Source organism: Hyperoodon ampullatus (assembly GCF_949752795.1).
Source record: "Hyperoodon ampullatus genome assembly, chromosome: 3".
Taxonomy (NCBI): Eukaryota; Metazoa; Chordata; class Mammalia; order Artiodactyla; family Ziphiidae; genus Hyperoodon; species Hyperoodon ampullatus.
The window spans coordinates 103,533,157-103,594,861 of NC_136916.1; the positions used below are offsets into that span (position 1 = coordinate 103,533,157).

Sequence of the window (61,705 nt, forward strand, 5' to 3'; positions counted from 1 at the left end):
TCCATGTGCGAATTTTGACAACCCAAATTTTGAAATTTTTGAATATGATTTCTGATTGTACAACTATGACTCTTACTATATTCTGGCTCCTTTGAATTCCAACTTTCATGCAATCTGTGTTCTAATATTTTAGTTATTTTCAGTAAATAACTATTTTAAAAGATTCTAACCATTAACCAGTTTACCCACCTTATTCATTCATAGCTTAACCAGCATGGTAACTTTAGTGTATGTAATATAATCAGAGATACAGCTTTTAAAATGTCCTGCACTGGAACTTATTTTTTCTTTTTTCTTTTTTGGCAGCGCCACACAGCATGCAGATTGTAGATTGTAGTTCCCCCACCAGGGATCGAACCTGTGCCCCCTGAAGTGGAAGCCCAGAGTCCTAACCACTGGACCGCAAGTGAATTCCCTTTTTTAAAAAAATATTTGGGGCTTCCCTGGTGGCGCAGAGGTTGAGAGTCCGCCTGCCGATGCAGGGGACGCGGGTTCGTGCCCCGGTCTGGGAGGATCCCACGTGCCGCGGAGCGGCTGGGCCCGTGAGCTATGGCCGCTGAGCCTGCGCGTCCGGAGCCTGTGCTCCGCAACGGGAAAGGCCACAACAGTGAGAGGCCCACATACCACAAAAAAAAAAAAAAAAAAAAAAAAAAAAATATTTGTTTTTGGCTGCATTCGGTCTTCGTTGCTGTGCATGGGCTTTCTCTAGTTGTGGCAAGAGGGGGCTACTCTTTGTTGTGGTGTGCAGGTTTCTCATTGCGGTGGCTTCTCTTGTTGCAGAGCATGGGCTCTAGGCGCACAGGCTTCAGTCGTTGTGGCACGTGGGCTCTAGAGCATAGGTTCAGTAGTTGTGGCGCATGGGCTTAGCTGCTCCGCGGCATGTGGGATCTTCCCGGACCAGGGATCGAACCGGTGTCCCCTGCGTTGGCAGGCAGATTCTTAACCACTGTGCCACCAGGGAAGTCCCGAATTCCCTTTCTTTGAACTCATTTCTTTAAAAGAAAACTCATGTACCTCATTTCAAAATGAAAAATGGCACCTATAATAGGATAATAAAAGGGAACGTTAAGAGTTTGGAACCAATCTTTTGTTGTTGTTGTTTTTTTTTTTTTTGCTGATTTAATAACCCTAAGAAAGCAACAGGGGAGTTCTCTAACATAGGAGAGGATAGGAGCCCTACTAGAAGCAATACTGCAGCCTCAGAGTTCTTTAATTAAAACAATCCAGGGCTTCCCTGGTTCAAGCCCTGGTCCAGGAAGATCCCACATGCTGCAGAGCAACTAAGCCTGTGCGCCACAACTACTGAGCCTGCGCTCTAGAGCCCGCGAGCCACAACTACTGAAGCCCACACGCCTAGAGCCCGTGCTCCACAACAAGAGAAGCCACCGCAATGAGAAGCCCGCGCACTGCAACGAAGAGTAGCCCCCGCTCACGGCAACTAGAGAAAGCCTGCGTGCAGCAACGAAGACACAACGCAGCCAATAAATAAATAAATAGATAGGCAGATAAATAAATAAATAAAATTTTAAAAGACTGCTAAAAAAAAAAAAACCCCAAAATCCAAAAGAAAAGGTGTTGTAACTTACTGAAATAAAAAGGTTTCGAGACACTCCTGATATTTGAGATATCCTGACTGGATATTTCAGCACCTCTGAGAATCAATAGTGGGGAAGATGAGGGGATTTATAAGCTACCTCTGCTATACTACCAACATTGCAATATGGAGCTCTAAGGTTGATTTTCCATCCTCAGACTCTACAAGGCTCTCCTACTGCTGCACTTCTTTCCCCTGGCCATTCACTCCATTATTATTTGTGCTTCCTCCCTACATAATAAGCTCTACAGAGGACAGGCACTGGATACTATCCATCTCTGTATCTTACCTTGAATCACAGCATATAGCTGATATTCAATAATTGGAAAATGAAACCAGAGATGGTAATCAGAATTTAAAAATTGGTAACACCTATCCTAATTCATATATCCACACTCTGAAACTAACTGTAATAATAAAAATTAAAACTACATCAGAAACATATGGTTCTACTTCAAATATCAGGGAATCTTAAATGGCAGGGCAGGACTAAGAATTCTGAAAGGTCTAGTTACACAAAAACCCACGGTGCATGCTGCTCTAAAAATATCAACCACTTCTTTTTAAACAGGAAAAATCAATTTCAAGCCTCAGATAATGAAAGATAGAAGAAAATTGTCAGAAATAAAGGAAACATTAAGTGAAAAAAAAATGACAAGATAATTTTATCTCTGGATTAAGACTTATTTTAATATACATAATGTATAGTACTTCATATAATTTATTAATGTCATTTTCTATAGGACACTGTAATTAATTCAGTGACATCAATATTGACCTCATACAGACAAAGGATGAAAGCTGGGTTTTCTTGTGTACCAAATACAAAACATGTGCTGAAGAGTTATCACATACAACAGTTATAAGAGATCAACTTTAAGGATGACTCAAGTTTACAGTAGTTGCTTCACACGGTTCTCCCTCAAGACTTGGATGTCACCCAGTGTTGCCATGTTTGTGCAAATGCCATCTCTGGCTTGCCTGACTACCTCCTTTTGCCAGCCCCACTTTTGCCTGTTTTACTGCTGCCACTGCTAGATTTGCCAGATGATTTTGAAGAGAAGAGTCTTGTCATGAACTCAGAAACATCAGGCAATTCATGATTGGAATTCAGCATATTCATTGACTGCTCCATCTCCTGTGGGAAGACAAAGCACAATGATATGAAAGGCACGCGTCATTTAACAACTAACACTTCCCTTAAGGAAGGAGGAGAGAAATAGAACAGGTAAAAGGTACTGGTTCTGAGCAATGATGTAATGTCATACCCAATAGCATTTCAGAAACCATGTTTCATGCCTCCTTTATATCACTAAGCATTTCAATCCTTAGTAAATGTCCGATAAGTGTTGCCTGGGGTTTGATTTGGCTTATGTTTTTATAAAGGGCATTTTCTCGGATAATGGACATATGTGATCATATTCCTGCCACCTTATTTTGTTTTCTGATCAGAATGCTTTCTTATTGTTTTAACAAGTGTTTTCTTAAACTCATGCTTTTTCTAGACGCATATAACCAGAATATCAATCTTTAACCACGTATCAAGGTAGCAGAAAAGTCTGGAAGGTAACTGTAATATTTCCAAGACTTGATTCCTAAGGGCCTTAGTAGTAAATCTATGAATACTGTATGACTTGGGTGACCTCAGTTACAGCATCTAAAGCAAGCAACATCAATGTTAAAATGTTACAAACAGTCACTGGCAGGACCTAAGGACACGGCACTTTTATTTTGAGGTTCTTGTCCTCCCCCTTACTGAGCCAACAATCTATAAAGTACTGTTCCATTTTTGACAATATTAATGTAATGTCTGCTTCGTTTGAATTATATGTGACATTCCAAAAGTGAACTTAAAATTGTATTAGTTCGGACATGAAAAAAAATAGCACATACTCTATTATCTATTGTTTAAAATTGAATTTTTTGTTCAATTATTAGCTTGGGCTTTCTCCCCAAATGTAGAATATATACATGAGTTTTCAGGCAGAAAGCACCTTTACAAATACAGCCAGGAAAAGAAACATTATGTTAACATGCCCTAGTAATCAAGAATTAAATGTTTATTTTAAATATAACAGGTCTTGAGTCCCCGCAAAAATATATCATCAACTCTATTTTTGAACCTGTTCAATTCTGAAGCTCCTGAATGAACAACTTTTTACACTGCTTACTATATGCAAAGCATTTTGCAAGAAATGAATTTTTAATCCAATGTGACTTCTAATGTTTCCTTCTACTGATACCACAGAGAGTTAACTGCCTTAACAGATACAAGGATATAGGATGTACACTTTCTGACCAACACTGAGGCAAAGATGCCAAAATTTAGCAATAAAACATTTTGAAACATCATAAAGCTTTCTTTTTTCATGAAGCTTTTTCTGCCATTCCAGCTTGGGATAAGTGTCTTACCTTCTACAGAACTTAATCACCTAGTACTTCAGCAAACATTTTTTATTTATGTATATCTTATTTTTCCATTTAAACCCACACGTGTGCACATACACACTCACACAATCCTCTGATGGCAAGAAGAGTGCTTTATAAATCCATTCTACTTCCTACATTTAACTGAACTACGAGCTTGTTGACAACAGGGATGACGTGTAATCCATTTTTGTATCCCCTGTATCCAGAACCTAAAAATTGATTAATAAATGTTTATTCAGTGATGAATAAAGTGTAAATACATATATATTAAATACAATAGAAAAACCTGGAATTCAGGAGATATTTGTTGATGGGTTTTGGGTGGAAGAATAGATAATTTTTTTTTTTTTTAATTCTGAAGATTTTATACGGAAGCAAGTATTTAAAAGAGACAAAGTGGTGGCACTAAAAATTTGAAGCATCTTACTTGGCAACTCCTCTCCCCTTTGCCAAACAGTATGATCTTCTGGTAGAGAGTTTGAAAACCAGTATTCTATTTTTCTCCCTTGGTCTATCCGAATTTCTTCTGTGTGTCTGAACACATAAACTAAATGTGTACTCTGAAGAGTTTTGTAAAGTAAAGATAGATTATAAGAAGCTACCATTTTGCAAATATTTGGATTAGGTATACCAGAATTATTATGCTTTTCAACTATTAAACAAGCGAGGTGCAAAGAAGCAAGTCCTAAGCAGAATGTTTTAACTATATGAAGAGACCCAGGCTTTTATCAGGCAGAACCAACTGAATTTATCTGGTCCAGTGGAAACAATTAATTAAATGTCAGGAACATAATACTGTATCAACACAACCTGTAGATGAATTTCGCTTGGTAATTAGGATAAAGCTGAACAAACCCAAGCCATTCAGCCACAATGGACAGACCAGGCATTAGAACATGGCTCAGTCATCTTACCCGCCTCATGTCAGGATCACTTGTGTTGACCACTTTGGGCAGAAGCACAAATATCAATAATGGAAGAACCATCATCATAACCTGTGAAAGAAAAAAATTCAGAAAATGTTTTTCCTACTTAACTGTAGAACAAAATCTGCACTTGACAACTAATGATGGAATTAAATATTGTAAACAGAATAAAACTAGCAGCCACCACTTCACTTCTACTGAACGAGTCCTGGTGACAGCAAGGTGCTCCTCAGTATCTGACTGTTGTCATATAAGAGTCTTACCTATAAGTGTGTGGACTTTATATAGACAGCTTGCTTCACATCTGTGCTACCTATCATTTTGCAGAGTTTAGAGTTTTACCTAACACAAATAGTTTGCAAACTGAACTATTCATTCACTTTCTTCAGTCTGCAGTCTGGCATTGAGATTGGTGATCCTAATGGCCAGTTGGATCCACAAGTCTTTCCAGATGACTTGTGGTTCTTAGAGAAAACACCACATCCCCCCTCGAATGTACAATATACCACTAGGCAACTACTATAGCAGACAAGTTTTAAAAAATGACCTAGGAGCTTCTACCACTGCATATGTTCCCATGGGATTTCAGAAATGAGAACATGGAAGATATTTCTCAATTAGCTTTGGAGTCTCATCGCTAACTTCGCCTATCCACTCTACCCTCCTGCCTCTTTATGCCTAACTGCAGATTCCAGGTACTAATTTATTCCTCTCAAAGGATGTACAGCCTGAAACATCCCTATTTGTGTTCTAAATAGCTATCAGCAAGAAATATGATCAACATCTAGATAATTCTAAGGTAATAATTCAACTTTCAAAAACAGCAAAGAAAAAAAAGTCAAGCTGTTTCTAAATATGCTATTAGTATTTTATATTAGTGGATACCATAAAATCGTTTCATGAAAATACCAAGTACTTAAATTACTACAGAATAACTTCTCTGTTCATAACACATTAAAAAAAAAGACTTTGTAAAAACCTTACTTGTGCCATCAAGAGGGTAAATTTATTAAATGACAGCACATTCATCAATGGACTAACATTCAGGTAGTATGAAGGATGAGATAGCTAGCTCCATGTGTGACTTACAACATAGGCTTATTCTATTTGAATTTCAAACATAAGTACTTATCTAATTTCTGCTGCACATTTCAATGTCAAATCTACTGTGCCATTCTCACTACTATCTTTTTCATTATGTATTCCCAAAGCTACTATTTTCATGAAATTCATGAACTGTTCACAGTAATCCTTTGATCCAACAATCTAACTCTAGCTTTCCTTTCACAGGGGTTAGAATTTTTCAACTGCCTGGAAGCAAATTACAGATTAGTAAAGATACTTTATTGTAGCCTGATACATACCATTGGGTTCATCAGAAAGTCTGTCCAGCCCCAAGATTCCCTTTTAATAAAGTAAGAAGGTGGGCCTGAAGATTTCATTTGGAGAGGATAGGGCAGTCTGACCACTTCTGATGTTTTGATGTAATTCACATATCTCGCTCTGATAAAGCAACATGAAAAAAGCATCAGTAATCCTATTAAAAGCATTACTAGTTAAAAGAAATGCTTATAATATATTAGCAATGCCTTATAATTACCTTTAGCTTTTTCCAAAATGCTTTGGCATCTAAACTTTTGATCTTGAAAATCTGATCAAAGTAGCTTTATCTGTATGTCTAGAAGACTTAGCAAAATGTAGAGGGAGAACACTAGATTTGGAATCAAGAGACCCAGTTTCTAGCTATAGCTCTGTTATTACCTAGGCTTGTAGTCTTAAGTTCTTAACTTTTCTGGTTATATCAGAAGTTCTCCTGGAATTCTTCTAGCTCTAAAGCTCTTTGATTCTATTTAATAATAAATTTATTTTGTTATAAATATACAAAAATGCTGGAATTTTTTTGATTGTCTGAAACATGCATTGTTGAGTACACCTAATTTTAAAGGGTATTTTGCAAGAAAAACTTAATGATTTAAGAAAGTCCTACAATAGTGCCACAGGTAACATTACATTTTTACCAGACATGCCAGTAATTTTAATCACCCATGTTCAGACATATTCCAGTTTACTTTTTGAAAATTGCCTCCCCTATTTTTTCTATCATTTCCTTCTGGAACTTCTATTAGACACATGTTAGACCTTTTCATTCTTTACTCCACATCTTGTTAAATTCTCACTTGCACAGTGTCCTTTCCGTTATCTGTATTGCTTTCTGGGTAATTTTTCTTTTTTTTTTTTTGCTGTATGTGGGCCTCTCACTGTTGTGGCCTCTCCCGTTGTGGAGCACAGGCTCCGGACGCACAGGCTCAGCGGCCATGGCTCACGGGCCCAGCCGCTCCGCGGCATGTGGTATCTTCCCGGACTGGGGCACGAACCCGTGTCCCCTGCATCGGCAGGCGGACTCTCAACCACTGCGCCACCAGGGAAGCCCAATTTTTCTGATCTGTCTTCCAGCTCATCAAACCTCTGTTCAGTTGCTTAGTACATCCACTGAGTTTTGTATTCCAAAGCATAGCATATACTGAGTGTAAAAGTTCAATTTTATTCTTTTTTCAAATATCTATGGCTTATTTTGGTATTATGGTAAAAGCATTTCTTTTATTTGTTTAAAGCATTTTAAATATACTTGAAACAATTTTGTAGCCTATATCCAATAAGCCTACTATCTAGAGTTCTCAGAGGTCTGATTCATCTGCTGACTCCATGTACATTGTTTTCTTGGGTATTTTATAAGTTAAGTAGACTTTATTTTTGCATGGGACTGGACAGAGAGTTATGCATTTGTCTCTGCCAGGAGTGGGGGATTATGACCAGGGGCCATCTTATTAATTGTTCAGATTGGAAGTTTCTGGATCATGCAAGAATAAATTCATACCCAAATTTCAATGAGGGTGTGACTATCAATTTTCAGGATAGATTTTTCCCTCCAAAAGCCAGGGCCAGGTTGGGAATCTGATCTTTTGGATTTCAGGCCAAGGGTCAAAGGGGGAACCAAGTCTTAGATCTAATTCTGACTCCAAGCATGCCCAAGGCTCGCCTCCCACCTACACACTGCTAATAAAATCCAAGGCTTTTGGTGAGAGAATAACAAAACCCCCAGGTAGGAAAGTAGCCTACAGTTTATCCTCTGAGGATTTCCCTTACTTTTTTGGGAGCTATACATTTAAAAGGAAATGTTTATCATGCTTTACCCAGCATTTCTAAAATTTTTCATTCTGACAAAATGTCAGAAATATGTCTCACATATATTTGAAACTAACTTATGCATGCTTACAAAATATTGGTCAAGAATATTAGTATCTTATATGGATCCCTCTTTGTTCTCTACTCTGTCCTCCCCAATTATTAAAATGATAAGGGCCTTGATTTTTACCTATGCTTCAGGCATGCAATCATCAGGAATGGATCTGAGAACATGAATCCAACTGCTGCAACCAGTCCTTAAATACTAAAGCAGGAAGTACTCTTTACCCAAAGTGAAAAAGCAAATAAAACTTTGTATTTAGAAAAATATTTCTAATTGCTTAGACTACTTTACTCAAAATTCAAAGTAAAAAGAATAAATAAAAATAAATTATAATTTTTAATCTACAAGTATCCCCCTTTAACAACTTTCACTCCCTCCAGTATTCAGTTTTGTTTTGTTTTTTTGGGGGGCCAAGCCAAACGGCTTGTGGGATCTTAGTTCCCCAACCAGGGATTGAACCCGGGCCCACAGCAATGAAAGTGCAGAGTCCTAACCACTGTACCCCAGGGAACTCCCAGTATATTCAGTACTTTAAAAAACTTTTAAACCCATATAAAGTTCATATGGTAAATCTACAAACCACCCCCATCTCCAAGCTTGCAATTCTAAAATACATAAAAAGTCATGATAAGCCCTTTACAGTTTAGATTTTAACATACTAGAGTTTTATACATATATTTAAAAAAACTTTTATGCCTCTAAAAAGACATGAGAAAGTCAATAGCTAATGTGGTTCAGTTACTTTGAAACAATCCATTTATTACATCAAAAATATTTATAAACATATTTGCAAGGGATTACCTCTAATTCATGTTCCACCTTGCTCTCAATAGCCAATAGCAAGAAATATTAGCATTTGGACAAAGTAGAATATTCTAAGACAATTTAATTTCAAAAATAGAGGGGAAAGTAGTTTGTTTCTAAAGAACGTGTTTTTAGGAGCATCACAGTATTGGTTTTGTAATAATACCAAGAATTTAAATTACCACAGAATAACTATCTCTGTTCACTACACATCCTAAAAGAGGAAAAAGAACACTCTATCAACAGGAGCTGACTTCACTGGACTAATATGCAGCTGATATTAAAGGATGATGCAGCTCAATATATGACTCACTATTTTAATTATAGCATATTTACACATTACACTTTAAAAACTTTCAATGACCAAAAAAAAAAAACAAAAGAAGAGGGAAAGCATTTTAGGAGTAAACACTAACTCAAATATAAATATTACAGTACTAACCGAACATCTCTCTTATGTCAGCTCAATTTGGGGTCTCTACAAATCAACCTAAATACGCTAGGCACATAACGAAAAGGTCAGTAGTAAAATACAGCTCCTCTAACCCCCAAATTATTTTTGCCTTTGCATGACCTCTTTTTTATTACTGCAACATGAAGTAATTCTTTGATAGTTCAAACAAAGAAGAGACATTACCATTTAAAATTGTTTGGTATTTGTCAATTACACCTCAATAAAGCAAGCAAGCAAGCAAGAAAACTGCTTCCTATACTTCCTGGTCAGATTAGACTAAAGAGAGCACTATTGGCATGAGACTAATAACAAATAAATAAATTGGGGTTATAAGAGCATAATGCTGAATCTGAACACTGTGGACATCTACACAACTGATTCTAACTTCAAATGGGTTTGTGGTATTCCAGGATCAGAGCCTGAATTAGTCCAAAATTCTTTTCACCTCGACTTCAAAGCATGTGTTCATCTACTTAGAACTTGTGAAACTTTCCTAGTCTTCTAGCCTCTAATATTGTACTTTTCTTTTTTTTATTACGATCCTCACTTTGAAGTAAACTCCATGATGTAATCTACCGTTTTCCAAAGAAATACTAAATTTCCATTGCACACTAAATGTTCCAGACAGGAAGAACTATAGAAATTTCTAGATCAACATACTATCAAATAGATACTAAAAGGTATTATCAAAATATCCCAATGACGAGTATTTTCAACTTAGAAAAGTTAAATTATTTCTGACTTTAATAATCACATTTCAATTAAAACTTTCACAGTGCTTTTGCTCCTATAGTAAGTAACCTTACCTCTTCTCTGTATAATCATATTAGGAGTTTAAAAATAAATATTAAGCCAGAGCAGGAGAAAGTTCAACTGTACAATATTATCAATGCTCAGATTAGAACAATATAAGGATGTTTTAAATATTTTAAGGAATACCTGTAGTTTAAATAGGAAACTTTCCAACCTTAACTATAAATTCTAAAAGGAATATATATAGTGAGGTATTCAGTAGCCTAGCCTTTGGTAAAAATTAAATCAGTTGTTCTCACCTCATTTTGCCTTTTGAAGTGATATCTACTCGGACAGGATCAAACCTGTAAGCTGGAGAAATAACTTCCACTACATAAGATCCAGAAGGTATATCATGAACCACAAAACTCCCATCTGTCCTGGAACAATGAAATTATCATATTTAGTCACTTCTGATCAATAGCTTATTCTTTTCTTATGTTTTAAACCATCTGTTAACTCCCAAACCAACACCTCCCAAAATGACAGAGTAATTAGCAAAAAAACCCCCAAACTGGCAAGAGTTGTCCCACATTTCAGCTTCCATAATTAACACTGCATGAGTTCTGAAAACGCCTCAGACCATTCCACAGAGACATAGAAAGTACTTCTATTCCTTCTGTGAAATAGAGATGACAGGTGACAGGAGCACAGGTCCAATTCTAAAGCCATGTCTTCATTCAAGGGAATGAATAATATATGTCATTCGTACAAGATTAGGTGTCCAATTTTGCAGATCCCCTCCAGCAATTTCTTAATTAAAAATGGCCTTTTTTCCTAGTTTTAATTTGTATTTTGTTTTCTTTCCTTTTTTTCTTTTATACGGAAAAGGTAATTAAGTAGTTTGTTCCACTTGTTACAAATAGTTCCCATCTACCTTGGTTACTTCTTTTTGGGTATGTAGAAGTTTAAAATGTTTATGTAGTTAAAACCGCCCACATTTTCCTTACTGCTTTCTTCTAAACTTCTAGACTTAGAAAACCACCCCATCAAGAACTGATAATTTCATGTTCACAGACCAAAATTAATTTGTTTTGCTAATGAGAAACTGCCATTCTGAGGAAAAAGAAGTTTCTGTTTCAAGAGAACAAATGGTTCTAAAGGGACTGACTTTATCAGAGAATTGCCAGTCTCACAATAATGTTAAAATAATGCTCCTTAAATCATTAGGCTCTTTCACAGTTAAAGGAATAGTTGATTCTGTCACATCCACAATGTTTACTAAAAAGTAAGAGAAAAAAGTTCCTTACTACTTCAAAGTACACGCTAAACTGAAACAGAATCGAAGTGCAAACATCAAGTTAACTTACTCCTGAGCTGGATGTCTTCTATTTGCCCTTCAGGTCATTCTCCACCCTTCTCTCCCCACAGCAGGAAGGGAAGAAAATGGGCTTAGTATACTTTTCCCCCCCAGCTCTCTCCGTGAGAGGCCCCTAACTGGCTTTGTCAAGGGACACAGCTCCTTTCAAGGCAGTTCTTTCCTCTTTTCTAGGTTCCAGTAACCTTTACTTCCTCGCCTCCCTTCAGGCTTAGAGGTGACAATAGCCTTGAGGTTGTAAACTCTGGAGTACTGCATAATCTGGTTGTTTCCCTACACCATGACTACCCTGGTTAATCCTTTCGTTAAACTTTCCTTGAATTATTCTAATTATTCAGTTTCTTGATGGGACCCTAACTTAATGAATTTCAAAACATTTTCCTAGGTCCAGAAGAAAGAGAATTAAGTTAATTCCAGCACAACACAAATAACAGCAGAGCTAATGGCGGAAAGAAAAAGCAAATATATTTTTCCTCCTAAGGTAAATATTTTGCTTTAAAAGATAACATAGACATTGTATAATGAAATTTTAACACTTGGCTTTTAAAATGTACTCTACAATACAATGACCTTGTTGGACCCTGACGTGAAAGAACAATCACATAAAACTATTTCTAAGATAAGTGGGAAAACATAAAAATGGACTGGGTATTAGATGATATTATGGCATTATCATTTCTTTTGTCAAATCGATAATGGTACTGTGGGGTTTTTTTTAAAGTCCTTATCTTTCAGAGATACATAGTAGTGTTTTTACAAGTGAAATTATATTATGTTTAAGATCATCATATTTAAATATTCCAGAAAGAAATTAATGAGGTGCAGAGGATATATAAAATCAAACAGTAAATTGTCATGGGTTCCTAAGCTATTCTGTTTATTTTAGTGTATGTCTGTAATTTTCCATAAGAAAAAGTTCAAAAAATTATAGTACATAATCTTACGTATAGTACATAATGCATAGCACATAATTTCAAAAAACTGAAAACTACCTAAATGCCCCCAAACAGAGGACTAGATAAATAATGGTTTACATACACAGTGATGAGAGCAAGAAGTGGCATGGGAGTCCTCAGTTGAAACTCCCCTGATCTCCATTTAGCCAAGTCCCAAGCCACCTCCAATAAGCATAAACATAGTCAAAATTGCATGTTACTTATGCATAACAGGTACAAGACAAATTACCTATCCCTCTTCCAAAAAGGTTGCCACCATAAGCTCTTTATATTAATTCTCAATTAACCTTTCTACATACAAATGAAAAGAACATGAAATGGTATCAGAAGCTGCTCACAAAATATTAAATGAAAAAAAGCAGGTTACAAAGCACTGTATATTGTATATTACTATTAAAAACGTAGGTCATATGATTCCAAAGAGATACAATAAAATGTTAAGGCTTGTTATCTCTACTTTGTTTATATTTTCTTCAATAAACATATCACATATATATTATTTTCAAATAAAAATAATAAATGTTTATTTTAAAAAACTGTATACTGCAGAAGAAAAAAGAGAGGTCAAATGGTTAATTATGGCTAATTTTCTAAAGCTTAATGAGAGTTTTATTATTAAAAGTTCATTTATTAGGGTAAAACTTAAAGAATGCCCTAATGCCAGATTTGTAATAACACACAGCACTTTAAAAATGACTGTAAGCTTGTCACTATTTATTAATCTGAGGTTGAAATTCTCATTCAAAGGCACCTGGATACTCTGAATATTTCCAAAACAGATTTAGAATTAAATGTCCACACTTAAATTGTCTGGTTTTCAGATACCACTTGCTGGTATACAAACCTACCAGAGAAACGCTTCCTTTACCAAATGAATTTTCAGTTCAAAGTTTCACTTTCCAAGCAGCAATTGAAACATTTAAAACATTATACTTGTGCCTAGACATCTGAAAAGCAGGCTGCTGCAGAACTGGACTTCTAATCAATCTACCACGTCTTTTAATATAGGCTCAAATCCTATTTCTACTAACAGCTAGAAAGGACAGAAGGGAGTAAGCAAGCACTGTGGAGTCTCACATAAATGACAATAGTGATGTCGCAAATCCCTCGATGAATTCAAGTGTAAAAAAGAACAAAATCCCACCTCCAGGCAAAAAAAGGTGCTTTGATTAGGGACTTCAGGGTCCATTAATTTTAGAAGCAGTAACATTAGCCTCCCAGTCTGTGTCATCACTAGAAGCCCTGTGGGCTTTGAGAATTCCCACTTGCTTAGTACCTTTCTACACAACATGAAGCTACCAAAAGACTGAAATGAATGCAAAAAGGGGCCAGATTCCAGGGAAACCAGATGAGATGCAAAAGAAAGAATTCAGCAAAAGACAAATAAGGGGTCCATTTGTGCCCAGGGCCCAGGAGCGGTCGTCCCCATCCAGGGCCAAAATGGAGTTGAAGATAACCGACTCCACTGCTCCGGGCCTGGGACGAGCGCCAGCCATCCTCATTTCTGAGGTACGGGACCGGGAAGGGGAAAGCGTCGACTGCCTCGCAAGGTTCACCCTCGGACAGCGACGTCATCAGGTCTTGACACTCAGCTCCCCTATGGGGAATTCCCTTCCGGCTCCCAACCCAACCGCTTTCGCGATGCCCTCAGGATGCTCACTTAAGAAAGCCAACGTGCTCTTCTCCATCTACCAGCACTCGGGCCGCCGAGATCCAGTCCTGGGGCTTCACACCAGGAACAACCGCACGCCCCTCAATCTTGAAGCGATCTCCGATACTGACCCCACTCCCTCCTGACCCCTCGGAGGTAGCCCCAGACACCTCCGAGCTCTGGGCATCCCCTGAGAGCATCAGCAGAAGGAAGAAAAAGAAGCCCCACACAGCAGCCGCCATGACTGCAGCTCTCGGCGCTTAGGCTGGGAGCCCCGGAAGCCCTCCCCGTCTCTCGCCGTCGCCGTCTCCGCAGGCTGATGTCGTCATCCCTGCGCGCCGGGTTCGGGCACCAGCTGTGGGCTCAAACCCGAGCGCAGGAGTCTTAGCTAATCCACTTGCGAGGCGGAAGTGTTGCGGCGACCTCCGGGCGCTCTGGGTTGGAGTGCGGTGTGAAGAGCGCCGCTTAAGGGGGCCGCTCACAAAGTGAAAGTGAGGTGTGTTGCTGTGGCCGCCGGGGGTGCTGAGGACCTCACGCGAGTGAAAGATGATTAAAACCGAGAGGAACGGGGATCTTAAGTAGCGTTTGCAAATGAGGCTCCGACTTAGGTAGAAACAAGTCCAGAAGGGAGCGTTTAAAAAGCTTCTAGAGGGCTTCCCTGGTGTCGCAGTGGTTGAGAGTCCGCCTGCCGATGCAGGGGACATGGGTTCGTGCCCCGGTCCGGGAAGATCCCACATGCCGCGGAGCGGCTGGGTCCGTGAGGCAGCTGAGCCTGCGCATCCGGAGCCTGTGCTCCGCAACGGGAGAAGCCACAACAGTGAGAGGCCCGCGTACCGCAAAAAAAAAAAAAAAAAAAAAAAAAAGCTTCTAGATTCCCCAAGACGTATAAGATGAAAAGGCTCCCGCTTGTGTATTTGAAGGAGATACCACCTCTGCATAGAAAAATAGCTGGAAAAATACGTAAACTGTTTACTAAGGGCTGCGTCTGGTGAAAAGGGAAAGAGAGGACATTTATCTGCATTTATTTATCTACAATCCACCATTCGTCCAGTTTTGAATGCTTTACCGTGATAACAGATGAGTGGGGGGAACCTGCCAATTTGATCATGAGGGCTAAGCCAAGATTTCAGAGATCATCTGCTCCAATCCTTAAATTTCTTGATGATAGAAAGGAAAGTGGCTTGCCCAGGGTTTCTGTTGGCCTTAGACATTGCCACTCTTAGAGTTAGCCTCCCAGAGAGGAGTAACCAAAAATTGAAAAAAGATACAAGAGCCTAGGACTCTGAACCCCTGGCGTGGGATAGTGACGCAGCCCTCGGGGACCACCCCATACTCTCTTCTGAGCGTCGGCATCTGCTGCTTAGGGGTACTTTCCCCGAGTCTTCTGAAGATGGCCATTTCTTCACATTTAACCTTTGGAAGGAGCAGGCATGCTCTAAAAAGATCATGTGCTACAACCCTCCCCATCAACACCAACCGTCAAAACTATGCTAAATTATAAAGTTAAATTTTACTTTTCTAAAATGATACAAATATACAGAAATAGAAATAGCTTCATCCCAAATTTTTCTCATTTTCTTTCACATATTTTTGGTGACACTGCTTTGCTGGTGTCTAAGGCACATGTTCAGTTTGACTAACAGGTCATCAGTGTTGGTCTTAATACTCCAGGTAGAAGCTGGGAAGTTTACTTTTTCTGTGGGGCAAATGGTGGGAGAGGACCAGCAGCACACAGCAACTGAACCCTCTGTATCCCCATTTCTGCCTTTCTCTTTCTGCCCCTACCTTATAGTCATTCTAATACAAAAGTATCCACTGATTTGACCCCTCGATTTCCAGGCTTATACCTCCCCAGAGGCGTTAGATGGAGAAGCCTAAGTAATGTTTTCAGGTGGTGTGAAATTCTGTTATCTCTCGTGTTTTCCAGGTAAACCACAGGAATTGCATAGATATTCAACTCCAAATTATACAAGAGTTATTCCATAAAGTAGCCCTTGGACTCGTGCCTTATGAAAGAAACTATAATTATAATGAAATATTTTAGAAAGATTTTGTACTGGACTTGCTCTGTTTGCCCAGTCAAATTCACTTTCTACCCTTCACTCTGCTTTGTGCCCTGGAAGGCTGGACCTTGAAGGATTGCAAAAGCTTGGTTCCTTTGCCCTCTGAGTGCTTCCAGTTGGGTTCAGCCAATAGGAAGTATGAGTAGGACATCCCTTTTAGTTTCCCTTACCAATGCCCATACTTCCAAGAAAGTTTAATGAAGGGATAATTTACAATCACCATTTAAGTCTTCCGTCTATTTCCTCAAAGGTCCTGACCCATGTGGGTTTCAGGCAGACCTAGTTATCTTAATTATGGAAAATATTGTTAAAGTGAGAGGTGATCAGTTTATCATTCAGGATTTTTGCTTTCTCTCTCTTCCTTTTTTGCTCCCTGGTTCTTGGCTTCTTCATATCATGGCCACAAGGGGGTGAGCAAGGATAGGGACAAAGACAACACTCAAAAAACCACACAAGGAATTTTTATAAATGTTGGATTACACCAACAGAGATTGACTCTGGGTTTTACAGGTAATCTTTCTTTTCTTTTTCAAAGAGTTATGTGTCTGATTTTTTGAAATATTTTTATAATTATAAATATATAAATTATTAAAATATAAAGCTATTTTTAAAAATAAAAGAAGCTAAAATTGCTAAATTATATATATGTAATAGAATTTACTTTGAACTCTTAAAATTTGAATCAGCCAAAAAACAGTTGCCATTCTTATCTAGAGTTTTGATGATCACTTAAAGTGGCATCTTTGGTGATGATTTTGATCTTTTTTCCCCATCTCAGTATTCTGCTTGTCAGCATCTCTCAGTGTCATGGTGCTTTTCAAACTATTCTTCACACTTTGGCTGTCATAGCAGGTTATAAGGTGTGACTACAAAGTAATGTGGATCATACCCTTAGCTGCTTTGCTTATATTTAAGTCAGGGGGTTTATTTTTAAAAATAGAGTAATACTACCTGAATGCTTGGGAAACTTTAGCTGTGCTAATCCCCAAATACCCTGCTACTTACTTTAAGTGATTTTTGCCCTTTGAGTTTTCAAACCTCATTTACTTCAAGTAGATTAGCTAATCTTTTTCACTCAAGTAAACTGGAGCCAACCAAGTCTCTTGATATTTAAAAATGTCTATCATCCACTAGGACCCGAGGTTTCGCTTTCTCAAGTTCCCTATGGAAGCCTTCTGAAATGGACTTAGATGGAGTTCAAGAGGCATCTAACTTGCCTTAATGTCCTACAAAAATAGATAACAATGGAAAGATTTCACTTTTCTTGTTTTACCCTAAATTCTCATCCCTTCCACCAAATTCTGTGAAAAAAATAAGTAAAATAAAGTAGGGAAGTGTGAAGATACGCTAAACAACTTATAAACGTGAGGAGAAAACAGTCATCTTTGATATTAAGCAAAGGCAAAGAGGCAAAAATTTAAACATCCTGTGATGTTCTAGCAAAAGTGTTTTGTCAATGCTAAAATATACATACTGCTAGTTAGTGTATTTGAACAATAGTGAAAAAGAAGCCAAAGTGTTAGAATAAAGGTGTTATGTAACACTTACTACCCTCTGTGCTTTTGGGTTCTTCAGGCCTGGTAGACCCACTTCCCACTGGCTTGTGGCTGCAGTGTAGGAATGTTCAATGCACCACAGGAACCAAGGCTAAGGGATTGGCTCCAAGACCAGTCACGGTACCTGAGAAGTAACGGTAGTTGACCTCTAGGCTCCAACAAGTCATCCCAAAGTCCTCCTCGTGCCTCCTCTGTGTGGTCTGCCTCACATGCCAGCCCTTACAAAACAGTAGCCCTCTATTTACATCTGTGCATAATAAGCCTGAAAGTTGGATGGTCTTCATGCCTTGATTTGAGTCTAACTGCCTTTTAAAAAAATAATTGTGGTAAAATACAAATAATCTAAAAGTTACCATCTTAACCATTTTTTTAAAATAAATTTATTTATTTATTTTTGGCTGCATTGGGTCTTCGTTGCAGTGCACGGGCTTCTCATTGCAGTGGCTTCTCTTGTTGCGGCTCTAGGCGCATGGGCTTCAGTAGTTGTGGCACGTGGGCTTCTCATTGCAGTGGCCTCTCTTGCTGCAGCTCTAGGCGCGCAGGCTTCAGTAGCTGTGGCACGTGGGCTCAGTAGTTGTGGCTCGCGGGCTCTAAAGCACCGGCTCAGTAGTTGTGGTGCATGGGCTTAGTTGCTCCGCGGCATGTGGGATCTTCCCGGACCAGGGCTCGAACCCATGTCCCCTGCATTGGCAGGCGGATTCTTAACCACTTCACCACCTTAGAAGTCCATCTTAACCATTTTTAAGTGTACAGTTCAGTAGTGTTAAGTGTATTATTTACAGTATTGTGCAACCAGTCTCCAGAACTTTTTGAACATGCAAAACTGAAACTCTATACCCATCAAATAATTCCCCATTTCCTCCAGGCCCAAGCCTCGGGAACCACCATTCTACCTTCAGTTTCTATAATTTGACTACTCTAGATAGCTCACGTAAGTGAAATCATACAGTATGTGTCTTTTGTGACTGGCTTATTTTACATAGTATAATGTCCTCAAGGTTCATCCTTATTGTAGTATGTCATAATTTTCTTCCTTTTTAAGACTGAATAATATTCCATTGTATTTATATACTACATTTCTTTTTAATCCAACTGTTGATGGACTTTTGGATTGCTTCCACCTTTTGGCTATTGTGAATAGTGGTGCCATGAACCTGGGTGTACAAATATGTATTCAAGTCCCTGCTTTCACTTCTTCTGAGTACATACCCAGAAGTAGGATTGCTTGATTATATGGTAATTATACGTTTAATTTTTTGAGTAAGCACAATACTGTTTTCCCTCGCAGCTGCATCATTTTACATTCCCATTAGCAATGCACAAAAGTTCCAGTTTTTCTGCATCCTCCACAACACTTATTTTCTGTTTTGTTGTTGTTGTTTTAAATAGCCATCCAAGTGGATGAAAAGCAGTATCTCACTGTGGTTTTGACTTGACTAGTGCTATGGTCTGAATGTTAATGTCACCTCAAAATTCATATGCTGAAATCCTAACTCCCAAAGGTGATGGTATTAGGAGATGGGGCCTTTGGGAGGTGATCTGGCCATGAGGATAGAGCCATCATGAATGGGATTAGTGTACTTATAACAGACACCCCACAGAGATCTCTAACCCTTCCCCCCATGTGAAGACTCAGTGAGAAGATGGCCAATCTATGAACCAGGAAGCAGGACTGCCTCAGAGCAAGACCATGCTGGTGCCTTGATCTTGGACTAACCAATCTCCAGAACTGTGAGAAATAAATTTCTGTTGTTTATAAGCTACCCAGTCTGTGCAACTTTGTTATAGCGGGGCTAAGACAACTAGTGATGTTGAGTATCTTTTCAAGGGCTTATTAGCCATCTGCATATCTTCTCTGGAGAAAAGTTTTTTCAAATCCCTTGCCCATTTTTCAAGAGACTTGTTCTTTTGTTGTTGAGTTGTAGGAGTTCTTCATATAACTGGATATTAACTCCTTATCAGATATATGACTTACAAATATTTTCTCCCATTCCATGAGTTGCCTTTTCATTCTGTTGATAGTGTCCTTTGATGTATTACAAAAGATTTTAATTTAGATGTGGTCCAATTTGTTTATTTTTACTTTTGTTTGGTGTTATCTCTAAGAAACCGTTGCCTAATCCAATGTCATGAAGCTTTTCCCTTGTGTTTTCTTCTAAGAGTTTTATAGTTTTATTACTGTCTTTTTTGACCATCTTCCACATTTTTTGGATGATCTCTCTGCTTCTTGTAAAATCTAAACTACTCATTTTTGATGGGTAGAGCTGTTGATTAAGGATTTTTTTTTAAACTCAATTGTATTACTTTTGGAGAGGTCCTCCCTATTAGAATGCAGAATATTTCCTAGGTACAGAGTCTTCTAAAACTGACAGTGCTTCTCAATTTTCCCATTCATACATATCACCTGAGGATTTGTAAAATGCACATTCTGACTAGCAAGTCCTGGGTAGGGCCTAAGTTGCTGTCCTATGGACTACACTTTGAGTAGGAAGGTATGGGGGAGAGCTGTGATCATCAAAGTATGGCCCTCTGTTCATGGGTTGTCTATGACAATCTTCCAATTCAGATGCTGAAGTACAAGTTCTTTCTTTAATTCTTATCATGTGACAAGCAGTTCTGTAGAATTTCATATAGCATTAATTGCTATATTTTGTGAGTTATTAAGAGCCATTAAAATGTGGATCCGTGAGCGACATTAGCAGAGTATTAGACTTTACAACAGAGCCTTATCATGATTTTAGGGGACCCTAGGCACTCTTGCCTTTGTAGACCCCTTCCTCCATAAAAAAATTTTAAATTCTATTTTATGACTGCATTGGTATAGAGACAGATATAATCCAGGAAGCTTCATTATTGTGGAATCATTATTGTTTTATTTATTTTCTTCTATTTTAAAAGATATTAAGACCTTTGTGGGCTCTTAAGAGTATCCTGGGCCCTAGGCACTGTGTCTACTGTGTCTAATACATGAGTTGGCCTTGGTTTACCATAGATTCTAAATTAGAATTCCATGAGGAAGACTGGCAGCCATACAATACTTGGCAGATTGTTGAGCTCCCACAATTAATGAGCAGAGGCAGATAGTTGGAATTCCTACAATTTTCAGACGGGATGCTGTCTGAAACACATTAGCAGTGCTGTGCATTCGTCATAATTTTCAATTGTTGCTCATCCTACTTTTTGCTTATAATAAATTACTGTTAGTATACTTAATCTGTTAGTTTGTGTGGGAATTAATCCTAGAAAGTTTAATGATACAAATCGATATATTTTTGCCTATAATTTTCCAAAAATCAGACTTTAAGATAAGATACATGTTATTATAGTTCAAATGTCGTTCAGTCCCTTTTTGCTAAGCAGGTGTATAGTTTCCCACGGTATAATTTTCGGTTGTCAGAGCTTGTCCATAAGTTCATATTCTTCTTTTATAAAATAAATACAAGTGACAAAATGGTTTTTCTTGTACTTTGTTTTACATCTGAAGAATCAACTTGAATGTTGAAAATGTCGTCAATGATGGTAGGAGTCTAGAGAGAACCAGATGCTAAAAAGGTGGTGGCAAAATATCTTGAATAGGTTGGTTAAAAGTGACAAAAAGAGATCACAGTAATTTCAGGAAAGAAGATCCATGATAGAAGGACAAAAGTCTGGATGCATCAGGGGAGATAGAGGAGAATGCTGGCCTCTCACTCTGGCACAGGAAAAGGATATTGGAGAAGGGACTGTCTCTTGGACACAGCTAACCTTTACCATAAATTGTAATTGAACTGAAGATTTTGTATGCTAGTATATGCTAATATAGTGTGTTTTTTCCATCTGTGATTAGTATATTAAAGTTTCTTTCACCCTGACCAGCCCATCTGAATGGTCATACTAGTAACTAACATTTGTCTTATCTCCTAAAATTTGGACCTTATATCCAAGAGTACCTACAGCAAGGAAGTCCTAGGAAAATGTCTCTTCCCAACACTGACCTAACTTACTACTTAGCTTCTACCTGTATTTGACTCTCATTGAATCCAGACCATTAAAAGTTAACATTGGTGGCAACTGCACCACTGGTTAGTGACGCATTCGCTGTTTTTCTCTTGGGCTCCAGATCAAGTTCTGGTCTGTGGGAAAGGATGGTGAAAAGGAAACATATATCTCAAAGAAGGAATGTTAGAACCAGAAGTTCTTGGGCAGTGAGGACACAAACGTTCTTTTTCTTTTGAGCTTCAAAGGAACAAATGAATCATAGGAACTTGATGTACAGTATATTTCTCGTTTAGAAGAGACGTATTAACAACTACCAGGTTTTTAGAAGGTTCTGAACAACTCACAGAGAAAGTAAACAACGTGTTAAACTTTAAATTTGGCTACTACATCTAATATATCATGCTAATGAAATTAACATAAAATGGAACACTTAAAATGCTTTAATAAAATGTAAGATCACATTCCTTTTCCTGTCATATGGGCCTCTATATTTAAATACCCCCAATACAAACTACTATATATAAAATAGATAACCAACAAGGACCTACTGTATAGCACAGAGAACTATACTCATTATTTTGTAATAACCTATATGGGAAAAGAATCTGAAAAATTATATGTATATATATGTGTGTATATATATGTATATGTATATATTTAACTGAATCACTTTGCTGTACACCTAAAACTAACACAACATTGTAAATCAACTATACTCCAATAAATAAATGCCCATATATAGAATTACTAAAATTTATTTTTTAAAAAACCAATATGAATCAATAAATATAATGAGTCCTATAATTCTAAGTGCAACTCTACAGAAAATAGTCTGACAGATGATGACCTGACCATGGAACAAACACAGTCTCAGAGAGACATCCTGTGAACTTTCAGAAAATAGCAATCAGGGAGTGACTTTCTTGACCAAAGGTTTTGTTTTGGCTGATTTGATTTGACTAAGAAGTTCTGATAAGGGGGTTAGAACTAGGACCAATGTAGGAAGCTCTAGAGAAATCGATTTCACTTCATTATAGGGAAAAATTTTCTAAGTCAGACAGAACAGGCTGTTCCCAGGAAGAACCAGCTATCTAGCAGAAATAAGCCACTTAGCCACTTGGTGGAGATGCCGTAAAGGAGAATTCAAGTAACATATGGCTGTACACGATGGCTTTAATCTCGGGATCTTGTGATTCTTTATTTGGAGTCTGAACAGTTGTTGTTTTAAACTGCTTGAGATTTTATTAATAGTGGTTACAGGAAATATCTTTCACATACCAAGTGAAAAAGACTCAACACATACAAAACAGAGTGCTAGTTATTATCACTAATAAACAATCAGGAAAAAAGAAAACAGGAAAAAAGAAGAATGAGATGACAATCAGTTCCATTATGATAGGTCATAACACAGACATTGCCAATTAACAATTATTATCTGAATTTAGACAGGATGATGGTTTGGAATTCATTAGTTATAATTTAGCCATTCCCAAACTACTGTGAGGCCCTAAGTAAAATTACAAACTTGAGAATTATCATTCCTAAAAAAATCTTCCCACTGTTCACAGACATCAGTGATTTTCAAACTTCTTTATGTGTCAGAATCACTTGGGAAGCTTATTAAACAACAGATGCCTAGTCCCTACCCACAGAGATTCTGACTCAGTGGGTCTGGGATGGGACCCTGGGTATTTTCATGTTTACAAGCTCCCCAGGTGATTCTGATGCACCTCAAGTTTGAGAGCTGCTGACCTATCTCAGGAGAAAGCATTTGCATTAAATAAGTAGTCTAGTAAAGCTCTTAGACAACAAAGTATAATATAAATGCTGAGCTTTATTCTTTTAAGCAGAATGCTTCCTGTGCAGCTATTAATTATTAGCAAATTTCCAGAAGCAGAAATTATTATGTCTATATATCAGGATACTAATTTCTCTCCAGCTCCAACTCAACACTTACAACACCATAGGGGTGCTTCCCTGGTGGTGCAGTGGTTAAGAATCCACCTGCCAATGCAGGGGACATGGGTTCGAGCCCTGGTCCGGGAAGATCCCACATGCCGCAGAGCAACTAAGCCCACGCACCACAACTACTGAGCCTGCGCTCTAGAGCCCGTGAACCACAACTACTGAGCCCATGCGCCACAACTACTGAAGCCCGCGTGCCTAAAGCCCATGCTCTGCAACAAGAGAAGCCACTGCAATGAGAAGCCCGCGCACCACAACAAAGAGTAGCCCCCGCTCGCCACAACTAGAGAAAACCTGCGCGCAGCAAAGAAGACCCAATGCAGCCAAAAATAAAAATAAGTTAAACAAATAAACAAACAAAAAAACACTTTAGGGGTTAAAACTGCACACACAGGCTTTAGAGTCAAAGTAGGGATGGAGTATTGGCTGTCAATTACGAACAGTGAGACCTTAGTAGAGTGGCTTTACTTTGCTGAGTCTCAATTTCTTCATGTGGAAAAAACAGGGATTAGAGTACTTGTCTCACAGGGTTGTTATGAGGATTAAATGAGATAATGGAAGTGACAGCTACTCAATAAATGGAAGTACTGTTATTATTATGGTGACCAATCCTAGATGATTTCAGTGTGATCTTGCTGTGATTAATGCAGGATAAGAAATAGAATCCTGGGGCTTCCCTGGTGGCGCAGTGGTTGGGAGTCTGCCTGCCGATGCAGGGGACCCGGGTTCGTGCCCCGGTCCAGGAGGATCCCACATGCCGCAGAGCGGCTGGGCCCGTGAGCCATGGCCGCTGGGCCTGCGCGTCCGGAGCCTGTGCTCCGCAATGGGAGAGGCCACAACAGTGAGAGGCCCGCGTACCGCAAAAAAAAAAAAAAAAAAGAAAAAAAAAAGAAAAGAAAAGAAATAGAATCCATTTAATGAGCTTTCTGTGACCATATATTTGTTCCAGGGAAGGGTGAAACATACATCTGTTTCCATTATACACAGTACAATCAAATGTTTTATCTATATTAAAGTAATTTTATCAGATCCCTTCCATTCTTCATTTGTTTATATCACTTAGAAATAAACTCCCCTGTAGTCACATAAGGAGATCATTTTACAGAAAGAAATTAATATCCTAAAATGGCCACCTGTGTGATATTCTAGGCCACACAGCAGACACAAGCTATGGAAATCCAAGATTTGGAAGACTAATTTTATATCCCAGACCAAAGTTCTCCCTCAAAACCAGAATGTTTTTTTTTAATTAAGCATTTAATTTCTTTTTAAAATTGAAGTATAGTTGACTTACAATATTATATTATTTTCAAGTGTACAACATAGTGATTCAATATTTTTATAGATTCAGAATGCTTTTCTAAAACAAAAAATAAATTAATCTTACAGTGGTGAGAGGCTTATGTCCTAATTCTAGACAGAAAACCGGTAACAGTAATCAGCAAACAGCATTAATCATTGTTCTTTCAGTTGGAGTACTTTGACCCATTACATTAAAATGAATATAAACAATTTTCAGACAAACAGCCTTCAGCAACTAGATTTCCAATAGAGCAGTTCAATTCCCCTATCCCAGACTTACCCAACTCTGGTTCTCAAAGGTCCCCAATCTTTTTCTAAAAGAACACCTTTTCATTTCCAGACACTATGATTTTGCATGGGTAGGAGTGGCCCTGAGGTGAGGCCAGAAAAGGCCCAGGAGCTAACAGTGAAGTCCCTGAACATAGGTAGATAGTGCTGACAGTAGAATTACTGAGCTCCCTGCTCCCATCCCTGTGTGGGAACTGGTCAGAGGAGAAACAGATAAGGTGAGACCAACAACATTCATGCCTGATCTACTAGTAGAAATACGGATGAGCTGCTGGAGGTCCCCTGGGTTTTATCGTAATTATCAGCACACATCTATCAAGCAATGAAACTGTAAAGGGTACTGTGCTGGGTACCTTACTGAGCAAGCATTTTACATTAATTCTGCAACGAAATATACAGTCTTACAATTAATGATCCATGTGTTAGGCAGCAAATCCCAATGGCAGTAACAGAGGAGGGTTTGCAGATGTGTTTATGACAACATGGCAGGGTCCTGTTACAGGAATTCTATTACTGAATGAATTGTCCCCGATAGAAAAACAGGTGCGAGTTGGCGGCTAGGCGGCTACAGCCAAGAAGAATGGATGACTGATAAGTACAGACACCTGGATCTTATCTGAATATTCTGGTTCAGTAAAAACACCCAGTAGCCCTTTGTTCCTTTGTTTACTCATTTAGTCAACAGATTTGTATTGAACACTTCTTATTTAGGATGCATGGAGCTGGTTGCTGAGGATGCAATGGTGAGTTAAACAGACTGATACTACCTAAGAGCTACTGACAAGAAAGTAAATAAAATGCAGTATTGCCAATCATATCAATATTTATGTACCATGGTAGGAGCAGTGCAGAATACCCTCTGAGCAGACAGAGGATCACCCGACATAAACAAAAATTGGGGGAATTCCCTAGTGGTCAAGTAGTTAGGACTCTGTGCTTTCACTGCTGAGGGCCTGGGCTCAATCCCTGGTTGGGGAACTAACATCCCCCAAGCCACAGGGCACAAACAAACAAATGAAAAAAATGTGAAGAGTAAGCTAAGAAGCAAAGATTCAAGGAAGGGTTATTTTCAGAGGAGGTGGAGAGGGTGGTTGGAGGGAAAAAACAGAGGGGGAGGGAGGAGTGTTCTTGGCTGAAGGAACAGCGAGTTTGAAAGCTTGGAATTGAAATTGCAGGGTGTGTCAGATGAACTAGCTGAAGAAAACACTGGCCCCCAGTGAGGGTATGATGTCAGGATGAGATGAGGCTGGAGATGAAAGCAAAGCCAAGAACATGAGGGACCTAGTAAGCCAAAGTATTTTATCCTGAGGCAATGGACAACTATGAAGTATTTCAAATCTTGATCTTCTTGCATGTTAGAAAGATCCCTCTAGCTATTTGCTACAAAAGAGAAGGGAGAAGATTTAGTAATTTCCTTCATCTCCTCCCTCAAAGACAACTTGCCAAATAGGTTCATAAAGTTTTACCTTAGTATTTTCAAATTTACTAAAACCATATGAAGGTGCCAGAAAGGTCCAGTGAGGTCAGTTGCAGCATTGAGTTGAAGTGATTAAATTTGAGCAGATTCTGAGCCAGACTGAAGGGGGTTAGGCATTTTTGTTTCCACTGTAGCTGTTGATGCTTTCACCCCTTACCTTTCTCAAGCCCATCTATCTCAATCAACTGTAAAATATGAAGAACACAGCAGTTTGGTTGACATCAGTAATAAAACTATTCCAATTAGCACATAAAGAATTTCTATCCACAGTAAGTTGATAAAGGTTTCATCTGAACAAATTTGGTATTTGATATGTACTGCTTGAAATTGCCAATTTGAGTACAGAGACCATGTTTCCCAGATTCCTTCAAACTAAAGTAATCGGACCCTATGGGGCCTTCCCGGGAAAGCTGCTTCCATGTCCTCTGCCTGCCTCTTGTTAGTAGAAAAACTTTAGCCTCCTAGGCCTTCCCTGAGTTCCAAAGAGAAAATTAAATCAGAGAAGTGAGAAAATGCAGAAACAAAGGAAAACAGTCAAATAAGGGAAAATAATATTTAAGCCATTAAACAAAGTCAAGGATCTTTAGTTCCTCCTCAAGGGCTGTGGATAATATTCTGAGCCATATCCTTAAGCTAATATTTTGCGAATACTGAAACCCCCACGAAGTGGAAAAAGTTAACTGCATGCTGACCACAAGCACGTAGACCCCAGACTGGTTGGAACTACAAGGTTGATAATTTTGACTCCCGTCTACCTCACCACCAACCAATCAGAAGAATGTCCACAAGCTGGTCACACATCCTGCAACCCTCTCCCTCACCCTGTCTCTAAAAGCCTTTCCCTGAAAGCCATGAGGGAGTTCCGGCCTTTTGAGCACAAGCCGCTGGGACTCCTTGCTTGGCCTCACAATAAAATGCTGCACTTTCCTTCACCACGATCTGGTGTCAGTAAATTGGCTGTACTGCACATGCGTGAGCAGACCCAAGTTTGACTTGGTAACAAAATGATAATTGCTGTCCTTGAAGAGTAAATGATAGATTCCTGGGCTTTTCATGGTGCTCTGTGGTACTCCCGACTTAGGCTACTATCCTTTACTTTTCTGAAAGAGCAGGTCACATGGAAAACCTAAGACAGAGGTTGGCAGAAGGCTGCCTATTGCAACATGAGAATGTTCTAGGCTTAATTTTCATTCTGCCATCTTAGGGAGAGATACACATTAACAACTTATTTCTTATGTTAAAATCTTAGGTAGAAACAAACAAACAGAAACAACAAAGCACAAAATGATTGCAAGCTTCTTTTAGAGAGGCTTCTGATATCATTCCATTTCATTTTTTCTTTGTACTTAGCTCTAATACTCAAATTAAGAAATCCTAATTTGTAGTATTTTCTAATTTTTGTGGTATAAATACTCTCACCATGACCAATGACAATTATTATGTCATGCCACTGAAGGGAAGGTGGAGTTGGGATGTGCACAACTGGCTATTCCAGAAGTTGGTGCAAGCTGGTTGCAGCATACCATTGCAGGTGATCACAGTTGAGCCATACCAACCAACTCAAGACAGTCGATTCACCCCCACTTACGATCCAGTCATGGTTAGAGTAGATATGATCTGTTCCTGCTGTGCCCTGCCCAGATCCTGACTCCCAAAATTGTGAGCATAAAATAGTTTTGTTTTAAGCCACTAAGTGGTTTTTCTTTAAACAGCTTTATTTGAGATCTAATTCACATACTATATAAATTCACCCATTTAAAGTGTACAATTAAAGTGTACAATTCAGTGGCTTTTAGCATATTCATAGAGTTGTGTGTCCATCAGCATAATAAATTTTAGAACATTTTCATTACCACTCCCCCCAATCCTTCCTCTTTAGGTATCATTTCGCAATCCTTCCCCAAACCCCTTCCCTAGGAAACCAATAATCTATTTTCTGTCTCTATTGATTTGCCTGTTCTGGACATTTCATACAAATGGGATCATACAATGTGGCCTTTTGTGACTGGCTTAATTTACTTAGCATAATATTTTCAAGGTTCATCGATGTTGTAGTAAATATCAGTGTGTCACTTCATTTTATTATCAAATAATATTCCATTGTATGGATATACCATATTTTATTTATTCATTTATTAGTTGATGAGCATTTGGATTGTTTACACTTTATCTTAATCCATCCAGGCTGTTATAACTCGTATATTAGGAGCCTTATTTTCGTTTTGTGACCCTTACTATACAGTGTCCTAGTTAGAAACAGAATGAATGATAAAAGGACTTTCCATATTACTCTTTACAGATTTTCTGCTTTATGGCTATATTTGAATAATGAATATGTTTCACATACACAAGGAATGTACAATGAGACAAATTATCTAAATTAAACTGTGGTAAAAACAAAGTACTTTAGATATAATAGCAACATAATTGTTCCTTTTCTCTGCCTTAACTCAATGCACAGGCTTATTAGAGTTATTTTAGCATCAATTTTCTTAAATAGTTTTGCTTATATTTATTAGGGTATTGGTAGATTATAATTTAGCCACAGATCAGACCTCATCTTGCCAATTTTGATGCAAAGGAGGTTTTGATATCTACTACAACCTCCATACTTAAGGAAAAATATAAGCAGGAACACCTTTGATTTCTTGCTATATTTAGCACAATAAATTTTAAATGGAAATTTTCTTGCTCCACCTATAACTGAAAAGGCATAGCACCATGGGAATGATGTTGTGTAGTGCTGCAGTAGCAGAGAGACACGGTTAAAAGTATACATAACAGGTATGAACACACAGATATATTTTAGATCTTATAGAGAAATGACTGCTATTAAGAACTGAACAGCAGAAACTGATCAAAACCTCTGTAATTAATATGTATCATAAAAATATTAGACATATTTTGGGAGAATAAAACATTCTCTGTAGAATCACAAAATTCACATGTCAGGGATGACAGTAATACCTAATTAAATGCCATATTCAAATGTCAAATTTTGCTTAGACTGCCCCACCTCCACCTCTTTTCCCCACCTCTTTTCTCTTACTATTTTAGGAGAGGAAAATAGCTCTATGGTTAAGAGCACAGACTCTAGAGTCTAGTTGCCTGCTTTGCTACTTATGAGCTGTGTAGTCTTGGGCAAGTCAGTTAAATTCTCTGTACCTCCATTTCCTGATAAGGACAATTATAGAACCTACCATATGGTGGCTGTGAGGACAAAATGAGTTAATATCAATACATGTAAAGTGCTCAGATCACTGCTTGGCACACAGTATTCAGTAAGCATTAGATATCATCATCTCCAGAAACTTTTTCTTCTGAGGGCCTTCAATTAAAACAAGGGCTTCTAAAAAGGGTGAAATATTTGTGTTCCTTAGCATTATCACTTCTGATCTTCAATAAGACATACATATGCACAATATCAACAAGAAGTCAAATGATTAGAAAAATGTTTATTAAGGTAAAGCTGCAAGGGACTTCCCTGGTGGTACAGTGGTTAAGAATCTGCCTGCTAATGCAGGGGACACAGGTTCGAGCCCTGGTCCGGGAAGATCCCACATGCTGCAGAGCAACTAGGCACGTGCACCACAACTACTGAGCCTGCACTCTAGAGCCCATGAACCACAACCACTGAGCCCTTGTGCCATAACTACTGAAGCCCGTGCGCCTAGAGCCTGTGCTCTGCAACAAGAGAAGCCACCGCAATGAAAAGCCCATGCACCACAACAAAGAGTATCCCCCACTCACCCCAACTAGAGAAAGCCTACGTACAGCAACGGAGACCCAACGCAGTCCCTAAAAGGGCCGAAGGGATCACAAACCGAATCAAGTGACTCAGCAAATCCTGTTAGAAGGCAATGCATTTATTGAGTACTCTTCCAAATAAAGTGTTGTAATATTTCTATAAATACAGAAACTTAAAACTAATCAGCTAGCTGTTGTGTATTTATTGAGATCTTTAATATCTTAATATACAAAAAATGGGAAGATCAGGCTACAGTAAAGGAGCTAAGCTTATTAAGGATTAAGGAGTTAGCTCATTTTCTGGCACAGCATTCAGAAATATTTTTTAAAAAGTCTCAGTTGATATAAAATGGTGTGTAAATCTGCCTTTCCAAACCAAATTTGACATAGCTTTATCAAGATACTCTTACTCTGTGGAGCCAAAGCAGAAGTTGTATAGCATGCTGAGGACTAATTGTCATGGACCAGAGTTAATTATTATTTTGGGTATTGAGCTAAAGTCAGACCTATTTCTCCTAATCCACATAAATGAAAACTACTTCACCTGATAATCTCTCTGAGCCTGTTTTCAAGTGTTTAAAACTCAGGGTCCCCTGATCCTAATCCAGTACTCTTTCCCCTCTGTCACACTACTTGTGACTCTGCATGTGCTAAGGAACAGCTTCCTTCTGAATCCTTAAAAGGAAAAACTCAAATTCCCCAGAACATAAGCAACTTTGGAATGAAAAGTTCAGCAATTTCATTTGAGTTAGTTCAGGGAATGTATTTATTTCAGGCTAACCACACCCCTAAAGAGGGAGTGCTTTTGGCATATGGCTTCATCTTGTGCATTAGGAATGCAATCTGCAGTCATTGCATAACCACTGTACAATGCCAGTTTCACGAGGCAATGGTATTTCAGCTAAAATAGTTATCTCAGGGAGGAGGTGAGTTGTTGGTATACTTAAAGGCTATGATTTTACCTAATTTATACATAATTTTCTATAAAAGATAATGGCATGACAAACCCAAAGGAGAGCTACAGTTTTGCTTTTACAAACCATTTATAATTAAAATGGGACTATTCTCTGAAGAGCCAAAAGTAGTCATTTAGAAAGAATGTTGATACAACAATTCAGGAAAGAAAAAGTGAAAAACAGATACTTAGAATTTACCAAGCAGCCATTTACTCAGGTGGAAAAAAAATTAAAAAGCAAAATATCAAAAAGGAAGGTGAAAAGAATCTTTATTTTTAGCAAAAATTTGAATTATATGAGTTTCTTTAAGGGCACATTCTCCTCAGCTTCCAAAGGTATTAATGGTTAAATGAGACAATTATTGTTAACTATAGGCACTATGTTGTACAGCAGACCTGTAGAACTTATTAATCTTGTATAACTGTAACTTTACACTCATTGAACAACTATTCTCCATTTTCCCCCTCCCCCCATCCCCTGGTAACCATCATTATTTTCTTCTTAAGTTTGGTTATTTTAAATACGTCATAGCAGTGGCATCGTGTAGTATTTGTCTTGCTGAGAATGAGTTATTTCACCTAGCATGTCTTCAGGTCCAACCATGTTGTTGCAAATGGTAGCATTTTCTTCTTTTTTAAGGCTGAGTAATATTCCATTGTATGTATACAGCAAATTCATTTGTCTGTCAGTGCACATTTGGGTTGTTTCTTTATCTTGGCTATTGTGAATAATGCTGTACTGTGCACTTCAATTTTTTAAAAAAATAATTGATTAATTAAATTTTGGTTGTGTTGGATCTTCGTTGCTGCACACGGGCTTTCTCTAGTTGCGCCGAGTGGGGGCTACACTTTGTTGCGGTGTGCTGGCTTCTCATTGTGGTGGCTTCTCTGGTTGCGGAGCACGGGCTCTAGGAATGCGGGCTTCAGTAGTTGCGGCACGCTGGCTCAGTAGTTGTGGTTCATGGGCTCTAGAGCTCAGGTTCAGCAGTTGTGGTGCACGGGCTTAGTTGCTCCACAGCATGTGGGATCTTCCCAGACCAGGGCTCAAACCTGTGTCCCCTGCATTAGCAGGTGATTTCTTAACCACTGCACCACCAGGGAAGTCCTGTGCACTTAAAATTTTGATAAAAAGGACAGTCCTCATGGTAAGTTTTCTTGCCACACACACACACACAAAGGACAGAAGGAAATTTTTGGAAGTGATGGATGATTTTTTTTAAGATTTTTTTTTGATGTGGATGATTTTTAAAATCTTTATTGAGTTTGTTACAATATTGCTTCTGTTTTATGTTTTTTGGTTTTTTGGCCCCAAGGCATGTGGGATCTTAGCTCCCTGACCAGTGATCAAACTGCACCCCCTGCATTGGAAGGCGAAGTCTTAACCACTGGACTGCCAGGGAAATCCCATGGATGCTTATTTTTTGATTGTGGTATGATAAACATCAAATTGTATGCATTAAATATGTGCAGTTTTGGTATATCAATTATACCTCAATAAAGATGTAAAAAATTAAAATAAGTTTAAAAATGATCTGGAAATGTAATCAAGAGTTCTTCTGGGTCAAATTCTTGTAAGAAAAACATCCCAGCATCTACTCATTAAACAAGTCATAATATGCAGGGAAGGGTGGAAAGAACCCAAGACAAAATGTCCTTTAAAGTTGTACCTTAGTCCACTGGATGCCAGTACTTCACCTGTACTCAAAGACATCAATATGGACAATGAACTAATACATAGGCATGTTTTATTTTAATTGAAATATACTTGCTGAATAATATTGTATGTCACAGGTGTACAATACAGCAATTCACAATTTTTAAAGGTTATACTCCTTTAGTTATTATAAAATATTAGCTATATTCTCCATGTTATACAATATATGCTTGTAGCTAATTTATTTTATGCACAATAGTTTGTACCTCTTACTCCCCTATTCCTACATTACCCTTCCCTCCTTCCCTCTACCCACTGGTAATGAATACTTTGTTCTCTATATATGAGTCTGCTTCTTTTTTGGAATATTCAGTAGTTGGTTTTATTTTTTAGATTCCACATAAGTGGTATCATACAGTATTTGTCTTTCTCTGTATGACTTACATCACGTAGCATAATACCCTCCAAGTTCATCCACGTTGCTGCAAATGGCAAAATTTAGTTCTTTTTTGTAGCTGAGTAGTATTCCATTGTGTGTGTATGTATGTGTGTGTGTATATATGTCACATCTTCTTTATCCTTTTATCTGTTGATAGACACTTAGGTTACTTCCATATATTGGCAATTGTAAATAATGCTGCTAGAAACACTGGGTTGCATGAATTGTTTCAAATTAGTTTTTTTGTTTTTTTCAGATATACAATATATCCAGGAGTGAAAGTGCTGGGTCATATGGTAGTTCCATTTTTAGTGTTTTGAGAAACCTCCATTGTTTTCCACAGTGGCTGCACTAACTTACATTCCCACCAGAAGTGTGTGAGGGTTTCTTTTTCTCACATCCTCTCCAACATTTGTCATTTGTGTTCTTTTTTATGACAGCCATTCTGACAGGTGTGCGGTGATATCTAATTATGGTTTTGATTTGCATTTCTGTGATGATCAGCAATGTTGAGCATTGTTTCATGTGCCTGTTGGCCATCTGCAGTTCCTCTTTGGAAAGATGTCCATTCAGTTCTTCTGCCCATTTTTTAACTGGGTTTTTCTTTTTTTTTTTGATGTTAAGTTGTATGAGTTGCTTACATATGTTGGATATTAATCCTTTTATAGGTCCCATTATTTGCAAATATTTTCTCTCATTCAGTAGACTGTCTTTACATTTTGTCGATGGTTTCCTTTGCTGTGCAAAAGATTTTAAGTTTAATTAGGTCCGTTTGTTTATTTTGCTTTTATTTTCTTTGCTTTAGGAGATGGATCCAAAAAGATATCACTGTGATTTATGTCAGAGTGATCTGCCCATGCTTTCCTATAGGAATTTTATACTATCTGGTTTTACATTGTTGTGATTTATGTGAGATTGTTCTGCCTATGTTTTCTCAAGTTTTATAGTATCCATTTTGACTTTATTTTTGTATATGGTGTTAGAGAATGTTTTAATTTCATTCTTTTAAATGTAGCTGTCCAGTTTTCCCAGAACTTATTGAAGAGACTGTCTTTTCTCCATTGTATGTTCTTTCTTCCTTTGCTGTAGATTAACTGATCATATAAGGGTGGGTTCATTGCTGGGCTCTCTATTCTGTTCCATTGATCTATGTGTCTGCTTCTGTGCCAATACAATACTGTTTTGATTACTGTAGCTTTGTAGTATAGCCTAAGTCAAGGAGTGTGATTCCTCCAGCTCTATTCTTCATTGTCAAGATTGCTTTGGCTCTTTGGGGTCTTTTGTGTTTCCATACACATCTTTAAATTATTTGTTCTAGTTCTATAAAAAAATGCCATTGGTATTATAATAGGGATTACATTGAATCTGTAGGCTGTCTTGGGTAGTATGGTCATTTTTTAAATATAAATTTATTTTATTTATTTATGGCTGTGTTGGGTCTTTATTGCTGCACATGGGCTTTCTCTAGTTGCAGTGAGTGGGGACAACTCTTCATTGCAGTGTGCAGGCTTCTCATTGCAGTGGCTTCTTTTGTTGCGGAGCACAGGCTCTAGGTGCATGGGCTTCAGTAGTTGTGGCACACAGGCTTAGTTGCTCTGCGGCATGTGGGATCTTCCCAGATCAGGGCTTGAACCCATGTACCCTGCACTGGCAGGCAGATTCCTAACTGCTTGCGTCACCAGGGAAGTCCCAGTATGGTCATTTTAAAATTCAAGAACATGTTACATCTTTCCATTTGTGTTGCCCTCAGTTTCTTTCATCAGTGTCTGATAGTTTTCTGAGTGCAGGTTTTTTCCTCCTTAGGTAGATCTGTTCCTAGGTATTTTATCCTTTTTGATGTGATGGTAAATAGGATTATTTCCTTAATTTCTCTTTCTGATATCTCATGGTTAGTATATAGAAATGCAACAGATTTCTGTATATTATTTTTGTACCCTGTAACTTTACTGAATTCATTGATGAGATCTAGTGGTTTTCTGGGTGGTCTTTAGGATTTTCTATGTATGGTATTGTGTCATCTGCAAACAGTGACAGTTTTACTTCTTCTCTTCCAATTTGCATTATTGTTATATCTTTTTTTTCTCTGACTGCTGTGATTAGGACTTCCAAAACTATGTTGAATAAAAGTGAGAGTGGGTATCCTTCTCTTGTTCCTTAGAGAAAATGTTTTCAGTTTTTCATCATCGAGTATGATGTTAGCTGTGTGTTTGTCATATATGGCCTTTATTAAGTTGAGGTATGTTCCCTGTGTGCCTATTTTCCAAAGAGGTTTTTTTTTTTTTAATCAAAAATGGATGTTGGGGCTTCCCTGGTGGTGCAGTGGTTGAGAGTCCGCCTGCCAATGCAGGGGACACGGGTTCATGCCCTGGTCCGGGAAGATCCCACATGCCGCGGAGCGGCTGGGCCCGTGAGCCATGGCCGCTGAGCCTGCGCGTCCGGAGCCTGTGCTCCGCAATGGGAGAGGCCACAACAGTGAGAGGCCCGTGTACCGCAAAAAAAAAAGATGTTGAATTTTAGCAAAAGCTTTTTCTGCATCTGTTGAGATGATCATATGGTTATTCTTTTTGTTAATGTGGTGTATCACACTGGTTAATTTGCGGATATTGAAAAACCCTTGCATCTCTGGAATAAATCCCACTCAATCATGGTGTATGATCCTTTTAATATACTGTTGGAGTCAGTTTGCTAGTATTTTATTGAGGATTTTTGCATCTATGTTCACCAGTGACATTGGCCTGTAATTTTCTTTTCTGTGATCTTTGTCAGGTTTTGGTATCAGGGTGATGCTGGCCTCATAGAATGAGTTCAGAAGTGTTCCTTCCTCTGCAACTTTTTGGGATAGTTTCAAAAGTACAGGTGTTAACTCCTCTCTAAATGTTTGGTAGAATTCACCTATGAAGCCATCTGACCCTGGACTTTTGTTTGATGGAAGTTTTAAAATTACTGATTCAATTTCAGTACTTGTGATTGGTCTGTTCATATTTTCTATTTCTTCTTGGTTCAGTATTGGGAGATGGTGCCTTTCTAAGAATTTTCCATTTCTTCTAGGTTGCCCATTTTATTGGCATATGGTTGCTCATAGTAGTCTCTTATGATCCTTCGTATTTCTGTTGTGACAGTTGTAACTTCTTTTTCATTTCTCATTTTATTCATTTGGGCCCTCTCCTTTTCTTGATGAGTCTGGCTAAAGGTTTATCAATTTTGTTTATCTTTTCAAAGAACCATGTTTTAGTTTCATTGATCTTTTCTATTGTTTAGTCTCTTTCATTTATTTCTGATTTTTATGATTTCTTTCCTTCTACTAACTTTGGGTTTTGTTCTTCTTTCTCTAGATGCTTTAGGTGTAAGGCTAGGTGTTTGAAATTTTTGTTTCCTGAGGTAAGCTTGTACTGCTATAAAATTCCCTCTTAGAACTGTTTCTGCTGCATCCCATAGGTTTTGGATTGTCGTGTTTTCATTTTCATTTGTCTCTAGGGTTTTTTATTTCCTCTTTGATTTCTTCAGTGATCCATTGGTTTTTTAGTAGCATATTGTTTAGCCAACACATATTTGGTTTTTTGTTTGTTTGTTTTTTGCAGTTTTTCCCTGTAGCTGATTTCTAGTTTCACATCATTGTGGTCAGAAAAGATGCTTGATATGATTTCATTTTCTTAAATTTACTGAGGCTTGTTTTGTGGCCTAGCATGTGATCTATCCTGGAGGACATTCCATGTATATTCTGCTGCTTTTGGATAGGATGCTCTCTATTTATCAATTATAACACTAAACATAGTCATCAAATCACAAAAGAAGAAAAAAGAAGGGGGGAAAAAGACCTACAAAAACAAATCCAAAAGAATTAACAGGGCTTGCCTGGTGGCGCAGTGGTTGAGAGTCCGCCTGCCGATGCAGGGGACATGGGTTCGTGCCCCGGTCCGGGAAGATCCCACATGCCGCGGAGCGGCTGGGCCCGTGAGCCATGGCCGCTGAGCCTGCGCGTCTGGAGCCTGTGCTCCGCAACGGGAGAGGCCGCAACAGTGAGAGGCCCGCATAAAAATAAAAAAAAAAAAAAAAAAAAAAAAAGAATTAACAAACGGCGATAAGAATATACATACTGATAATTGCCTTAAATGTAAATGGACTAAACGCTCCAGCTAAAAGACACAGAGTGGCTGAATGTATACAAAAACAAGACCCATATATATGCTGCCTACAAGAGACTCACCTCAAATCAAAAGAAGCACACAGACTGAAAGTAAGGGGATGGAAAAAGATATTCCATGCAAATGGAAATTAAAAGAAAGCCAGAGTAGCAATACTTATATCAGACAAAATAGACTTTAGAATAAAGACTGTTACAAGAGACAAAAGACACTACATAATGAGCAAGGGATCAATCCAAGAAGATACAACAATTGTAAATATATATGCACCCAACATAGAAGCACTTAAATATATAAGGCAAATATTAACTGACATAAAAGGAGAAATCAATAGTAACACAATAACAGTAGAGGACTTTAACACCCAACTTACATCAATGGACAGATCATCCAGACAGAAAATCAATAAAGAAACACTGGCCTTAAATTATACATTAGACCAAATGGATTTAATTGATATATACAGAGCATTCATCTGAAAGCAGCAGAATAATACATAAGTATGAATATCATATATCTAACTTAGAAATAAACAGGAATGGCCATGGTATACAAAACTCTCTTTTAAGCTTAGTCATTACTTGAGTTTTGATTATAAAGGTCTGAGTCATCTATTGACACCAGGGCAAATAGCTTCCCTCTTCTGCATCTAGTCATCTAGTAAAAAGTAACATGTACTACATAAAGAAAAAAACATTAAAATGTTCAATATACTACCTTATGCATTTGAGTATGAAATTGCTTACATGTCAGTCACCCTAAAACGTATAGATAATTACTAAATCTTTCAAAGTCTTTCCCAATAGTATGGTTTTAGAATCATGGTACATTTATATAGTATTTTAAAACAACTCTTTGAGGACAGGGACTGTACCTAACCTTTCTGCTTAACATCAACAAGCATACAGCAAGTAACCTGTTGATTATGGATGGCCTCACTACCTCAATCAGCTGATATCTTATTACCCACTGGGTATCTGACAGCATAAAGCCTCTGTTTAGCATCTGGAAACAATGACATATACCAAACAGAGAACTTTAGACATAGCCTCAATCATACCTGTTAGCATCCATTGGGACATAAAACCAACTTTTTAATTTTCCAATAAAAGTTTTAGGAAACTTACTTGAAATATGACTTTTAGGGATCTGTAGAATCAGAATGAGTAACAGGAGAAAAAATTTTCTATTAGTATTTCTTGAGGAAAAAAATATTCCACACATTCTACTTTATAAAAATTTAAACACTTGTTAACAACTTAATTGTTGAATGTTGAAGCAAATGTTTCTTTGGTATTTGTAAACATTTTGTTTATAGTGGTTTTATACATATATTTCTAAACTATCTGTGTTACAATTTACTTAGATCACTACTAATAAATATTACTAGTATATATTTGAGGAAGCTATTCCTTCCATATAGTCAGCTGTTGCTTTTTACTTAAAAGAAGAGGTGGAAAAGAATGATCAAGAGGTAAAAGTAGCAGACGTGAAACTCACACATGTGATTTGACAAATGGGGGTGGGCCAGCTGCTACAAGCAGCTCATGGAAGCTGTGTATATTTTATAAATATCTTTTAATTAAAGTATTTGATTTCAAAGGTATAATGCAGTTCCTCAAATATACTAGTCAACAGCTGAATTAACATTTTTTAAAAAAGCACTAAGCTGTGTCATTTAAACACAAATCTTATAACTGAGTCCTCCCATATCAACTTATATTTGCAAGGAATTAATAGGTCCTACTACCTCATAAAAGCGGGAAAAAATCATTATTTTCATTTAGTTCAAATTACAAAAGTGTATCATTTGTCCAAGAAAATCTTAAGTATATGGTTTCATACTTTTCTAAAACATTAGCTACTCTCTTGAAGACTACACAAACACACGTTATTATAACGATAGTTTTCCCCATTTAAATCCAAACTTATGTCAATATTTAAATAATAAAATTTACAGAAAATTACTTTAAATAATTTGACCAATCTATAATTTCTAATTATCATGAGAAACTTTTAAAGCAAACTTTTGCTATTTCATATTTTGAAGATTTATATAATGAAGTCATTATACACATTAATCCAACTACAGTCTGACTAAGCAGAAATTACTGATTAAATTATTAGACTAAGGCAACAATAACATGGTCCTGAATCAATATTATCAGACATTCTTGAAAGCCTAACATGTTAGGTTTGTTTCAATTGTTATCCAGTCACCTTTAAAAATTGTCTTTATTTTAAAAAGCTCATAAATGACAAAAAGTTATATTCCAATGTTTAAAAATTATTCATTAGAAGGGTACTAAATAATTTTCTATTGATGTGTTTTGCTGTTAATTGGCTTTAAAAGTGCCAAGTCAAAGAAAACAGAACTATACTAGGTTAAATCACTAATAACTTTTCAAATAATGTGGAGAATAAAATTTTATTGCTGTTCTTTATTTTTTTATTTTTTTTTTTTTTTATAAATTTATTTATTTTTAATTTATTTATTTTTGGCTGTGTTGGGTCTTAATTGCTGCATGTGGGCTTTCTGTAGTTGCAGTGAGCGGGGGTTACTCTTTGTTGCGGTGCGCAGGCTTCTCATTGTGGTGGCTTCTCTTGCTGCGGAGCACTGGCTGTAGGCACATGGGCTTCAGTAGTTGTGGCTCGCGGGCTCCAGAGCACAGGCTCAGTAGCTGTGGCGCACGGGCTCAGTTGCTCTGCAGCATGTGGGATCTTCCTGGACCAGGGCTCGAACCTGTGTCCCCTGCACTGGCAGACAGATTCTCAACCACTGTGCCACCAGGGAAGCCCTATTGCTGTTCTTTAAAACAAACATTTAAATGGCTCTTTGTGAAAGCAAGCCAATATAAAGTGTGATCTTAGAGTTGATGAAGACTAAGGAATTTCACCTAGTTAGCAATGTAAACACACTAAACCATTGCTGGAGAATGTTCATTCAACAAAAGTCATTTATGTGTCCATTTGTAAGACCACCCTCCCTTTACTCTGCATAAAGATATAATAATCTTTATGGTTGATCACAGCATAGGATAATAGGTTGATCCTACACATAGGATAATATTCAAATTATATATATAAGTATGTGTTTATGTGTATGTATAATTAACTAGCTTTACCTACCTCTGTTCCTATTCATCATTAATTAATTTTTTCTCCATTTCCAGCATTAAGTGATTTTCTTCCTGGACAGAATGCAGTGATTACTCTTTATTTAAGAATACAGAATCTAACGAACAATTATTTAGGCAGAAGAGAAAATTATCCACTTAGAAGCACCTCATTAGATGGACTCTTTGTCGAAAATGTTTTAAGAGAGAATCAGGTTATTTGGAATTGATTTATTTGGATAGGGCTGAATCTTAAAAATCAAATCTTAGTTCAATACTGACTCAACATTTATAGTACTGCTTAATGTTATGTCAGTTTCATAAATAAGGACTGAACTACTATTTATTCAGAAAATTAAGTTTGATGGCTAGGGGAAATACACTACAGTAGAAGTTGAAATTTTGTTCCAAAATACTTAGAATCATTTAAACAAACCTATGTTTCTTTTCAAAATACAGAAAATTATATTCTTTTTCCTTATAAGCTCCCTTCCTAAAATAAAAATTTTTTAAAAGTACGTAATGATTAGTAATGGTCAAACAAAACAGAATCCTATGCTAAAAATTCTTCAAAAGTAATTCTCAAATATCTTTTTACCTCTTCCAATTTCCCCAAAGAAACTAATAGCTTTAATAGGCAAAAAAGTTTTTCAGTTACCTTCAAGCTTTTCCAGGATATGGAAAGTAGGAAACAATATACCAAACATCAGTATGTAGAGTATGAATCCATTTGCATTAAAAATATGCATACATATGGAATAAAATCTGGAAGGATAGACACAGTGGTTCCTCTCTAGGTGGATGAGATTATGGGTATTTAATTTTCTTCTTTTTCTTATTCTATTTTCAAAAAAAAGTATCAACTACTATTGTAATTTAAAAAAGGAACTAAGAAAAAAACCCTCACGATTCTCAGTTGTTTTAAGATAAAAGCAGAAGAGAAACACAAAACATCAATTTCAAGAAAATTTATGTATTTTACACATTACATGAAAATATCTTAATTTTGAACTTTATAGATGGTCCTTACTTGCATGGGTCTTGTGTGGAGCGTAAAACCATACCATAGAGAAATAAATGTAACATCTTTTAAGAATCAAACACATTTTAGCTAAGGTTGTATTTTGTTGCAGCATGAACATTTATAAACCAATTTCATAAAACAAAAAAGCGAGAATTGGATATTTTGATTCTATAACTACCCATTTTTAGCTGCTATGCTATCACACAATAGCTTTGGACTACTAAATTACTTCCTCATACAGTGTATGCCCAAAGATGCCACACCCTTGCATTTTTATTCCTAAGAATTAAATGCCCACTACTGGTAGGGAAGGTAAATGCTAGGTACTGGGGATGTGATAGAGAACACAGACCCTGGCCTCATAAAGCTATCAGCCTACCTGGGAAGACAGATAATAAGCAATTTCAATACACTACACAGAGTTAAAAACAGGGTTGAGGTGAAAGACTTGTGGCAGAGACCTCTAATAGCTGAAGAGGCTTCAGAGAAGTCTCCGAAAGATACTGTGTTTAAGCTGAGACCTGAAGGCTAAGAACATGATAAATGGGTGGACTTTGGGAGAAGAGTGTTCAGGCAAACAACCCTTCTAGAGGAAGTGTAATGTTTTTCAGAAACTGAAACAAGTTCATTCTAGCTGGAGCATCGGGAGGGGAAGGGAGAAAGGTGGCACTGTCGAGATTGTAAAGCATACTGTTTAGACTCTCTCCTAAGTGGCCTTAAGGAGTGACACAGTAAAATTTGTGCTCTATAGACTATTCTGGGGGAGCATGTGTGGAGAATAGGTTGTATGGATGCAGGACGAATGCCAGAGAGGGCAGTCAGGAGGCTGCTGGAATAATGTAGACTAAGTAATGGCAGAAGTGGAGGGATGTGGCAGATGAGAGAAATTTAGGGGGCTGTACCAACAGGATGTGATGAGCGATTTGGAGATGATTCAAAGATGACTCATTGGGTTGTGGCTTGATAATTGTTGATATTAGGAATACTCAATGAGAATGGAAATTCAAGACCAAGACACAACACTTTTATCTCCCTGGGTGGTGGTAGAAGAGGGGGTTGGAGGGCAGGTTCGGGGCAAGGGAGTGGAGGTGGAGAATGAGGTCAATTCTGGGTACACTTTATTTAGGATGTCTACAAGATAATCCCAGCGGATGTTTCCAGTAGGCAATTGGATATATAGTGTATGCGCTGAGTTGGGTTTAAAGCAAGATATACATTTGAGAATGATAAACATACAATTCAGTGTTTTCTCAACCTTAAAAAAAAAATCCATGCCTATTTGATCAGTCAAAAAATGACCTCCCTTCTGTTCCCCAAATGAGAACAATTAATGTGGATGATAAAGGACGCCATGGGAAATAAACAATGTTTTTTTTCAGGGAAATGGTAGAGGGAGAAAAGAACCTAAGATAGAACCTTGAAGAATACCTATGTCTAAGGGAGAGGCAGGGGGGGCTTTCAAGAGATTGAAAAGTGAACTGGTTTCTCCCCTTCACTGATTTCTTGTCATCTATATTCTAAGTAAGGGGAAAGGAATCTGGATGGCAAAGGGGGGTTAGATAAGCATCTTCTAAACCTTTTGTAAGCTTTGGAACCTATCTAAAAGGAAGGTGTTAACTTGTATTTCTCTTGCTGTCGTTGGGCCTAAGCTACAGGTGTACAGAGAGGAACCAGCGGGTTACTGCAGGGCAAATGAGAGGTGACGCAGGTCCTCATTCACCGGTTCAACTAATTCATCCAGAGGTCTAATGAAGTTTTTACATTTCTTTTTCCTCCTCCCCCTTTCTTTTTCAAATGAAAGTAGAAAAGTAAATGGATGTAAATTCTGCTCCTGACTTCTGGAAAGTGGAGTCTAATTCCAATCCAGGCCCCATGTTGCAAGTTTGGTTAATAAATGCAATACAGTAATTCTAGAAGCTAGTAATTGTAGCAATTCAGTGTATCCCAGGATTCTCACTCTAGTTGGATCAACTCTTCTGAGCTTTTGTATAAATCCATAGTGTCACAACCGTCTTGGCCAGGTCCAGGACCTTTAAAAAAAAAAATCCTGGTTTAAATCTGAATGAAAATACAGAATACTGTAAAGCACAGAACTTGAACACAAAGTACATTTGGGGGCTGACTCCTTATCTAGACTCATGGCATCTACCAACAGAAAACTTCGTAGTTCAGAGAATAGTAATTCTGTATATCAAAGAATATATAGTAAGCACTGCTATAAAAAATACTGGCAGCTGTGGGGCTGCCCTTTCATAGAACTACTGGCACACAGTAACTATGCCTTTTCATGTCTTATGATTAATTATAGTCTATAAGAGAAAATACTGTGGTATATGTTTGTATTTGTACTTAATTTTTACTGAAGTTTGATTTTAGCATTTACTGTGAAGTCAATGATCTGACCCAGAGAAAATTATGATGACTACAATGTTCTATATATTAAGTACAGCACTGGAAAATGTACTCAGTATACTGGGTTTATGATATGCAGTATTTATTTTTATTGTTATACTTGGTGCTGTTATTGAATCAATCAAGTTATATTACAAATTAGAACCATACAGTGTTTAAGGATGAACTTTTTATTCATCTGTGCCTGTTACAGAATGAAAAAGGAGGGGGAATAGTGTGTCACAAAGTTCTATGACAATTTCCATAGCTAGAAGAATTAAAAATTAAGGGAGAAAGAATAACATAGGAGTAAATACCTACCAACAAATGTCCAGCAATACTATTTTCATCTGAAAATAATCTAGAAAATAAAAGTCTGTGTTGAAGGATAAGTAGTGCATCCAAATAGATCACTCCAGTTGAGTCAGCTGCTTGTGATTCTATTTTTTTTTCTTTAAATCAACAAAGGCAATTGACATTACCATTTTGTTCTTAAATAGGAAGAAAAATAACTGGGAATGACCTACCAAAATATTAACTTAAATTTTGTTTTTTCAAACTCCTTGACTAACTTAAGTAACTGAATAAACATTTAGATATAATTTCTATTATCAGCACTTAATAGCTAATAATGATTACTCAAATTAGTTTTCCATTGATAGTAATTATATAAACAACTTGCCAAATACAGAAATGTTCTAAGTTTGAGAGAAAACTATTTCAAAGTCCAGATATATAGCTTTGAACCCACACAAGGATTTCTAAGGTTAGGACATGACATGTACCAAGTATGTTTAGGGGCATTAAGATTTACTTCCTCAGTAGCCCTTAGAGTTCAGTGCTGATATTAATGATCCCTCAAAACAGATATAGATATTTATATCCAAATTCTCACACCTCAGGATTCATGTAAATAATGTATGTCAATTACTTTTGAAATTACTGCCAAAAGATTAGTTTTAAAAACCATCTGACAAGGCTTGCTTCCTAACTTTTAACTTTTATTCTGAACACTCATTATAAAACCATTTACTTTATCTCTACAAGAAGCAAATTACTTGATTATAACCCTCTACCATCTCAAAAAACTACCTGTCCCTGGACTTGCAAAGTTAGAAAGTCATGAACAGAAAACTGAAGAAGGTAGAAGAGGTAGAAAGGCATAGAGACCTTGGGTAGTCCTTCAGTTATACTGCTTAGCAACACAGCAACAAAAGAGCGATGACAGACAGCAATTGTCCTAATCTAGGTCAATACAACAGCCAAAATACTTTGTAAACACTTTCTTTGGCTCTTTCTGGAGATCAACACTGTTCTAATTAAACAGCATGAGAAGGGCTTGATAACAACATAAGAGTTCATCAATATTTACTTATCCAACACCTTTTATCCAAGAATCTTAAAATCATCTAATACTAATCATAACTCAGTAACTGAGAGAGGTAGGTACTAAGGTAAACTGCAAAGGCCAAGAACAGAAATTGGGAGTGTGTGCCACTGAATAATATTTGTGAGCTAAAGACTGCTGCCTTATATGGCTCTGAGTATGTAAAAAAGAAGTATTATCTACTCTCCTTTAACAAACCCAAACTCAGCATTAACAGGATAATACTTTTTTTTTTTTTTTTTACTATGTTTCATTTGTATTTGTACCTAATTTTTACTGAAGTTTGATTAAGTTTGATTTTCAGAGGACAATGTTTAGTCATTGATCTTACCCAGAGAAAACTATATTGACACAGAATTTTAGATATTACATTATTTTAAATATTATTTTAAATATTAAAGTCTATAGTATCCCTTGTGCCAATTATTTGAGTTATCTTTCCATTTGAGGTGAAGGGTTTGTGTTATGCTATACACACCATCTTCCTTGTGACCAAGAGTGAATTTGTGAGATGGATACCTAAGAGAAGGTGCAGTCTGTAGCCATGAATAGTTCTGTGTATGTGTGTACAGTTAAACACCTAAAAGGACTGAACTCTTGTCCTTAGCCTCATTAGCACCATGCACCAACTGCGTTGACTGGTTGAAACTGTTAGATAAGAAAGTGCAAACTAAAAGGAATAGGAACAAAGGAGGGTTGTATTTCATCATCTTAAGGTTTCACAGAGATGACGCAGGTTTACAAATCAAATTCCCATCTCTTGAAAAATGACTTCTTAAATAACTCAACTCTCAAAACTCAGAAGTGCAGTAATCTGAAATTATTCTAAAAACTTTAGAGAATAACCAGTTACTACAATTGATGTTCACTGTAAGGAATACATAGCTACACAAAAATAGAACTCAGTGAAAAAATGACATTTTTTAAAGCAAGAAAGATGCTTGTTTTGGATTCATATCAGTAGTGGCTAATTGGATAAATGCTAAAGATTTACATTCAAGTGCTTGAAGGATTACTGCACAGAAATTCAATTACTCAAAATCTTTGCTCAGATGCCTCTCAGGCTTATTAAAGATGAGATGATGTATGAACCACCAAGAGTGGCATTTAACCCCAGCCACTTTCAAGATAATGCATACAGCTGTTAAGACATTCCAGAATGTTAAGACATTCACTGATACTAAGAGTGGTATTAAAAAAAAAAGACCTCATACAGTCTGCTGGCATTTCATACCAAACTTTGGAGGAGGTAGTAAAGTGTTGGAATTTAAAATAGGTCAGCACTAAGTGTAAACAATTCTAAAGCATTGTATGCAGTTCTTTAAACATATGTAGTGAAAAAAACCAGAATTCATATAAAATCAGAATTTAAAAAAGCAAAAAATAGAAATATTTAGTGAATTTACTCAAATGAAGAAAACTTAAATGATACAGAACTGAAAATATTAGAAATCTATATACAATAAAAAGTGAATATAAATTAGCCAACTCCATGGACATTTCCAGTTAAGCATTCATACAGATACATATTCACCTTTTTCTTATGTATGGGAATAACACATACACACATGACATGATGATTCTGGCAAAAAAAAAATCAGGGATACTAAAAATATTCTCAGGTTTTAAGAATGGTGTGGAATAAGTTTTAACAACAACATTCTACATGAATGGAAACCCCTGATTTAATTCCATGATTTTATCATGCCAGAAGCATGGTTGGTTTTAATTTTCTTAAACAGATATTGGTATCATACACATTGGCTTATTAATAATTAAGGCATTCTGCATACACAGTATCTCAGTGTGAACAAAAAACTTTTAGTATTGATTATCTGCTATGATGGTTTAAACTTTCAAAGTCTTTTCAACATAAGAAAATAGTAGCTGCACACATTTAAGTGTTTTCTTATAAAACACAATCTTAAAAAAAGTAATGATGATTGGTCTTTATAATTCCTAGTAATAAGTCCTGTCTTATTTTTCACATAGTATAAATTATATTCTTATGCAGGATTGCATTAAGACCCAGTAGTTCTTAAACAATGTTACCAAATAACCATATAAATCCCAAACTGCAGCAAAGGTGAACAATCTTCATAGTGCACTTTCACCTCATTGAAGTTGAAGCTGCTCCTTTCGGATATTTTTCCACTTCAATGTGAAGTAGATCCTTAGCATTTCATTAGTGGTTTCATTATGTGGCTTTTTAAAGGAAAAAATGGTTTTGATTTCTTCCACAGTTCACAGTTCTCAGGTGAGACATTTTTTGGGGAAATCATATAGTCCAGGGATGTTTCGAATAACCAAATGCTATTTAGTAGATGAAGTCTCTCAATGCAACTGTAATAAATAAGCATCTACATCCTTAGAGAATAAAACAAAAACATTTCATTAGCCAGTACTGTAAATACAACACATACACACACCCCATTTTCTTCTCCCTTTTGGTCACCAGCTTTGCCTGTTTCCCTCTGTGACCTTTTGAGGGCAAAAGATCTGTCTTACTCAACATTTTATCTGCACTTTTGTAGCACACAGCATGTGCTCAATAAGTGTTTGCAAAGTGCTTAGTGAATGTTTTAGTCTCTGTGATCAAACAACTCTGCTTTTATAGCTAAGCAAGATCATTACATCATTCACAGCAACTCCTTCAGTGCTATATAAACTCTAGACCAGCTTGAGGATAGCCGTTCTGATTTCTACCCTCAAAAAATTGCATTGAGGGCTTCCCTGGTGGCGCAGTGGTTGAGAGTCCGCCTGCCGACGCAGGGGACACAGGTTCGTGCCCCCGTCCGGGAAGATCCCACATGCCGCGGAGCGGCTAGGCCCATGAGCCATGGCCACTGAGCCCGCGCGTCTGGAGCCTGTGCTCCACAACGTGAGAGGCCACAACAGTGAGAGGCCCGCGTACCGCAAAAAAGAAAAAAAAAAAAAATGCATTGAGGGTTTAATATTGTAAAAGAGGTTTTATCATAGCTTAAGGAACTTCATAGATCTTTTAATCACTCAATATTGTTTGCAATAATAAATACAGTATCTTAAGGTTATATTCACAATAAAGCTTCTCCCTTTATAAAAAATTACAATTGAAAGCAAATTTCTAAGGAAACAATTTTTCAGTTCTACTACTAAGAAGACAAGGCACTTCCAGAAAAAGGTGATATATCACGTATTCTATTTTCTATCAACTTTAACTTCATTTCCCCTCCTATTATCAAAAGAACAATTAAAATTATAACAATAAAAAAACTTCAGGAAATTGATTTCCATTCATAACATTATCATTAAGAGTTCTACACAGTAAAATTATACACAGTGGTAACACACTTGCTTGATACATCATTATGCTTCCTCTCATGAAGGTATTTCAAGAAGAATTTTATAAGTAAGTCCAAGACATAAATATAAATATTGTATTTTTTTAAACCAAAGAAAGTTTTATATTTCTGGCTAATACCCATTTATATGATAGCAGTATGCCCAATACAAGGGTGGAAATATTTCCTAACAGTGATTTTTTTCCTGCAGTTATATTTTAACTACCAAAACTATTTTGGAGTTTAAATATTAAAATCCAAAATAACAATGTACGTTTTCCTTTGAGACAAGCAAATCAATAAAGAACGATGTCAAATTTTTACTGTGATTTGAGCAATTTAACTTTCCAAAAAAAGCACATTAGCAAAAGCCAAGTAAAAATACCTCCAAACTGGTTATGTTCCTCACCCCTTGCTTCCTGAGTAGCACTGTCTTTTCAGTTGCCTTTTTAACCTGGGTTCTTAACCTTTTTTCAAATATTATCCTCTAATTGGAGCTAGGTCATTAAACACCTACTACCACATTATTTCTGTGGCTGTATCTGAAACACATTCAATGACTAATTCCTGTATTCCTTGCCAAAGTCATATTCATATCCAGAGGACCTTAAGCGTTTATAAATATGAAATTGACTTTAGACGTTATTAGAGTAGTACTGAATTGGACATTTGAAAGAATTCATTTATGAATGTATAATACTATTACATTATGTCTAATTTTTAATTAAGCGTAAATATAGATTACCTTGGCTATGTTACCAGTATATCCTGGAACCAAAGTAAGATGGTTTTCCTGTTCCCACAATCCACTTAATTGTTGTTTTAAAATTTGAATATTTCTAGGAGAAAAAAAGAAGAAAAAATGCAAATATAGTAAGATATGGACTTTGGTAGTAAATACACTTAATGAAAACAGCTTTAAATTTTTCAAGTATTTTTCAGGATACAATTATACCATTTGAAGTCAAGCAACTCTTTAAACTAGTACATGTCAATCATGGAAATTAAAAGTTACTTAGTTGTTAAAGAAAGTAAGAAAACAACAGGCATTTGGAACATTCAGACAATCGAGTATGAAGTGGGAAAGTGGGAAAATTCTGAGAGCCTAGAAAGCAAATTATGGATTTAAAAGAAACTGTTGGGAGATTTTTTTTTTTGTAGCTTCATGATAATCTGGCTCATTTGGTAGAATACCCACACATTTTCACATCAAGGCAATACTCAAATTATGATTATAATACAGTTTTTAGAAGTGTAATCATCCACACTGGACTCTCATATTAATGTCTTGGAGCCAAAAGACCCCACAGGATGACTCCATTCCTGTGCCTCAATCTTATTGCACTAAAAGCCATCTCTTTTTCTCTCATTCCTTTCTAATGGATATAAGGGTTAAACCACTGCTGTGCTTTTGCCTCCCAAAATGAAGGGTAGAATTCTGCCAGAACAATATATACAGGGGGTTACTGGGCTCTGGAATTCAACTTTTCACATATGAACAGTATCCCAATTTAATACTTCTCTGAAAATGAAGAGAATAAGTATTATATACTGATAATCATGAAATAAAATTCTCACCTAGCTTAATCACGCTGCTTTTCCTGAAAAAAAAAACTTTATTAGTATGAGTTTAAAGGTATACTCACCCATCATTTATAATTTCTGTTTTGGATGATAGTTCTGACCACCACCTTTTTATGACTGCTTGAAGCCAGTTTAAACCAACTATTATATATCTGAAATGACATTTCATTACAAAATTCAAGTGTTTTCATCCAAGAAGCCTTTAGAAAAGATGACACTCTACCCCCCTCAAAAAACACATACAACACTTATCTTTCCCTTTTAAAAAATTTATTTCACTACTTTCACAAAACTACACTTTATGTAACATGTTTATAGACAGTTTTATAATTGTTCTCTAGTCATTCCATATTCTTTTCCTAATTGGACTATAAGCTCCTGGAAAACAGAAACCATGTATGTCTCATGGAGCTCAGCCTACCACTATGCACTTATAAGGCACAAAATCAAGGATGTTGAAAGAGAAAAAAGAATTGAGATTCAGATTAGCACTTACTCTTCAAATTTGCTTTTAAGTAGTGACTTTACTAGAGGCAACAAGTCTACACAGCAGCCAAGTGAGATGTATTGTTTTTCCTCCTGTAAACTAAAGTAAATAAATACTAAGTTATAAAATTATGAACAGGTCATAATTTGTCCTTCTTTAAATGTACTTTTTTTCTGAAAAATATTCTTTATACCTATTGGTGAGCACAGGAAGGCAATCCACCACAACTCCAAGGTCTTCTATCCTGTGGGAACAAAATTGCTTAGATAGCTGATTTCCTTATTTATTTTCGTATTATAACCTTCACACTGCTTTTGAGAAATTTACCCATTCAACAAATGATCTGAGTGTCTATGATGAGTCAGTTGTTAGGGATACAGCAGTGAACAAAGAAATAGGGCTTGTATTTCAATATGTGTGTGAGTGTGGGAGGAGGTGGAGAAGGCAAGGACAGACAATAAACAAGTGAAATATATAAAGCATGTTAGTGGTGGTAAGGGCTATGGAGAAAAATAAAATGGGAAAGAAGGATAGGGAGTGAAGAAATACGTATTTTTAAATAAGGTAGTCAAGGAAGGCCTCACCAAGGTAACATTTGAGGAGACTTAAATACAGTGAGGAAGGTAATGGTTAAAATTTTCACTCAAAGGGGATTTTTAAAAGGTTGGTTTTCCCATAATGGTATCTCTTAGTTTTATAGATAAGAATTTTAATCAGAGAAGGTAACAGCTTTGTTCAATCTGATAAAACAGATGGTTTTCTGTATTTTGGTTACTCTTAGACTGAAGATAAATGTAATTTAAACCATACTGCTACTACTGAAGCTAAACATAGGAAGTTCAAAATTTTAGCCAGTATAACATAAAAAAGAAGAGGCACTTCTACATAATACATTGGAAATTACTTTTACTGAACAAAACCATAAAGGGTCACACTTACCTCACCAAATAAGCTACAAGTTCACTTATACTTCTCCTTCTCCAGAAAGTTAAAGCTACATTCAATCTCAAATTCCTGCTGAACAAAACCTGTGCCATTGTTTCATGGTCCTGAGAAACCTGAAAGGCAGGAATCTAATTTGTTAAAAAGCACATTGAGATATGACATGAAACCATTTTTTTTCAATTAAATTATTCTGGTAGACGTATTTTAAAATTAGGCAAAGATGACTCCCTTTTACTGGCCCACAAAAAGGAATATTGCAGTGAACACAGTAAACAAATGATTTGAATAAATTTAGGACCTGTTTATTTTTTATCAATACTTTTTCTTATTTGCTACCATTTTCCTTTTAAATCTCAATAGTTCATAGAATAAATTATTTTTACTCACCTACAAACCTAGGATTTAATTTATAATGTGTATTAAATAAAAAGGTAAACATATAGGCTAGTCATTACCAACTGAATAGCATGAGTAGGGAACCACAGAAATTGAGTTTTGTGACAAGTATTTAAATTCATTCATTTTTTTCTGTATAATTAAGGTAATATATTCCTATTGTAAAAAGTTCAAGTAGCACAAAACTTTATAAAATAAAAAGTGAATATTCTCTACTTGCCCACAAAAACAACTAACATTCCTCAGGAGTAATCACAGTTAACAGACTGGTAAGTATCTTTCAAACCACTTTCTAGACAAAGACAAATTAGGTAGATATAAAATTAAAATATTCTAATATCTATATTTTTGAAAACCTTGTTTTTTCACACACATTATGAAGATTTTTCAATGTCAAAACATAGATCAGCCTCATTTTTAAAAATTACATATTCTCCAGTCTTTATGTACCATAATTTTAGATTGATTCTGGTTTTTCCCTATTAAAACTGTGCATCAATGAACATCCTTATGTATATAAATACGTGCACTTGTACAAAACCTTCTGTAGGATTCATTTTAGAACTGGAACAGCTAGATCCATTTATTTTCAATAACAGATTAAGATATAATTCACATACCCATTTTGAATGTACAATTCGGTAATTTTTAGCATATACATTCACAGAGTTTTGCAAGCACCACCATAATGAATTTTAGAACCTTTTCGTCACTCCCAAAAGAAACCCTGGACTCCATTCTCCCCTCTCTCCAGCTCCTCACAACGATTAATCTACTTTCTGTCCCTGTGACTTTACCTAATTTGGATGGTTCACATAAATTGAATCATACAATATGTGGCCTTTTTTTGTGTGTGGCTTCTTTCACATAGCATGATGTGTGAAAGATCAAGATTTACATACAGTGTAGCATACATTGGTGTTTTACTCCTTTTTAATGATCAAATAATATTCTATTGTATAGAATATGACACTTTAGTTACCCATAGTCCGTTGACGGACATCTGAATTGTTTCCACTTTTGGCTATTATAAAATGTTATAAGCATCTGTTCATAAATATCTGTGTGGACTTATGTTTTCAATTCTCTGGGTATATACCTAGAAGTGCAACTGTCGGGTGAAAAGGTTATGTATATTTGAACTTTGAAAAAATAATATAGCATCACTTTTAAATTTAGGTTTTTAGAGCAGGCACTAGTCAATCAGGAAAAAACATCTGAAACAACAAAAGAACAATCAATAACCCCATTAGTTAAGTGTGAGGTTAATGCAGGTTTGTGAAAAGTAGGGAAATGGGAGCAAGGTTAAAGGAAGCCCTTGAAAAAATGCCACACTGCGGCACTAATACAAATGTGAAACTGCAGCTTTAAGGCATTTTCACTGAGAATGTTTATTCCCTCAGTTCAACTGAAGAACCAACCTAGGTCCCAATCTAGGCCAGATTTCTGGACTATATAGTCACATGTTCTTTTCCTTCAGGGTATGTAGTTTCTTTGATTTTCTGATCTGTGTCGGCCTCATCACTTCTATAATTACATGAAAGTAGGGGTAGTGTCTAATTTTCACCCACCAATCCATTTCTCAGAGCCTGAAGAATGCACTGCACAGCAGGGAGCCATCAATACATAATTGTGAATGACTTAGTATGACAGTGATCCTCTGTAACACTAAGGTTTAGGTACCTGTAGGTATCCTATTCTCTAGGGCTCATAAAATTCACTATTGAATTCTCCTTGCTCCCTCTTTTCTCACAGATACCATACACACTTCCTTCATCTCTCCTAGCATTACTAACTTTCTATTACTCCAGGATCTTTTCTTTTGGCCTCCCTGAGCAGCTTTCGGGATCTTAGTTCCCTGACCAGGGATCGAACCTAGTCCCACGTCAGTAAAAGCACCAAGTCCTAACCACTGGACCACCAGGGAACTCCCCCAGGATCTTATTTCCACAGGAACACTTCCACTGGCAAATGGAATCTTTGCGTCATTTCATTATGGTTTTAGTTAATAACACTTTGTTTTCTACCTTTCTTTTGTATTATTTACTTGTAATTATTATCCTGCATATGATGTTCATTTTCATTCATCCACATACTTATGACCATTTAAATATAAAAAGATTCTTTTATTGCTTGTATGCCACAAAAATGCTTTTCAAACTGTCATGCCAGATAGAAACAATACTAAGTTTACCAAGTCATAGTTAAAGAAATTAAGGTAAATTTAAGCAATGTAATGTTATATATCCATTAATTATATAATATCTTTTTATGGTGATAGATGGTAACTAGACTTATTGTGGTGATCATTTTGAAATGTACAGAAATATCAAATCACTACACTGTGCACCAGGAACTAACATAGTGTTGTAGGTCTATTATACATCAAAACAAACAAATAAACAAACTCACAAAAAAAGAGATCAGATTTGTGGTTACCAGAGGTGGGGTGTGGCTGAGGGGAATTGGAGGAAGACAGTCAAAAGGTACAAACTTCTAGCTATAAGATAAATAAGCACTAGGGATGTAATGTACAACTTGGTAAATATAATTAACACTGCTGTATTTTATATATAAAAGCTGTTAAGAGAGTAAATCCTAAGAGTTCTCATCACAAGGAAAAAAATTTTTTTCCATTTTTAAAATTTTGTATCTATATATGATGGATGTTCACTAAACAATGTGGTAATCATTTCATGATGTAGTTAAGTCAAATCATTATGTGTATCCCTTAAACTTTTAAAATGCTGTATGTCAATTATATCTCAATAAAACTGGAAGGGAAAAAATTGTAGAAGTGTTATTTAATTACATGGAAAAATATTCAAATTTATTAAACACAAAAATCAAATTATTAAACACAAAAATCTAATTATCAAACAATATAATATGGAGAAAAAAGACATCAAAATTTTAATACTGTTATTTACAAATGTTGAAATTACAGATAAGTTTTTCCTTTGGATTTATTTTCTATAACATATACAAAAAACATGTAATAATTATTATTGTAAACTCGTCGTGTTTATAAATTTTAACAAACCATTCTTTCAAATAACCATTAAAAAAATGGTTTTCCTGAGGTATAATTTACATACCATAAAACTCACACATATTTAAAATATGTAATTCAATGATTTTTAATAAATTTATGGAGTTGTGCAACCATCATCACAGTCCAGTTTTAGAACATTTCTATCACCCAAAACAATTCCCGTGAACCTGTTCAAACAACTAACTTTGCCTGAGCCAGAAGAACAGCAAAACTAAGCAGGTTTGCCTTAAAAAACTTTCCAATGGCAATTTTGAGAGCCCAGCAAAATGTGCTTGGATAACTGGCTTTCGTGGTCCACTTGTTAGGCAAGATTTCTTCTTTTCCTTTTCTTTAAGTCTCTACTGGCCAACTTTCCATTCTGGATATTTACAGCAGCTTGTTAATCATTTCATTCCATCTCAGATATCACTAACTTGGAAAAATGGAATAAACAACTGATTCAAATTTAGTTAATCTAGAAAATTGTCTCAGGGACTTACAGTCTCTCAAATAGTCTGAATTCAATCAGCAGTGAACTATTTTGCTAGTAGACTATGGCAAAGGAAAAAGCCAGTATTAAAACAGGAATAAAGTTAAGCTTATATAAATGACTTACCTCAGAAAAAAACCCACTATATTTTGATGATGGGCTTTCTGTCTGTGAAGAACCAGAATCACTGGGGCTAACCAGATATGGTCGACTACCCTGCCGCACTTGCTCAGGGAGGCGGCCTGCACAAGCCAGCTCATTCTCTTTATTTGCCATGTCACAGCCCCCACTGTTGGGGGACTGCTTTTTTCTGCAGCAAGGATTTTGAAAAGGATGATGAACTTTCTTTCTGTGATAGATCACCTTACGTAGTTTATCTGGGCTTTTCACAGCTTGTCCAACTGTTCTGTAAAAAGAATTGATTTTCTTAAATGAAAAAGAACCATATGAAAGAAAACCTTTAAAAGTTTTTAAAGAGAAAGATTTAGTAGGCCACATTTTGTGATCACAATCCACTAAAATTAGAAGTAAGCAGAATAATTTTTTAAAATCTTAACTCTTAGATTGAAGAGGAAAATAAAAGGGAAATTACAATCCATCTGGAAAACAATGAAAAGGATGGTACTTTATACCAAAAGGGGGAGAAAAAAAAAAAGAAGAGGCATAATAACTAGATACTTTTAAAATGAAATATTACAGGGCATTCAGGGAGTATGAAAAATTTAACAATTTCTAGTCACCTAATCTCTTTCTAACAAAGTGACACAATAAGTGAGCAAGTTTGAATATTTTAATTTGAATCAGGCAAGTCTGAATATATATTTTAATATAAAATAAAAGAGAACACTTATTTCGATTAAGTTGAAGTACATTTAATTTGTTTGAATAAGATAAAATACTACTGACAACATCTCATGGTTTAGTATAGTGGTTCTCAAATGTTTTGACCTCAGGATGCTTTGCACTCTTAAAAATTATTGAGGTCTCAAAAGAATTTTTTTATGTGGGCAATATTTACTGATATTTGATGAATCAGAAACTAAAACAGAAAATTTGTTAATTAATTTTAAAGATGATAAACTCGGGGGAATTCCCTGGCGGTCCAGTGGTTAGGACTCCACACTTCCACTGCTGAGGGCGTGGGTTCAATCCCTGGTCGGGGAGCTAAGATCCCACAAGTCTTGCAGCACAGCCAAAAAAAGAAAAAGAAAAAGATAAACTCATTACATACTACATAGAATATTTTTTTTAAAATCCTTTATTTTCCAAAACAAACGAACAAAAAATATAGTGAGAAGAATGGCACTGTTTTGCATTTGTGCAAAATCTCTAATATCTGGTTTAACAGAAGACAGCTGGATCCTCATATCTGCTTCTGCATTCCATATATTGTGATATCAAATATCATGTAGCTGCTGGAAAACTCTACTGTACACTTGTAAGAGAGTGGAAATGAAGAAGGTAAATAATGTCTTAGTATTGTTATGAAGATAGTTTTGACCTCACAAACTCCTTGAAAGGCCTTTGGGACCTCCAGGGTCCACAGATCACACACTTTGAGAACGAGTGGTTTAGTAGAAAGCGCCTTTGGAGTTCGGCAGATCTGAGAGTAAATGCCATTTTTACCACCTTCTGGATGTACAATCCTAAAGAAATCACAAGTCTTTAGTTTTACTCATCAACTGTTTGGGGTAATGATACCTATCTAATATTGATATGTTTAGCACAGTACCTGGCACAAAGGAGTTGTTTGACAATAAATTAATATTATTATACTAAAAGACAATACTTCCCCGCTCCATTTTCACTCTTACCCAGCTTTCAATATTTGCTGTTTCCCACAAACTTTAAAGAAGCTCTTACCTAGTTATGTAAGCAGCCAACTGTTTTGGAGACCTCTTAACCTGAAAAATAAAAGTAGATAGTTGCAGCATATTTAAGTTCCTTAACAAAGCTATGTAAACTTTGTGATTAATGTCAACAAGTCTGAAATTGAACTATTAAATTTTTCAGATTAAAGCTTTTACTGTACTGATGCTGTACTCTCAATCATTAGTTACAACAACATTGTATGTAGGTATTTTTAACAACGCAACATACCCATCTGGCTAGTTCACGCTACTAGTCACATATTATATATACAGAGTGCTAAATAAATGAGTTGAATTTTAATATGATTTTAAGAAATTATATCAGTGCTAATGAGCCTTGCAATGGTGAACAAAAAGCATCTCTGTGATTCCTCTAAAATTAAACTAAAATAGTCAAATTATACTATATCAAAACAATATACTGCCAAAAAGTTTTCAGAGCTTTTGGAATACAGATTTCAATTATTTGATTAATTCTACTTAATTTTGGCAGATTGAGCAGAACTGTCACCCTCCCATTGTTTAAACACTTTAACCAGAAGTATCCATAGACTTAGCAGTTTAAATTGTGTCAAACTGAATGACTGTGTCTCCCCCAAATTCCTCTGTTGAAATCCTAACCCCCAGAGCGATGGTATTAGGAAGTAAGGCTTTCGGGAGGTGATTAGGTCATAAAAGTAAAACCCCATGAATAAGATTAGTGTCCTTATAACAGAGAGCCCAGAGAATTCTCTCTCTCCCCTTCTATCATGTGAGGAAGTAGAGAAAAGCTATCTATGAACCAGGAAGTGGGCCCTCACTGGATACCAACTCTGCTAGGGCCTTGATCTTGGACTTCTCAGCCTCCAAAACTGTGAGAAATAAATTTCTGTTGTTTATGAGCCACACAGTCTATGGTATTGTTTGTGTAGCAGCCCAAACAGACTGAGATACTGTCTTACCCATTCCTAGAAACCATGGACTTACTTACCTCCTTCATGTTCTTATTAGTGAAATTAGAGATCCTTTTTCTAGGAACATCAATGAAATGATCTTCAATATTATTACAAAAGTTGCGTTTTTTAACATTGTGGGTTTCAGATGCCATAATCTCTTAAAAACCTAGACAAAAAATAAAAATAATAAATGGAAAATACAAAAAGCAAACGAGCCTGATCCTTTCCTTAACACACATAAAAATACAACAGCTCTACGCTATGTATAAGAGGCTTACAAGTAAAGCAAAGGATATGTGGGTATACCTCATTTTATTGCACTTCACAGATATTGTGATTTTTTGTTTTTTTTTAACAAATTGAAAGTTTGTGGCAACTCTGCATCAAGCAAGTCTATTGGCACCATTTTTCCAACAGCATTTGTTCACTTCATGTCTGTGTCACATTTTGGTAATTCTCACAATATTTCAAACTTCTCCATTGTTATATTTGTTATAACGATTTGTGATCAGGGATCTTTGATCTTACTACTGTAGCTGTTTTTGAGCACCATGAACCTTGTCCACATAAGATGGTGAACTTAATTGATAAATGTGTGTGTTCTGACTGCTCCACTGACTGGCTATTCCCTGCTCTCTCCCTCTCCTCGGATCTCCCTATTCCCTAAGACACAGCAATATTGAAATTAGGTCAGTGAATAACCCTACCATGGCCTCTAAGTGTTCAAGTGAAAGGAACAGTGGTAAGTCTCTCCTTTTAAGTCAAAAGCTAGAAATGATTAAGCGTAGTGAGGAAGGCATGTCAAAAGTGAGAAGGCTGAAAGCTAGGCCTCTTGCACCAGTTAGGCAAGTTGTGAATGCAAAGGAAAAGTTCTTGAAGGAAATTAAAAGTGCCATTCCAGTGAACACACGAATGGTAAAGCGAAAAAGCCTCACTGTCGACATGGTGAAAGTTTTAGTGATCTGGATAGAAGATCAAACTAGCCACAACATTCCCTTAAGCCAAAACCTATTCCAGAGCAAGGCCCTCTCTTTAATTAAGGTTGAGAGAGGTAAGGAAGCTGCAGAAGAAAAGTTTGAAGCTAACAGAGGTTAACTCATGAGGTTTAAGGAAAGAAGCTATCTCTATAACATAAAAGTACAAAGTGAAGCAGCATGTGCTGATGTAGAAGCTGTAGCAAGTTATCCAGAAGATCTAGCTAAGATAATGAATGAAGGTGGCTACACTGAACAACAGATTTTCAATGGAGATGAAACAGCCTTCTGTTGGAAGAAGATGCCATCTGGGACTTTCATAGCTAAGAGAGAAGTCAAAGCTTGGCTTCAAAGGACAGTCTGACTCTCTTCTTAGGGGCACAGTCTGACTCTCTTCTTAGGGGCCAATGTGGCTGATGACTTTAAGTTGAAGCCAGTGATCATTTACCATTCCCCAAATCCTAGGGCCCTTAAGAACTATGCTAAATCAACTCTACTTGAACTCTATAAATGAAACAACAAAGCCTGGATGAAAGCATATGTGTTTACAATATGGTTTACTGAAGATTTTAAGCCCACTGTTGAGACCTACTGCTCAGAAAAAAAGATTCCTTGCAAAATATTACTGCTCATTCACAATGCACCTGGTCACCCAAGAGCTCCGATGAAGATGTACAATGAGATTCATATTGTTTTTATGCCTGCTAACAGAGCATCCATTCTTCAGCCCATGGAGCAAGGAATAATTTTGACTTTCAAGTCTTATTACTTACGAAATATATTTTGTAAGGCTATAGCAGAGTAAACTGAAAAACTTCTGGAACAGATTCAACATTCTAGATGTCATTACAAACATTTGTGACTCATGGGAAAAGGTCAAAATATCAACATTAACAGGATTTTGGAAGAGTTGATTCCAACCCTAATGGATGACTTTGAGGGGTTCAAGACTTCAGTGGAGGAAGTAACTACAGATGTGGTAGAAATAGCAAGAGGACTGGAATTACAAGTGGAGCTGGAAGATGTAACTGAATTGCTGCAGTTTCATGATAAAACTTTAACAGACGAGGAGCTGCCTTTTCTGGATGAGCAAAGAAGATGGATTCTTGAGAAAGAATCTACTCCTGGTGAAGACGCTGTGAAAACTGTTGAAATGACGGGAAAGAATTTATATAGAATATTGCTAAACTCAGTTGATAAAGCAGCAGCAGGGGTTGAGAGGATTGACTCCAATTTTGAAAGAAGTTCTGCAGTGGGTAAAGTGCTATCAAACAACACTGCATGCTACAGAGAAATCATTTGTGAAAGGAAGAGTCAATTGATGCAGCAAACTTCACTGCTGTCTTATTTTAAGAAACTGCCATAGCCACCCCAACTTTAGCAACCACCACCCTGATGAGTTAGCAGCCATCAACACTGAGGCAAGACCTTCCACCAGCAAAAAGATTACGACTTGTTGAAGGCTCAGATGATGGCTAGAAATTTTTAGCAATAAAGTATTTTTAAATTAAGGTATGTACATTTTTTTTAAACATAATGCTACTGCACACCTAATAAACTACATATAATATAGTATAAACATAACTTTTATATGCAATGGGAAACCAAAAAATTTGTGTGACTTGCTTTATTACGGTGGTCTGAAACCAAACCTGCAATATCTCTGAGGTATGAATGTAGTTCTAAGTTATACATTTTTTAAAAGCCTTAAACATAGAGGAAGCACAAGGCAGGGGATTCCAGTAAAGTTCTTTCTGTTCTCATTCCTAAGTTGCAACCAGTTACAATAATATGGCATGTACTTTTTGCCAACACAACATCTCAATCTCCCCATTTTCCATATCACTAGCCATATATTATTAAAGTTTATGAAATCAGGTCTAATAGTAGTGGTATCTTGAGATTCGAATGCACTGAAGCCTAAAATTTTGGAAGCAAATCACTGGGTCATATACAACCATAAGCAGCCAGGGGAACCAAAATCAGACTATATATATATGACTTGTTTTATGC

General features: G+C 36.7%; 2 protein-coding genes across 2 annotated transcripts; both read right to left on the reverse strand.

The window, feature by feature from the left end:
- Positions 1–2,257: 2,257 nt before the first annotated feature.
- Positions 2,258–14,414, reverse strand: EMC7 (ER membrane protein complex subunit 7; the record flags this gene model as incomplete). Its single annotated transcript, XM_079701172.1, has 5 exons — positions 2,258–2,732; positions 4,939–5,019; positions 6,315–6,453; positions 10,508–10,627; positions 14,182–14,414. 5 exons carry the CDS (start codon positions 14,412–14,414, stop codon positions 2,580–2,582), a joined length of 726 nt encoding a protein of 241 aa, XP_079557298.1. The 3' UTR covers positions 2,258–2,579.
- Positions 14,415–47,990: 33,576 nt separating this feature from the next.
- On the reverse strand, positions 47,991–58,870 carry KATNBL1 (katanin regulatory subunit B1 like 1; the record flags this gene model as incomplete). Its single annotated transcript, XM_079699830.1, has 9 exons — positions 47,991–48,023; positions 49,722–49,815; positions 50,623–50,712; positions 51,057–51,146; positions 51,241–51,291; positions 51,987–52,105; positions 56,039–56,318; positions 57,776–57,816; positions 58,754–58,870. 9 exons carry the CDS (start codon positions 58,868–58,870, stop codon positions 47,991–47,993), a joined length of 915 nt encoding a protein of 304 aa, XP_079555956.1.
- Positions 58,871–61,705: the final 2,835 nt, after the last annotated feature.